General features: G+C 38.0%; 2 pseudogenes; one reads left to right on the top strand and one right to left on the bottom strand.

The window, feature by feature from the left end:
* Nucleotides 1-25,517: 25,517 nt before the first annotated feature.
* LOC116647170 lies at nt 25,518-30,383 on the bottom strand (annotated as a pseudogene).
* Nucleotides 30,384-43,897: 13,514 nt separating this feature from the next.
* Nucleotides 43,898-64,047, top strand: LOC116647125 (annotated as a pseudogene).
* Nucleotides 64,048-72,089: the final 8,042 nt, after the last annotated feature.

Below are 72,089 nucleotides of genomic sequence, written 5' to 3'. Positions count from 1 at the left end.
AATTAAAAAATTTAAAAAAAAATTGCATAAATTCTCAGGACAAATAGTTGAAATCAAAAGTGACAATAAAATAATCTTATAAATCCAATGAGACAGGATTTTGATGGATTACCGTTTCCAGTTGTCTATCTATGAACCTCCACTGCTCGGTATTAATGATCTTTATAGATTGTCATTTTCTTGGCATTCAAAAATGGCCAGAGCTCAACCAATGCAAGCACAGTCTCTAGTAAATACACAATTTCAGTCCTCATAAATTCAGTTCCTAGTATCCATCATTTTAACCAATACCTAAACTAAATGCTCAAGTTCTTCAAGAACAATGTCTAAAGCTAAGTTATCGGCCCAAATTTCCAGAGAGTGGGTTCAATTTTTAATTAAAATAGACCATGAGGAATCATTAGCTACTCCAGAACACCTCCAAACATATTAGTCTTTCTCTAACCCTCAGGCATTCTGGAATACCAGAGTCCAGACCAGCATAAAGAAGTATGTTTTCAAAAAAAGGGAAATTCAAAATGAGAAATTACAGAAGGAAACTGAATCCACCAGACAAATTTTCAGCAAGAAATTAACATATGCCACATTTGCAAAAAGGATAAAACAACCCACTCTCCCAAATATCCATATTTTAAATTAAACCTTTATTAAATATTGAGATCAGTTGAGTTCCCATCAATATTACACATGTCCTGCAATATTGTAATCATACATATTTCATTAACTACATATCCACAGCTTTCTAATAAGATTTCCATTTGGGCTTCCTGTCACTGGAGCTTATATTAGCATATAGGCACTTGGAGTCCATGAGGAAGGGAAGGAAAAACATAACAACCAAAATGTGCTTTCATTCTCACTGTCAGCAGGAACTGTAGCCTGAGACACATAACTGAAAAGCAATACTGGCTTGAAATACTGCATTAGACAAGAAAAAAATACAGCGGCAGATTCAGAACAGAGAAAAGAAAGTGTAACATTGTTTATCACAGGTAATTGCAGGCTTTCAATATTTTTTAATTTATTAGATATCATTTCACCAAATTTCCTGTCTTCATTTGCATGAAAGAAAGAACTCTGACATTTGCCTCTGCAAAATACTCATTATCAGGTAGAATTTTGAAATCTAGAGCACACAGTAAGAGGCACAGACAGGCAGCCCTCAAGTTACAAGCCAATGACTCACAGTGTTCTGTTATTACTTGCTTAATTTCTGACACTTGCCTTTCAAGCCATCTCTTCAATTTGAATGAATGCTGCATGCACTTAACCTTCACCTTTATTTTTTCTCTACCATTTTTCAGGTCATGCTTGTCTTAACTTGACCAAGTAGAGCAGGACAGGGTCACCATGAAATGTCAGTGCCAAAATAGATTTGCAAAAGCAAAATCAGGGATAGCCTGGGATTTGTTTGCCTGGAGAACAGGGGCAGGCTGCCACAATCTGGCCTTTGAGCCAAAGAGAATTGGGAGCAGAGTTAGGATCAAATATAGGGTCATCCCAGCAGGGAATGACAGATCCAAGCAGATGAAGGTGAGAGTTTACATCCATGGGCAAAACTGAGGCCAAAGCTATAAAAGGCCTGACAACTAGGGTGGATACAGAAAAATCCTCTGTATAGCATTTCCTTGTTTTCAGGTACTTTTTGAAGGCATAGGACCCCAATCCCTTAGATATGCCTCTATCAGTATGAAGAGCACAAATCTCTTCACATTAAACTCCTATGATACCTAGCATGCAGTAAATGTTTAGAAATTATCTAAATAGTGTGCTATAAAATACAAGTCCTTGATCCTTTATATGCAATTCTAAAATACAAAGCTCTCTGAAATGGAAAGATATTTATAACTCATTTGGCATCAAAATCTGACATGAACAATTGTGAGGTTATTTATAGTCTACATTTATCTTTCTTAGAGTGAATATTTATACATTTTGCTGCAGAAATATTACTGTTTGATTATGAAGCACTGCCCCACACTCCACTATGGACATCATAAAATGTTTGGTACACACATTGGATTACCTTACTAAAATCTGAAAAATTCTTCACAAACTAATGATGTAATGTGTGGTGATTAACATAACAATAAAAAATTTTAAAAAAATAAAATCTGAAAAATTCTGAATTTCAAATCACAGTTGGTCCTAAGAATCAGATAAGGGATGTGGACCTGTATTAAAAGCAGTTGTCAGGGTGCCTGGGTGGCTCAGTCTGTTAAGCAGCCAACTCTTGGTTTCAGCTCAGGTCATGATCTCAGTTTCCTGGGATCGAGTACCACATTGGGCTCTGCTTGAGATTCTCTCTCTCCCTCTCCCTCTGCCCCTCCCCTGCTCACATTTCTCTAAATAAATAAAGAAGTCTTTAAAAAATAAATAAAAGCAGTTGTCTCTAAATACTGGAATTGTATACTTTGTTTTTTAAACTTTTCTGTATTTTTAATATTTTCTATAGTACACATATTCTTTTTATAATTATAAAGATATCTTAATAAAACACCTATTCATCACAGATATTGCAGGACATCTCTCTACTCATATCCTTTTAATAGTTAATTCATGACATACACTTAAAACAGTTCTCTAAACATTATACTATAAATCAGGCTTTTTATCAATAGAAACTTTCACTTCATTCCAAATGAGGATGAGAGGTATTGCACCTTAACTTTTCTTCCCCAACCATTCATTTTTTTAAATGAATAACCTCAGACCTACATGCATGTTTTAGAGGAAATTTATGTATTGAGTGACATTGTTTTTCAAACTCTTCTGCCAAGGCAGAAGAGAATGAACAGTTACTCCTGGGGGCCTGAGGGCATATAAAGTCTGTCTGCTTGGTTCTCCATTGTAACCTAGGTGCCCAACTCAGGTCCAGGCGTGAGTGAAATGAGTAAAAAAAAAATAAATAAGCTAATAAAGGGTCTGGGAACCTGTCAGGGAGGGTAGGAGTGTAAGAAAGGGAGGAAATGCAGGCCCATCAAGGGAAAAAAAAAGAATTAATGCAGCAGCTAAGGGCAAAAAAACACCAAGAACAAACTGCTAGCTTTAACAGTTTTGCTAAAGATTGACTTTTCAATAGATACCAGAGCCAGGATATGGATTGGGGAAGTGGGGCACCTCAGCAAAGGAGCAGAGGAGACAGACAAGTATGTGGAGGAAACTGTAAGCCAGATGCATCTGCTCAGGATTCACACAGTTGTTCCTACTTTTCTTTATGGTAAATGTAATTCAGACCACTGAGAGAGCTAAGTCTTTCCTCCCTGTCCCACTCCCCTATACTCCTGGACAGGTTCCCAGACTCACCAAGATCTTGTTTCTAGTCTGAAGACTGCTTGAGTATGTGATTATAAAACAGGAAGTCACACAGGGCCCTTTAATGAAATCAAGGCCACAAATACTGTCTATGAAAGGCTTCCTGCACAAAATTAGGGTAAGACATAAAGTGTCACTTGTCATAAATCTGTGCAATTATAGAAGAGATAAATCCACATTTGGAGCATGATGTTGATGGATCAAATTCCCAATCTCTTGATCTCTCTCTCTCTCTCTCTCTCTCTCACACACACACACACACCTCTCATACATTCTCCATTGTCATTCTCATAAATACATACCTAAAAACACCAATATATCAACTACATCTTTGAGAATCTTGCATTCTGAAGCATCTAAAATGTCCTTTGACAAATAATTAGAAAACATTTCCACCAAAGGCCAATTATTTTTAAATTTAAAAAAATCTCTAGATTCCAGCTTTAGTCTGCACCCTGACTCTGGACACAAACTCGACATCTAATTTTAATTATCCATCTTACAAATGTGTAATGAAACAGGTAAGGGGATATCAATGTGAAAGTATGGGTGACAGAACAAACACATCCCCAATGATGGAAAAACTCCAGAAAGCTCCTCTTCTTCCCAGAAGATCATCTTCATATTACAGAGGATAATGCATTTTGCTTTCTTCAGTGAAAGGAACACACCTGACAGGCCAGTTTTAGAGTATGCCAGTGACTTCAATGAAGGCCTCCTCCTTAGAAGACACTTGTCATCAAGTTTTCCATGCCACTCAGCCACAATGAAAAAGCTTAAGGCAAAATCCAACAAGTTCAATCAGTTTCAACTTCACAAAGGCAGAAAAATACCCAGCTAGATTTGCCTTCATGAGAAAGTACCTTTAAATATGCTTAGAGTGTCTTTTTTTTTTTTACAAGATCCCTCTGTTTGCATATGATCTGCTCACTGCAATATAACACACGCATAAAACAGTGCAACTGTGTTTGTTTTAATAATCCCATTTTGAGCAGCTGTTTAATGATCCATGGTGTTAAATGAAAACTACAGGTGTTCCAAATGCAAACCTTATGGCCCAGGGCCCCCCTTATTACTGCTTCACAATTAGCAGCCAACTGCTCTTAGGCTGCACAAAGAATTGCCACCATCATCATTACATTATTTCTTAATTTCATTCTCTACCTAAGTGTCTTCCCCCAAAGGAAAAACCTGCTTGGCATGGGAAAGCATAACAGTGACAAAACTAAAAGGGAAGGCAAACACAAACCATTCCCTGCCCAACCACAGGCAGGCCTCAGTTAAGGGGGGAAAAGCTGGCTGAAAGGCTCAGACACTTGAGGAATACTCGAGTGGCTTGATGGTCAAACTGAGCAAAGCCTTCTTGAAACTATCAGTGTTCATGAAGATTCCATTGACTCTTTCCTCCCCATGATTTTCCAAGCTTTATTACTCTCCTAAACCAAATTACCAGAAGCCACATAACTGGACCCTATCACTCTGGCTTCTGCTTTTACACAACTATCATTTTAACCTCACAACTTCAGCTTTCACTGAGGGTACATATAATAAGCAGTAAAGGAGAAAAGCTTCCTTATCATGTGAAATTGCTAATCTATAGCATCATTCATTACATAGCTAAATACCCCTTACATAAACATGCCTGAGACAAAATTAATCAGAGCTCAGCAACAAGTTTATCTTTCCATATCAATGGGTATTCTTTCTTCTATAAAAGTAGTAGTTCTCAATTCTGGCTGCACATTAGAATCATCTAATAGTCAGCATATTCACATGCCATCTCCATCCTAGACCAGTTAAATTTGGATTTCTAGAAGTGGGTGCTGGACAGGGCTGTTGAGTTGTGCAGCATCAGGGGTCGCCATTTACAATGTGCTTGGCTAAGCTCCAGGATTATACTCTGCAGCCAAGATTGAGAACCACTGCCCCAGAAAATGAGAGTTTTATAACTCACTGCCTTTGCCTCCTCATTTTGGTTACTAAGAAGCTCAAAACTAATTGTGTTGAATTGCAGTAGTTTTCCTCTGCCAGACTTTTTCAATATAATTTTCCCTCTGAATCCCCTTGCATTAAGGGTTTTACCAGTACTTTAATGTAAGCTACCAAATATTCTTTTTGTAGATAAAGCAAAATAAAACAAGCAAATAAATAAAGTAAGAATTTGTTGGGAGGCAAAGGTAGATCAATATATATCTTTAATAATCACTTCAAACATAAGATGGCCAAAAATGAACCCCTGGTTCCCCTCATACTAGCTCTTCCCTAATTCTTCCCCATTGCAGTAAAGGATGCCCCATTTGCTCAGTTGCTCAAAAGCGATCCTTGACTCTTTTTCTCTTTCATCCCACATCTTGGAAACATCAGCAAGTCTTTTTAGTTATACCTTCAAAACATGTAAACTTAACCACTTCTCACCATTTCCACTGTTACCAGTTTTTTTGAGGGGAGTTCGTTTTGTTCATTTTTGGGTTTGGGTTTGTGGTTTTGTTTTTGTTATTGCTTTTGGTAGCTTCCAACAATCCCAGAATCTCTGGGGCTTCTGGAAATATTTATTTCTTGTTCAAGTTACATGAGGGCTGCAACTCAACTGAATTCTGCTGGGTTCCACTGGGATGAACTTAGTTTCATGTGTCCACAAAAGACCCTGAAGGCCATGATATTCTCATAGTGGAGAACAGAAGTTCATGGGCAGCAGAGCCAAACCATAAGTGCATTTGCAGCTCTGCTCTGATAGGATATAGGTTACATCTTCTCAAATTTAATTGAGAAGTTAAAGCCCAAAGTTAAGAGGGAGGGAAAATATATTTAGCCTACAGGAAATCATGGCAAGAAAGGAACAAATACTTTCGAACAAATATACAATTACCACAGTCTCCTAATGGCTATCCCAGTTTCCACCTTTGATGCCTTTGTTTTTTTTCTCAACATAGCAGCCAGAAGATTCTTATTAAAATTCAAAACTGATAACGTAACGCCCTTGCTTAAAACCCTCCAATGGCTTCCCATCACATTTAGATTCAAATATAAATAAGTTGTTTGTTTGTTTGTTTGTTTGTTTAAAATTCCCTTCATGATCTGGCCCCTGCCTACCTCTATGGTCTTCTCTAAGTACTCCCCTCTTTACAAAATCTGTTCTGGCTATATTGATCCTCAAATATATCTTCCCCCACTCAGGGCCTTTTCATTGGCTATATCCTCTACCTGGAATGTTCTTCCACTTGGTCTTTGTAGTCTGGCTCCTTCTTTCATTAAAAACTAAGTATTTCCTCCTCAGAGAACCCTTCCCTGACAACATAATCTAAGGTTGCTCCCCCCACTCACTCTATCACATACGCCTATTTTAATTACCTGCACGCCATGTATCATTATCAGAAATCATTTATATTATTTTATTTACATGTTATATAAGCCCTCCTTACTCAAGTTTAAACTTTTTTTAAGATTTTATTTATTTATTTGAGAGAGAGCATAGGAGCAGGGAGAGGGGCAGAGGGAGAAGCAGACTCCCCGCTGAGCAGGGAGCCTGACACAGGGCTCGATCCCAGGACCCCAGGACCATGACCTGAGCTGCAACTGAGCTACCCAGGCACCCCAAGTTTAAGCTCTTTGGGGGCAGAGGCTTCATCTGTTTTATTAACTGTTTTATCTTATAGCACTTAGAACAGCATCTGAAAAATAATAGGTGCTCAATAAATATTCATTGAATGACTCAATCACTCCCCAAGTAATGCTTATACTTGTAAATATTTAAGTAAATATAGTGCTATAGTTTCTTCAAGCATAGGACAGGGAATTGGACAGATTACATTTTAAGTCTCATCAAATCTTAAGATTCTATGGTTTTCTAGCCAAGTCCCTACATTTGTACAGCAATTTTCCACCTGCAAAGACATTCACAATCATTACCACTTTTGATTCTCACAAGAACCCTGTGGGATTTCCAGGGTAAGGTATTAATACAAGTGAAGAAACTGCTTTATACATTGGGTCAGGATAAGGGAGAGGCAACAACTGAGAAGAACACTGTTACTGACTGACCCTTTAGTACATGGACAGATGTAAGCAGTAGGATCTAAGCTCTTCAGGTTTTACACTTTCCCCCTCTGATCCCCTTAAGACATTCAGACACTGATACTAGTGTTGTACACTAGCCCCAACCATCTCTTTTTCCTTCAGAATCCAGACTTCCCTACCCTATACTCCTCCACTCAACTGGATCTCGTCAGAGAAATCCATAACTAGATTGTGATCTTTTCCCAAAGCAGTTTGTTCTCCTCCAGGAGAAAGAAACAATCTCCAGAAGTAAATGAGGTGAGATTCTCTGGCTGGTGTAATGCTTTGAAAAGAGTCCGGACCATGGTGAGGAGTACGTCTCATATTCCCCTGTTTACAAGTAAGCAGAAAGAGAAACAGATGGGCCAATTTTACCATCTTACAAAAAACAGTGTTTTCAATATGGTTTCCAATATGGAATTTTGTTGGGGGACTGGATGGCCAAAGAAATTATTTCAGGAAGACAACAATAAACCTAGTTATGGGCAAGCAGCATGTTTTTTGATTGATAGCATTAATTAAAGTGTGGACCAACAAATGAGCCAGACTTCTGCAGTATGTAACTGTCCTTGGAACAAAGTTCAGGTACAGACTGAGCCTGTTGAAGCATGCCCAAATCCTCTACCTCCCACCTGCCAGTGCTTGGAAGTCTTCACAGAGAGCCTTGCCTCTGTTGGTTCTGCTAACAGAGTTGGTGCCTGCCTCTGGCTTCTGAAGAACCCTGCTTTACTCTAGGTAAGATCCCCCACACTGGCTTTGTCTATTCTCACTGAGAAGCAGGTTAAATCAGAGCAGAGGAAAATAATCCTGCCCAGTGAGACAGCAATACATCAGTGGGGTTCAGAAAACACTTTACTTTTTTCCCTGCAAATTTATTTAAATTATAGTTAGTTAACATACAGTGTAATATTGGAGAAACTGCTTTTAATCTTAACTTTGGGGAACACTACGCTTAATGAAAGGTAAAGAGGAATGCAGATGATCACCATATGGCCATGTTTAGAAAATAGGAAATGCATAATGATGGTGGAGTTTAACGATGCTTAACTTAATTCCTGATTTCTGATCCCCAACTACCACCACCCCTTAGGTAGATCCTAGTATAATTCCCTCATTTCCAAATGAGAACTCCCATTTAAGGTTATTTTAGCAAGCATAATTTGTTAGGTCAAAGGTATAAGACAAGCAAAAAAAAAAAAAAAAGCACAAGGCAAGCATAACTGGAACATAAAATTGTATATGGATGCAGGGGAGTCAAAGTTTGGAAAAATAAAGAAGAATCTGATCATGCCAGATGTTGCATGGAAGGCTGAAGAGTTTAGACATTCATTTAATTGTAACTCCTGACTTGGCTGGGGAAGTTGGTGGGCAATAGTGAATACAACAAAGAAGGAACTACTTGTGAAGCCTAGCTCTGACATTACTCACAGATAAAAATAAGCTGTTTAACTAAGGGAATTTGAGCAGCACCAACAAGTCCCCATGCTTTGTCCATACCCTCTTCCCACTGACCCAGCCACTACCACCACACCCAAAATCCCAATAATAATGTAATAACAATAACAACAACATTAGTCACTAACCTTTACTAAGTACTTACTATATTCCAGAATCTATTCTAAGCACAACACATAGATTATTACTCATTCCTCTAGTTCAAGACATTAAAACTTCCTGACAAAATGCATAAGTTTCTGGAAATAATACATTAACCCATTATCAATGACTAACATCTAAATATTCACTAGATCATATTAATGAAGGGTGGTATGCAGAGAAATAACATGATGAAAAAAGTTTCTGGAAGATTCATTTGACAGCTGTATAGAGAATCAATTAGGACTAGAAAGAACATAAAACCCTGCAAATGAGTTAAAGGCTGTTCTATAGGAAATCCTGTTGTCAATCCTGTCAATTAAGTTTTAATTGATACATAAGTTTTATAAATTTAGATATATATGTGTGTATATGTATGCATGTATACACACACGTACATACACACACACTCATTTATGTATATACTAGAAAACAAACCCAATCAGATGGGCCCTTTTAAGCAGTAAATGTACAACTGAGAGTATGCAAAGGGAGGCCCAGAATTAAGTATTGGAGTTAGCACTAGAGAGCCTAATTGCTTTGCATAAGAAAATTTGTAATACCTTTAGATTCCTCCTGAGAGGACAGGTGCAAAAAGTAAAGAAAAGGGAAGAGGCCATGAGGAAAGATCAAGGAGGCTAAGCAACATGGTGGGAGGCTGGAGATTGGGTTAAGGGACTTTGAAGGACAAGAATAGCTACTACTCCATTTAAAGTTGTTTGCATGCCTGTGGTAAAAATCCCCCCATATCCCCCAAGCTTCATTAAAATCGGCCACATCCACTTTCCTTGTGTGAGTGGGTTTTTGGAAAATTAAGGCTAAGTTCTGAGTTTGCGACAACATACTATAGAACAGAAACTGCACATACAGCAGAGTGAGAAGACCCTGACATGGCAAGTGCTCAGAGCTACGAGTGACTGCAATGGCTCATGGAGGGCTTTGGACTTTCCACAATCACTGGGATAGAGGTTCCAGCCAATCTTATTTAGATTCTAAGGATGATGAGGGTGACTCTAGCTGACATTATATTGCATGTGTATAGGATTTTCTTAAAATGAAATGCAAAAGCAACAGGAACTAGGAAGTTTTCCAACACAATTTGGTTGCCATAGGCCCCTAAGCTGAGCTATTTTTTTCTTTTTCTTCTCATTTACTTGTGTGTGTGGGTGTGTGTGTGTGTGTGTTTTCCCCTTTCAAAGCTGGAAATGGTAAATTACAAAAAAAGGTCCAGTAATTCCAATCGCAGGTATATCATGCCTGCATTCTGCAATCTGTAAGTGAACTTTATGAAGAAAGAAAATTGATCAAGGTAGAAGAAGATTGCAAGCCATATGCCAGTGTCAGGCAGGAAAGCTGCAGCTGCGCTATCAATTAGAACATTCTAATACCCGGTTATGAAGACTGACACTTTGAAAGTAATTAAGTATTAGATATTTTTAGGTAATTGCTGCTGCAGGAACATACAATCTGTGCATTTGGGAGATCGAAGACTTGATAGTGGCATCTTCCTTCGAGGCTGCACTATCTTAATTGTCTCTAATCATTTTCAACACCTATGGTGTTTTGTGATTGCCTCAAGCATAGCAATTGGTCAGATGTGAACCAAGGGAGAACCGCCGCCTCTTCTTTTTTGCTAAGTATCACGGAAATCAGCAGGGGCATATTGGAATATCAAACTAAACCACAATGACAGAAATAGCCCATTGACATGCTAGATTCCCATTAAAAGCATACACTGCTACAGCTAATTTCCTATGGCTAGTAGGGGATTCTAGGAGGCAATAATCATTCTGTCAAGATGCTGAGATCGTCAGAGATGTCTCTTTCTCACTGGGGTAAAAAGAGAGGAAAATCTTAGCCAATCATTATTTTAGTTAACATATTGGCATTGTGCGTCCCTACCATGTGATCAAGCCCTAGGCCACACATTGTGGGAGAGACAGAAGGGCCCTCAATAACAACAAAGAATTCACAGCAGCACCTTTGCATAAAATCATAGAATTGTAAAGAGCTTCCAAGAACTACCATACCTGAGACTCACCCTTTACCAATCAAATCAGAATTTTGGGGTGGGGGCAGGGGAGAGGGGGTGGGCATTGGACATTGATATATTTTATATGTATTTTAGAGCTCCCAGATGATTCTAATGTCAGCCTGGGTGGAGAACCACTTGTTCATCCAACCCCCTTATTTTACAGGGGAGAGAACTGAAATCCACAAGGTCACACATTTGTGACAAATCTACACCTAGACTCAAGCCTCTGAACTCCCAGTGAGAGCTCTTTTCTCTGTCACATAATGCTGCTTCCTGTCAAAGGAAGGTAATAGAAGGTAAGGAACTTACTCAAGGTCACACATCTCGTAAGTGGCAGAACAGATATTTGAACCCAGACAGTCTGATTTCACAGTCTGTGCATTTAGCCACTATGCTGTTTACATCCCAAAACAAAGCCAATCAACAGGATCAGGCCAGATGATAATGACACTAACAGTGCTGTAGGAATGTAGAGAAAGGAGCAGTGCATAGAGGAAGGTCATGTTTGAACTGGACCTGGAAATCTGGTAAGATTTGGAGAAGCTGACTTGCCAGGTTAAGGAGAATTGTTGTGGGAATGGTATCAGTGAGGGAATGGAGATGGGAATCCACAAGGTATACTCATAAGGAAACAGTTGCCATCATTCTTTGAAAATGATTTCAAACTTAAAAGTTACAAGAATAGTACAGAGAATGCCTGTTTACTTTTTACCCAGGTTTATCTCATTCTCTTCCTGCCACACACACACATGTTGATCAGCTTTGTTTTCGGATGCAGATAGCAGAGTAGCCAAATGCATAGACTATATATATACACATACATACATGTGTGTATGTATAATTTATTAAATAGGACTAATTTCTATATCTTATATAGAATTTTATATATATTTAATGTATGTATATATATCATTTGTTTTCAGAACCATTTGAAGGTAGATGACATACATCAATCCCCTTTGCCCCCTAATACTCCAGTTTGTACTTCTCCTAAGGACAAAGATATTCTCTTAGATAACCACAGTATAGTTACCAAATTCAGGAAATTTAACATTGTTACAATACTTTTACCTACTGCCCATATTCTTATTTCATCAATTGTCCCAATAATGTCCTTTATGGCATTTTGGTTCCTCCAGCATAGGAAGCAACCCAGCATCATGACTGCATTTAGTTGTCATATCCCTTTAGCTTCTCTTAATCTCAAACAGTTCCTCAGCCTTTCTTTGTCTTTTATGACACTGACATTTTTGAAGAGTAGAGGCCCAGTATTTTATAGACCGTTCCTCAGTTTTGGTTTGTCTGATGTTTCCATATGATTAGATTCAGGTTATGCATTCCCAGCCAGAAAACTACATAAGCAATGTGTCCTACTCAGAGCACCACATTTTGAGGACAAAATGTCTGCCTATGATATTGGTTTTGATCATCTGGTCAAGGCATTGTCCAGTTCTTCCACTGTATAGTTATTCTTTTTCACTTCATAACTAAAAGCCATCTATGATGAGACACTTTGGGACTATGCATATATCTAGCTCTTCATCAAAATCCCCCCGCCAAAGTTAGCACCAGTTAATGATTCTTGCCTGAACCCTACTATATTATGATGGCAGCAAAATGATGATTTCCCAGCTCTACCACTCCCTCCACATAAATCAGTTGGCGTTCTACTATAAGGAATCCTTTCTCCCCAATTTATTTGTTTATTTATTACTGGTGCACAATTTAATGGTTCCTACACCTGGCTCTGCTATTCACAATAGGGGGTGGCTAAAATATTATGGTAGAATGGGGTGCCTGGGTGGCTCAGTTGGTTAAGCATTGGACTCTTGGTTTTGGCTCAGGTTATGATCTCAGGGTCACTAGATCAAGCCCCACATAGGGCTCCACGCTCAGCACAGAGTCTGCTTGAGATTCTCACCACCCCCCCGCTCCTCCTTTGCTCTCTGTCAAATAAATAAATAAAATTTTTAAGATATTATGATAGAAGCCAGTGGAGGTTCCAAATATATGCAAAAGGGTTTTGACACTTTACGAGAGAAACAAGGTATGCACATCTGGAGATAAAAGGAAAAAACTAGTAAACCTATAGGAAGTCCTGGTGGTGGGTTAAATCAGATATAATGCCCATTAAAAATGCAGCCAACTATTCATAGTAATAAACCTGAAATCCAAACAAAAATACTTTGCTGTTTGCTTGAAAGCACTGTACCTATTTACATGTAGCATCTCAATTTTCAACCACCAGCCCAGCAAGGATTATTTCAAGAACCTAGTTTTGTCCAAAAAAAAAAAAAAAAATGCATTCAGCTAAATGCATCTTGACAGTTAGATTATTCACAGCTCCAGAAATAGATAGGCTTTCTTGAGGTGGGTTTGCAGAGAATGAGGGATTGGACTACAGGAGGTGGTAATTAATCTGATAAAAATTGCTCAAACTGTGAAAAAATTAATCCTGCTGAGATTTCAGGGTATGTTAGCAGTTCAGTTAGGGTTTGTGCAAACCATACCAGCAACACTGAAATACTTTAACAATCAAGAGCTGCTGAGGCCCAGGGGAGACTTTATTATCAATAAATTTAAAAATCAGGACTGCAAATCCAAAGAGTGCTTTACACATCAGCGGATTTAGATTCGGGTTGAAATAAGTCATGTGAGGAATATGCATCAAATTTCTTCATTAAAGCACACAGAGAAGGCCATCTCTTTTCCCAAGTGCTTTTTTTTCCCTCCTATTTTACCCCCTCCCCAAAAGCATATTCAAATGTGAGTCTGCTTTGGTCACAGCTAGGTCTGGACAGACCAAGTAAGTTTGGGGTTACCTTCTCTCTGCTGCCCCCTCACATAAAGAGGCTCCAAAAAATGATTTCCTTATATTTTCTGAAACTGAAAATCCCGATTATGGTAAACAAGGCTGATACCAGCTTTGCCTCATGCTGTCTTACAAAGATTTTTGTGCTGCCTCAGAATGTAAAAAGTTGTAAGGGAGATACGCTTTGCATGAGAAAATGTTGGAGTATTTTGGGAGTGTCAATAGTTAAGGGGTCTAAGAGGACAGTTTTTAAAAAGATCTCATTCCAGAAAATTCAGAACACAGGGCTGATGTACAAATATAAAACAACAGGGATTTCTTGGCACTCATTTTATTAAAGTTTGATTAAGTTTTTAAGCCTTTTTGGAAAAAGGACAGATGCTTTTAAGGTAATAACTGTAACTGGTTTACATAAAGGATTCAGGTTCTAAAAGATACAAGTGAATTCCCTAATTTCAAACCATATGATGGGTCCATTGTTCCATCAAAATGACTCTTTTGCACCAACAAAGCCTGACTTCCCGAGTTCATCCACCATGAGAACCTCAATTTGTCGGTAACCAACTAGTTAATCAAGTCCCTTCTTGGGAGAATTTAAGTTTCAGTTCCTGGAAGGTCCAAAGCAGAGGAATACTGGCTGTTGTGCACAAACCACCCACAGGATGCTTTAAAGGACTCTTGACATGTTGGAGACATTAGATTCAAATTTGCTATTAAGCTGCTGTAATATTGTTCAATTTCTGAAATGATTTTGTGATCTTTAGAACGATGGGATTTCTCATAGAGCTCTTTGGCCTTGAAACATACTTATTCACAACATTTGTCATATGCAGCGACATTCAGCTACAGCAGAGTAAATAGGTTTAAAACAGTGCGTTCTGCCTGCTGGAATGCTTTATCATTATACTTTGGCATCCTCAAATGCAATAAATGTGGAAATTTGGAATTGAAGGGCTTGATTTCCAGTCTCATTGGCCTCTCTCCCTTTGAATTAATGTGGTGCCATTGGGTTCAGCAATAAAGCATCTCATGCTAACAGAGAGAAAATATCAACTTTCTTCCTGTGCATATGTGAATTTGGCAAAATATCAGTAAGAAGGCAATATAAAAGTAAAAATTATTTAGCCATCATGAATATTAGAAGGTGAATTTGATGCATAACTAACACCCTGCAGAATTTGTGGTTCTGGCATATTGGGGGAGGTAAGACATTAATTGAGTTAAGCTTTGGAAGAAAACCCTTTTTCTAGTGATAAAAGCAAAGTAGTATTCTGGATGCTTTTCTCTAAGTAATATTACATTTAAATCACCTTATCATCATCATCATCATCAACAAAGAATTGCTGCTTAAAATTTCCTGTTTCTAGGCATGCATAGTATAGAGAAGGGATTATACATATTCTCCCATTCTTAGCTCTAGTGTCTTGCCTGGTTCCTCTCCTCTCTCGTTGTGCCACTCCCTTGGCTAAAGCCATTTGCAAAATGAGCCACAAGCTTGGGACCAACATGTTCCTTATCCCTGCTCCAACCATGCAGGGCAAAAAATGCTAATTATCCCCAACTTTCATTTCCCCTTCTTCCAGTTTTAAAGCCACCCGATCCAGATGCCACCAGGCTTCCACCTCACCAAATATCTTGTGTTTGTGCATTCTTTCTGCTTCTAAACTCTGCAGTGCTCTTCTCCTCTGTTTCAGGAAAATTATGCCCTTGACAGATCTCCTGATGCTGGCCATCTACCTGAACTGCTTCCTGTTGCCTGTACTAGATTTTTCTGCACATGAAGCTGAATCCATTACTGAGTTGGGATCTCCCAGACATGTTGGTTTAGTTTCCAGTTCCAGATCTTTCTTGCCCTGGCCCATCTTGCTGCCTTCTAAAACATCTAACACTGTTTCACACATTTACCACTTAACCATACCCTGACTTGTTCATGACCAACTATTTACTTCATGTATTCTGGAATAAAGTCAGTTCCTTACTTTTCCTCTAACACCACCTTCTGATGGGCAGAAAGAACCATTTATATACAAAAGGTCATGAGAGACTATAGACTCTGAGAAACAAACTGAGGGTTCTAGAGGGGAGGGGGTGGGGGGATGGGTTAGCCTGGTGATGGGTATTAAAGAGGGCATGTACTGAATGGAGCACTGGGTGTTAAATGCAAACAATGCATCATGGAACACTACATCAAAAACTAATGATGTAATGTATGGTGATTAACATAACATAATAAAATTTAAAAATATATACAAAAGGTCAGACTGGGTAGCTCAAGAAAGCCTGTATTTCAGGAAAATTATACTTGTATAAAGTACATTAAAATGTATTTCTAAAATCCCTGAAGGTTATCAAAGGCCAGGACAAGTGAGGCACTGCCCTTGGATGCAAAATGTAAGGAGGTAGCAAAAGACTCAGAATCAAGATAAATAATATTTTAATGCAACCTTTTTTTAAATAAAAAATAAGACAAAATACATGATGAACAAAATATCAAAATTTTAAATAAAGACAGGATCAGTAAATGGCAGTATCTAGCCATATTGGAGCCTGAAGGTAAAAGAAAAAAATCAGCAATATTGATTGTCATAAGTAATGTTTCCTGCCTTCTAAAGATGAAGATCCCAAACAAAATGGAAGCCTGAGTTGTTACACGAGGATGTAAACTGAAGAAGCTCAGAGAAAAGTTAAATTGCTCTCTGTAAGAAAGGAGACAGGTGCCTGGCTGGCTCAGTCGGTAGAGCATGTGACTCTTAATCTCAGGGTCATGAGTTCAAGTCCCACATTGGGCATGGAGCCTACTTAAAATAATAATAAACAAAATTAAATAAAAATAAAAATTTAGGGGCGCCTGGGTGGTTCAGTTGGTTAAGCGAACGCCTTTGGCTCAGGTCATGATCTCAGGTTCCTGGGATCGAGCCCCACATCAGGCTCCCTGCTTGGCGGGAGTCCTGCTTCTCCCTCTCCCACTCCCCCTGCTTGTGTTCCCTCTCTCTCTGTCTCTCTCTCTGGCAAATAAATAAATAAATAAAATCTTTAAAAAATAATAATAAAATAAAAATTAAAAAAAAACAACAAGGAGGGCGGAGCAAGATGGCGGAGGAGTAGGAGACCTGGATTTCGTCTGGTCTCAGGAATTCAGCTGGATAGGGATCAAACCATTCTGAACACCTACAAACTCAACAGGAGATCGAAGAAAAGAATAGCAACAACTCTCTGAACGGAAAAGCGACCACTTTCTGGAAGGTAGGACGTGCGGAGGAGTGAATCCGAGCCGATATTCCAGAGGATAGATGGCGGGGGAGGGGCCCCCGTCGGCCGCTTCTGGCAAGTGATAGAGCGGCGGAGCACAAAATCGGAACTTTTAGAAGTTGGCTCCGCTGAGGGACATCACTCCAGTGGCTAAGCGGAGGGTGGAACCCTCGCGGGACAGTGTGGTCTCAGGACCCTCGGGGTCACAGAAAGACCGGGGGTGCCTGAGTGCAGCAGAGCTCCCAGGTATTGGAGCAGGGAAGCCGGCTGCAGAGACGGAGCCGAGGAGCAGGCTCTCAGCTCGGGGTTGCCATAAACCGTGATCCGCGGCACAGTCGGGCCACTGCTCCTCCAGCAGGGACCCAACAAGCGGCAGATCCGGGGAGACTCCCCTTCCTTCCCCGGGAGGAGCAGTGCGGGAGCGCACCGCAGGGATCTGCTGGGTTTGGAGACTCCACACGGGGTCGGGTGCCAGAGATAGAAACACGCGGTCACAGGCCGGGTGAGCATGGAGTGCAGCCGGAGACCAGGGAGACGGGAGTGACTGACTGCTTTTCTCTGGGGGCTCACTGAGGAGCGGGGCCCCGAGTTCTTGGCTCCTCCAGGGCAGAGATTGGGAGGCTGCCATTTTCACTCTCTGCCTCCAAGGCTGTACGGAAAGCTTGCAGGGAACAAAAGCTCCGGAGAGCAAACCCGAGCAGATGACTTAGCCCGGACGGGGCAAGGGCGGGGCAATTCCACCTCCGGCAAAGACATTTGGGAACCACGGCAACAGGCCCCTCCCCCAGAAGATCAGCGAGAACAGCCAGACAAGACCAAGTTTACCGATCAATGAGAACGGCAGAACTCCAGCGCTAGGGGAATACTGCACATAGAATCCATGGCTTTTTTACCATGATTCTGTAGTCTTTCAAAGTTAATTTTTTTTTAACTGTCTTTTTTTTTTTTTGAATTTTTCTTTTTCCCTTTTTCAACCAACATCTTATCAATCCCTTTTTTAAAAAACATTTTTATTTTTCATTTTGAGAGTCATATTCTATCCCTTCGTAGTAGTTACCCTTATTTTTGGCATATATATATAACTTGTTCTCTCTTTAAAATTTTGAGATAGTTTCTTCTAACAGATCAAAATATTCCCTAAATCTCTAGTGTATGGTTTTTTCCTACTCCCCTGCCTGATCACATTCTCTCCCTTTTTTTTCTTTTTTTTTAAATCCTCTTCTTTCTTTTTTCAAACAACTTCTTATCAATTCCTTTTATAAAATTTTTTATAATTTCCGTCTTTACAGTCATATTCCATCCCTTCATCATATCAACCCTTATTTTTGTACATATATAAGTTTTTCTTTCTTTAAAATTTTGGGAGGCACTTTCTTCTAACAGACCAAAATACACCCAAAATCTAGTGTGTGGCACTGATCTATATACCAGCCTGATCATATTTGATCATATTCTGTTTTTTTTGTTTTGTTCTGTTTTTGTTTGTTTCTATCTTTATCTTTTTCTTTTCTTTTTTTTTCGTTTTCTTTTTTCTCTCTTTCCCTTTCTTTTCCCACTGCTTCAGGTCTTTTCTGATTTGTTTAGAGTATATTTTCTGGGGACATTGTTACCCTGTTAGCATTTTGTTCTCTCATTAATCTATTCTCCTCTGGACAAAATGACAAGACAGAAAAAATCACCTCAACAAAAAGAACAAGAGGTAGTAACAACTGCCAGGGACCTACTCAATACGGACATTAGTACGATGTCAAATCTAGAGTTCAGAATCATCACTTTAAAGATACTAGCTAGGCTTGAAAAAAGCATGGAAGTTATTAGAGAAACCCTTTCTGGAGAAGTAAAAGAACTAAAATCTAACCAAGTTGAAATCAAAAAGGCTATTAATGAGGTGCAATTAAATATGGGGGCGCTAACTGCTAGGATAAATGAGGCAGAAGAGTGAATCCGTGATATAGAAGACCAAATGATGGAAAATAAAGAAGCTGAGAAAAAGAGAGATAAACAACTACTGGATCACGAGGGCAGAACTCGAGAGATAAGCGATACCATAAGACGAAACAACATTAGAATAATTGGGATCCCAGAAGAAGAAGAAAGAAAGAAAGGGGCAGAAGGTATATTGGAGCAAATTATAGAAGAGAACTTCCCTAATTTGGGGAAGGAAACAGGAATCAAAATCCAGGAGGCACAGAGAACCCCTCTCAAAATCAATAAAACTAGGTCAACACCCCGACATCTAATAGTAAAACTTACGAGTCTCAGAGACAAAGAGAAAATCCTGAAAGCAGCTCGGGAGAAGAGATCTGTAACCTACCATGGTAGAAACATTAGATTGGCAACAGACCTATCCACAGAGACCTGGCAGGCCAGAAAGGACTGACAGGATATATTCAGAGCACTAAATGAGAAAAATATGCAGCCAAGAATACTATATCCAGCTAGGCTGTCATTGAAAATAGAAGGAGAGATAAAAAGCTTCCAGGACAAACAAAAACTAAAGGAATTTGCAAACACGAAACCAGCCCTACAAGAAATCTTGAAAGGGGTCCTCTAAGCAAAGAGAGAGCCTAAAAGCAACATAGACCATAAAGGAACAGAGACAGTATACAGTAACAGTCACCTTACAGGCAATACAATGGCACTAAACTCATATCTTTCAATAGTTACCCTGAATGTAAATGGGCTAAATGCCCCAATCAAAAGACACAGGCTATCATTGGATTAAAAAACAAGACCCATCGATATGCTGTCTGCAAGAGACTCATTTTAGAACCAAAGACACCCACAGATTTAAAGTGAGGGGGTGGAAAACCATTTACCATGCTAATGAACACCAAAAGAAAGCTGGTGTGGCAATCCTTATATCAGACAAATTAGATTTTAAACCAAAGACTATAATAAGAGATGAGGAAGGACACTATATCCTACTTAAAGGGTCTATCCAACAAGAAGATCTAACAATTGTAAATATCTATGCCCCTAACATGGGAGCAGCCAATTATATAAGGCAATTAATAACAAAAGCAAAGAAACACATCGACAACAATACAATAATAGTGGGGGACTTTAACACCCCCCTCACTGAAATGGACAGATCGTCTAAGCAAAAGATCAACAAGGAAATAAAGACTTTAAATGACACACTGGACCAAATGAACTTCACAGACATATTCAGAACATTCCATCCCAAAGCAACGGAATACACATTCTTCTCTAGTGCCCATGGAACATTCTCCAGAATCGATCACATCCTAGGTCATAAATCAGGTCTCAACCGGTACCAAAAGATTGGGATCATTCCCTGCCTATTTTCAGACCACAATGCTTTGAAACTAGAACTCAATCACAAGAGGAAAGTCGGAAAGAACTCAAATACATGGAGACTAAAGAGCATCCTACTAAAGAATGAATGGGTCAACCAGGAAATTAAGAAGAATTTAAAAAATTCATGGAAATCAATGAAAATGAAAACACAACTATTCAAAATCTTTGGGATGCAGCAAAGGCAGTCCTAAGAGGAAAGTATATAGCAATACAAGCCTTTCTCAAGAAACAAGAAAGTCTTAAGTACACAACCTAACCCTACACCTAAAGGAGCTGGAGAAAGAACAGCAAATAAAGCCTAAACCCAGCAGGAGAAGAGAAATAGTAAAGATCAGAGCAGAAATCAATGAAATAGAAACCAAAAGAACAGTAGAACAGATCAACGAAACTAGAAGCTGGTTCTTTGAAAGAATTAACAAGATTGATACACCCCTGGCCAGACTTATCAAAAAGAAAAGAGAAATGACCCAAATCAACAAAATCATGAATGAAAGAGGAGAGATCACAACCAACACCAAAGAAATACAATTATAAGAACATATTATGAGCAACTCTATGCCAGCAAATTAGATAACCTGGAAGAAATGGATGCATTCCTAGAGATGTATCAACTACCAAAACTGAACCAGGAAGAAACAGAAAACCTGAACAGACCTATAACGACTACGGAAATTGAAGCAGTCATCAAAAATCTCCGAAAAAACAAAAGCCCAGGGCCAGATGGCTTCCCAGGGGAATTCTACCAAACATTTCAAGAAGAATTAATACCTATTCTTCCGAAACTGTTCCAAAAAATAGAAATGGAAGGAAAACCTCCAAACTCATTTTATGAGGCCATCATTACCTTGATCCCAAAACCAGACAAAGACCCCATTAAAAGGAGAATTACAGACCAATATCCCTGATGAACATGGATGCAAAAATTCTCACCAAAATACTAGCCAATAGGATCCAACAGTACATTAAAAGGATTATTCACCACGACCAAGTGGGATTTATCCCTGGGCTGCAAGGTTGTTTCAACATCCGCAAATCAATCAACATGATACAATACATTAACAAAAGAAAGAACAAGAATCATATGACCCTCTCAATAGATGCAGAAAAAGCATTTGACAAAGTACAGCATCCTTTCTTGATCAAAACTCTTCAGAGTATAGGCATAGAGGGTACATACCTCAATATCATAAAACCCATCTATGAAAAACCCACAGCGAATATCATTCTCATGGGGAAAAAGTGAGAGCTTTCCCCCTAAGGTCAGGAACGCAGCAGGGATGTCCACTATCACCACTGCTATTCAACATAGTATTAGAAGTCCTAGCCACAGCAATCAGACAACAAAAAGAAATCAAAGGCATCCAAATTGGCAAAGAAGAAGTCAAACTCTCACTCTTTGCAGATGATATGATACTTTATGTGGAAAACCCAAAAGACTCCACCCCAAAACTGCTAGAACTCATACAGGAATTCAGTAAAGTGGCAGGATATAAACTCAATGCACAGAAGTCAGTGGCATTCCTATACACCAACAACAAGACAGAAGAAAGAGAAATTAAGGAGTCGATCCCATTTACAACTGCACTGCAAACCATAAGATACCTAGGAATAAATCTAACCAAAGAGGCAAAGGATCTGTACTCAGAAAACTATGAAATACTCATTAAAGAAACTGAGGAAGACACAAAGAAATGGAAAAACGTTCCATGCTCATGGATTGGAAGAACAAATATTGTGAAGATGTCAATGCTACTTAGAGCAATCTACACATTCAATGCAATCCCCATCAAAATACCATCCACTTTTTTCAAAGAAATGGAACAAATAATCCTAAAATTTGTATGGAACCAGAAAAGACCCCGAATAGCCAGAGGAATGTTGAAAAAGAAAAGCAAAGCTGGCGCCATCACAATTCCGGACTTCCAGCTCTATTACAAAGCTGTCATCATCAAGACAGTAGGGTACTGGCACAGAAACAGACACATAGATCAATGGAACAGAATAGAGAGCCCAGAAATGGACCCTCAACTCTATGGTCAACTAATCTTTGACAAAGCAGGACAGAATGTCCAATGGAAAAAAGGCAGTCTCTTCAACAAATGGTGTTGGGAAAATTGGACAGCCACATGCAGAAGAATGAAACTGGACCATTTCCTTACACCACACACAAAAATAGACTCCAAATGGTTGAAAGACCTAAATGTGAGACAGGAGTCCATCAAAATCCTAGAGGAGAACACTGGCAGCAACCTCTTCGACCTCAGCCACAGCAACTTCTTCCTAGAAACATTGCCAAAGGCAAGGGAAGCAAGGGCAAAAATGAACTATTGGGACTTCATCAAGATAAAAAGCTTTTGCACAGCAAAAGAAACAGTCAACAAAACCAAAAGACAACTGACAGAATGGGAGAAGATATTTGCAAATGACATATCAGATAAAGGGCTAGTATCCAAAATCTATAAAGAACTTATCAAACTCAACACCCAAAGAACAAAGAATCCAATCAAGAAATGGGCAGAAGACATGAACAGACATTTTTCCAAAGAAGACATCCAAATGGCCAACAGACACATTAGAAAGTGCTCAACATCGCTCAGCATCAGGGAAATCCAAATCAAAACCTCAATGAGATACCACCTCACACCAGTCAGAATGGCTAAAATTAACAAGTCAGGAACTGACAGATGTTGGCAGGGATGCGGAGAAAGGGGAACCCTCCTACACTGTTGGTGGGAATGCAAGCTGGTGCAGCCACTCTGGAAAACAGTATGGAGGTTCCTCAAAAAGTTGAAAATAGAGCTACCATATGATCCAGCAATTGCACTACTGGGTATTTACCCCAAAGATACGAAAGTAGGGATCCGAAAGGGTACATGCATCCTGATGTTTATAGCAGCAATGTCCACAATAGCTAAACTGTGGAAAGAGCCAAAATGTCCATCGACAGATGAATGGATAAAGAAAAAGTGGTATATATATACAATGGAATATTATGCAGCCATCAAAAGGAATGAGATCTTGCCATTTGCAACGACGTGGATGGAACTGGAGGGTATTATGCTGAGTGAAATAAGTCAAACAGAGAAAGACATGTATCATATGACCTCACTGATATGAGGAACTCTTAATCTCAGGAAACAAACTGAGGGTCCTGGAGTGGGGGGTGGGGTGGGAGGGATGGGGTGACTGGATGATAGACACTGGGGAGGGTATGTGCTCTGGTAAGCGCTGTGAATTGTGCAAGACTGTTGAATCTCAGATCTGTACCTCTGAAACAAATAATGCAATATATGTTAAGAAAAAGAAAAAGAAGAAGATAGCAGGAGGGGAAGAATGAAGGGTGGGAAATCGGAGGGGGAGATGAACCATGAGAGACGATGGACTCTGAAAAACAAAGTGAGGGTTCTAGAGGGGAGGGGGGTGGGAGGGTGGGTTAGCCTGGTGATGGGTATTAAAGAGGGCACGTTCTGCATGGAGCACTGGGTGTTATGCACAAACAATGAATCATGGAACACTACATCAAAAACTAATGATGTAATGTATGGGGATTAACATAATAATAAAAAAATTTAAAAAAACAACAACAACAACAGAAAGGGGATAGAAGTAAAATAGAATGTAGGAGGAGGTAAGAGAGCAGAGGAACTGAGGAGACAGGCAGAGTAGAGTAAGAAAGAGGGGAAAGACCTAAGGAGAGTTAGAGACTTTGGGAGAGATATGTCCAATGAAGGAATCATTAAATTTTACTCTGTAATGTGAAATGTAACCAGGTCTTCCATTCCCCCATGAAATGTCAGCAAATTGCACATTGCCCATCAGTGGAAGTGGATTTATTTGTGGGATAAATGACAGAGTGATGAGTCTTATCTCAGGAAAAGCATAGGGCAAAAGAAGAGGCTACCCACAGGGAGTACAGTCTAATCCTTCTTCATCTAATCACTCACAAAGTTCTAGTAATGCTACCTCTTAAATATTTCTTTAATCTGTCTACTTTTTTCCATCTATACTGCAATTATCACCTTAGATCATCATCATCATCTTTCACCTTAACCATTGCACTAACCTTCTAACTGATTAAGGTTTCACCTCCCCTGCTCTCCAGTTCATTCCCCATGCTGCAGTTCATTTCTAAAAACCTCATGTCACTCCCACTGCTCCTAGGATAAAGTTAAAATAGTTCAACGTGGCTTTCAAAGCCCTTCAGAATCTCACCCTGCTATTATCTTTTACCATACCCCATTATAATCAATGCACCAGCTACAGTAGACTTCTTCAGGTTATTTGAATGAATACACTATGATAAAGTTGGGAAAATTAAAAAAGCATAAAGGTAGTATTTGAATGAATGCACTATGATAAAATGGGGAAAATTAAAAAGCATAAAGGTAGCACATAGGAAACAAGTTGCAAATTCAAGAGCTATACCTCAAAATTATAATAATTAAAGGAACAGTAGGATAAATGGAAGCTAATCAAGTCTAAGATCTGCTTCATTACCCAAACTATACCCAAAGACATTCATTTGGTTTATGGTATATCATTTTTTCCTGTTCCATTCTGTAGTCCAAGTCACCAATAGTATGATATTGAAATAGACATTAAGTTTTTTGGCTTTGACTGAATTATAAATGTCCCATATAAAGATGGAACTCTGGTTATTATATCAACAGCACAGAAGAAACATTAATAAATTCTTTAATCAAAATCTTATTTACATTTCTTTTGTGAAATATTCATTTCTCTGCTTCAAACAAGATGCATTACTTTCATTAAATTCATCAATACCCATTAGTAATGGATAATATGTTTGAACTTTCCATATCCTTAGACTGACCACAGAGACAGATGCTCCACAAATACTGGCATGCTCTCATCTAAAATCAAGGTGAAGGGTCTATCTAAAGCTGACAAAAGCCTATTCTTCTCAACAGAGGTATAAACTGAGCTTAGACATATGGATTTCTGGTTGTTCTCTTTTCCTTACAGTTTTGTTGCTCTTGGATCTGGAAACTGACCTAAATTCTATGCTATGCTGTCCAATATGGTAGCCACTAGCTCACAAGGCAATTTAATTTTAAATTAATTACAATTAAATAAAATTTAAAGTTAAGTTCCTCAGTCACACTACCCACGTTTCAAGTGCTCAATAGCCATAGGTTGTCAGTGGCTACTGTATTGGACAATGCAGATACAGAACATTTCCGTCATTACAGAAAATTCTATTGGACAGAGCTGCTCCCATACATTCCAAAGCCTCCACATCCCCTGCCCCAGTACAGGGATCAAAGGGAGCTCTAATTTCTCGGTTCCCCCTCTCTCCACATTCTGAAAGATTTAGATTTTTTTTTTTAAATCCCCTATTACAACCCAGCCTAAGTCAAAGTGGAGACTCTGACAGTTTTATTACTACCTTATCAAGTCACTTCATGATTTTTAAGAAATTATTATTCTAAAAACCCATTTATCCAGACCAGAATTGGTAGCTGTATGAAGTCTATTAATTTAATAGAAACTGACTTCCAGCACATGGTTCCTGGCTTCCTTGCCCCCTAATGTGCTCTGTACCCAGCAGCACTCACAGTATACGTCCTTTCCAAGAAAGTTTCCTTCCATCAGCCACATTCACAGACCCATTTAAAATCATGTTAAGGCATTTGCTTTATGTTTTCACAGTCACAGGAAATTACCTCTTTCACTTGAGTTTCATTTTTTCCCTTCCATTTTTTTTTAAAAAGACTGTCTCCCATGGCAATAAAGCATTTGTGCTCTCTGCAGTTGGATAATTGGAGAAGAAACACTGACAGGCATATTGCTATATCAGTAATGCACTGCCCTTCACAGACAAAAGGCACAGCTACTGACCCACCTCTAGTAAAGCACAAGCCTTGAACTGGGTCTCCAGTGGTGAGAATGGGTTTGCCTTAACCCATCTGATAATGATCATTTGTGTAATAGCTATCTAGAGTTTAGGTGCCAACTGTGGCCAGAATAGGGCTCAATCTGTGGTAAGGGCCAGGACTCAGCTTTAACTACAGTCAGGAAATGATATTGTGGCTAGAATCAAGGCTCAACTTATATCTGATGCTGATGGTCAGAAAATACATGAGAATTAGGGATTAGTAGTCATGGGTTTTAATTCTCTGACCTAGCAAGGTACAGATAATAATAGTTTTTGGCAGAAATCTACAACTTTCTCCTCTACTCCAAGGATAGTACATTTTTGAGGTGTGTGTGCTGTCAATCTCCCATCACATACCCACAGAGCAGACATCACTAATGGGTCATGGCCTTCTTTCCTGCTGTGTTCAGATGAGGCCTCAAACAACTTCACCTTGCAGTGCCCTATGCAGCCATTACTATCCAATCAGAATTGGCCCCAAATATAAAACCTATTTATCATCTTTGCTCCAGAGAAGTCCATGAACCAAGCAGCAAATTACTCCTGCAAAGAAGACCATTATGATTCTGACCATTTTTTAAGGTGAGAAGAAGGTATGGAACAACTTAAGGGTAAGACCTGAGGCAAATCAAAGTATCAGGCACTCCCCTGATTCAAAGGTGAAGAGTTGGCACAGTCTGAGGAGGGATGGGTAAAAGGCAGGAAAGTGTTATTCCCAGACCAACTGCCCTAGTCCTAACTTTACGTACTGTCGGAAGTAACATGGTTTTGTACCAATTGGATATATTTGCACCATTTTCTACCTTTTGCTGTATGAGTCACTGAATAGTTTCAGCTCCTTGTTTCTATGAGCAGCCACTGAGGCACCCCCAAAAATAAGATCCAAAAGATTCAACTCATTTTGCCTCTAGAAATGACTTTGACCAACTCAGAGACTGAATCTAGAGTAGCACCATTCTTTTCTGGGCATGCCTTTCAGTCACTGGAAAGCATCTTCCTGAGTTACCTCTTTTCAATTTCAGGACTACACATATGTAATAGATTTACTGTCTTTCCAGAGACTTGGTCCACGATTCCACTGGAAGCTTTAGTTCATCATGCTTGAGAACAAATGGCTGCTATAGTTTTAAGTTCTCAAACTTTCTCCAACCACAATTCCAAAGAATCTCAGTGATGGAAGAACCCTTAAAATTCATCTTGTCTAGCCACCTGTCTATTATTTGAATCTCCTTTCCAGCATCCTCAACAAGCTGTCATTAGGTGATTCTTGGACCATTCCAGAGCCAGAGCCAAACTAACAACCTTTCCCAAGGCATTCATTCCACCAACATCTTTCACTGTACCTTTCCCTATCAGCAGAGTTCCCACTTCTGTATATTTCTTCCTTATATTGTGCCCAAAATCTCTCTCCTGATTTCTTCTACCAATTGGCCCTGCTTCTGCCTCATGATACCTTACAAAAAATGGAATCTGTTTTTTACTTCTGTATGACAGTCTTTCAGATGTCTGAGGACAGTTATCATGACCATCACTGTGCCTTCTCTTCTCCAAGCTAATCAGGCCCTATTCCTATGACTGGTAGCCATCAAGTCCTTTCACCATCCTAGTCATCCTTTTTTTTTATTATTTTTATTTTTACTAATAAGCCAAGAGCTTTATGATGTAGCAGGCACTTTACAATGAATCCAAGAGAGCCCGTCTTCTCTGGGAAGACAGGATGTCTGTACAAACCCTCGAAGTTTTACTTCAAAAAAAACAAGCTCTCCCTTTTACCACAGCCTTTGGATCTGTACCTGCCCAAATTGCCCTCCCCCATTTGAAATAGGCAGAGCACACAGGTATACCGACAGAGCTGGCCAGCCACTCCAATAAACAGTTACCACATCAGTTCTGTGTTACTCGTGGACAAAGGCATAGACTACCAGATCCTGCAAAGGATTTAGGAAACAGATGAGTTCTCCCTCCACCTTGAAAATAAAATACACTTTAGCAGATGCATGTCCTGAAATAGTTTAGTTGGGAGTTCCTAGGAAGACAGTCCATTGTCAAGCCCTTCTTTATCAGCCTGTACGTCCAAAACTCTTCTCAAGGTAACATGAATCCTTTTACTTTTTTAAAACAGTCTTTCTTCCTGTAAGAACTCTTATAATGGAGCCTAGCCCTCCTACTGCTAATGCCTTTTCATGCCACTGGATTAACACTGCGCTACTGTTTTCTGTGGGCTTCTCAAACCCTTTATAAATGTACTTCATTAGCAAGTAAATGTCATTTCTGTCCAGTGACTGCACAGCCTGCTCAACTGCACTGCTCTTAAAGTTTGTAAGCACTTTCAGCACCACGTGCTAGGCTCGTTCCTTCATGGCTTGATTCTTGGTGTTGACAGGAGAGTTCCATAAGGCTGCATGGAATGCCTGAAGCATGTCCCCTTGCTACAGAAAGCCATCCACCTCGCTAGGGTCCGGGCCTGGCTTGGCTGCTGCCGCTGCCACCTCCTCCTGCTCGTCCACGAATTTGTTCTCATCAAACTCGTTGATGTCCACCAGATGGAAGCACAAGGACAGCGTGCTCTGGGCCACGGTGGGGACTCGGCGCCCACTCAGCCGGCTCTGCTCCAGGTCCGACCTCTGCTCTACCCCACTCGACACTGGCCCAGGCTTGGGCCTAGTCATCCTTTTTTAAGCATGCTTCAGCTTATCAATCTCCTCAAGTCTCAGAACTGGATGCCTTTAAGTTTGGCTTGATCATAGCTGTTAAGTCAAAGCTGTTATTTTTCTTTCTCTAGCTATTATACTTCTATCGATGTAGTTTTTAAACTTGTACTCCTTTCCTTTGGAAATCATCTCACACTCTTGACTCAGAGAGCTTCCTAATCACTTTTTTCCTCCTTCCCAACAGTTCATCCAATCTATCAAGTCTTCTTTTAAAATACTTCTTGGGTCTCTCCCTTTCTTCCATTCCAATAACTCCCAACTATAATTTGGGCCTAATCACCTCTTCCCTGAATTACTACAGTGGTCTCCTAACTGGTCCTCCTCTCTCTATTCTTTCTCCTATTCCTATTCATCCTCTGGCCTATTGCCACTTCCTAATGCATAATTTTGATGGTAGTTTAGTATAATCATTCAGGGCTTAGACTTTGGAGCTAGACTATTGGGTTCAAATCTCAGCTCTACTGTTTATGAGCTCTGTGAGCTCGGGGAATTCACTTAACCTAAAAGAGCATTATTGCATTCATCTTTCAGATATGGCTAATAATGGTATCTATCTCCCAGAGTGGAGTAAATGAGATATCACATACAAGTTAGCCTCAGGCTTGGCACATAGTAAACATGCAATATGTGTGAACTATTATTATATCTGCTGTTATCACCCTGCTGATAAAAAATCCCCAGTGTTTTCCACTGCCTATCAAAAAAAATTAAATATCTTTTACAGAACATCTGAAGCTATAATGCCAAACTAGTATAAACCAGCTTGATTACTTTGAACAAGTTACCTGTTTCTCCACCTGTAAAATGAGGGGGACAGATTAAATTATCTCAAATGACCCTCCAAGACCAGACACTCTATAATTCAACCTTTCTAGTCATTTTTCCTTTCCTATCCAATTGTACTAATCATAGTTCTCAAAAAAAAAAAAAAAAAAAAACCGTCCTTTCCAGCATCCACGTCTTTGCTTATGCCATTTCCTCTATTGGAAATGCCACCCCCCACTTGTCCTTCAAGATGTTGTTCAAATGGTATGCCCTCCATGAATCCTTCAATCAGAAGAGATCAGTTTCTTCTCTGAAGTCCAAGAACTATGAGTTTCCTTGGCTCTGTGATACTGTTCACATTCTACCTATGGACATATGTCTTATACCCCCCACCAGACTATAATACAGGTACTGTATCTTTTTCAGCTATGTATTCAGCTCATTGTGTTCAGTACTATGCCTCTTACATTGTAGGATATTACAATGCTTATTGAATACTTGAAGAATGAAGCTTTGCTTATATGTGACACAGAATTTTCATCACTTGATAGTGTATGTATCCTCAACCAATTCATGTTTCTTTGACATATATTTTAAAGAATATTCAGGAACACAAAAAACAAATAATCCAATTTAAAATGGGCAGAGGACCTGAATAGACATTTTTCCAAAGAAGACATACAAATGACTGACAGACACATGAAAAGATACTCAACATCACTCATCATCAGGGAAATGCAAATCAAAACCATAATAAGATATTGTCTGACACATATCAGAATGGCTAAAATAAAAAAGACAAGAAATAACAAGTGTTGGCAAGGATATGGAGAAAGGAACCCTTGTACCCTGTTGGTGGGAATGTAAATTGGTATGGCCACTGTGGAAAACAGTATGGGAGTTCTTCAAAAAATTAAAAATAGAAATACCATATATCAAAAACTAATGATGTAATGTATGGTGATTAACATAATAAAAAAATAGAAATACCATATGATCCAATAATTCCACTACTGGGTATTTACTCAAAGAAAACAAAAACACTAATTCAAAGAGATATATGCATCCCTGTGTTTACTGCATCATTATTTACAGTAGCCAAGATATGGAAGTGACCCAAATGTCCATCAGTAGTTGAATGGATAAAGAAGATGTGCTATGTATATACAATGGAATATACTCAGCCATTAAAAAAGGATCAGATTTCTGCCATATGTGACAACACAGATGGATGTAGAGGGTATTAAGCTAAGTGAAATAAGTCAGACATATACCATATGATTTCAGTTATATGTGTAATCTAAAAAACAAAACAAACAAAAAGCAGAAACAGACTCATAAATACAGAGAATAAACTGATGGTTGCTAGAAGGGAGGGGAGTAGGGGATGGGAAAATGGGTGAAGGGGAGTAGGAGGTACAGGCTTCCGGTATGGAATGAATAAGCCACAAGGATGAAAGGCAGAGCATAGGGAATATAGTCAATGGCATTGTAATAGTGTTATATGGTGACAGATGGTAGCTATACTTGTGAGCATAGCATACCATATAGACTTGTTGAATCACTACGTTGTACTCCTGAAACTAATGTAACATTCTGTGTCAACCATCTTTCAATAAGAAAAATATTCAGGGGGCGCCTGGGTGGCTCAGTTGGTTAAGCGACTGCCTTCGGCTCAGGTCATGATCCTGGAGTCCCGGGATCGAGTCCCACATCAGGCTCCCTGCTCGGCGGGCGGGGAGTCTGCTTCTCCCTCTGACCCTCCCCCCCTCATGCTCTCTCTCTCTCTCTCTCAAATAAATAAATAAAATCTTTAAAAAAAAAAAAAAAGAAAAGAAAAATATTCAGGAAATCAGCAAATGCCCACCATACCCATGCTGAGCACTGGTTGTACATTCCTTACTCCTTTGGAAACTTCTAATTAGATGTTTAGACAAAAGCACTATTTTTAATAAAATAATTTGTTCCCTAAAAATGAATGTGTCAGAACAGTTAAAGTCTAAGAACTGTAACTGTAAAGTCTGGAAACAGTTAAATTCTAGGAAAATGAATAAGGAGAGAACTTAACCAAATCAAGAATGCTGAAAAAACAAGGAAGACCCATCCTCTCACCTAAGGGAAATAGGTGCTGGAGCCTGCTCAGGAAGATGGGCTGAATGCTCCATGAAGATCTCCTGTGACAAACCTCTTTAGCTATAACATCTTCAAATATCAAAATAGTTGAAGTTGTGTCTCCCTCATACACAGGGGAAGTGTGATGAGGGGCAGTGCTCAGAGGTTTCCTTACATAAAGCTCTATCCCACCTGTCAGCTTATCTGACACAAACTCAGAAATCCCCACCATTACTCATTTTGTCCTACGATGATACTGCAATCCTTGGTTTCTGATTAGACACTGTAAAAAGGGAAGGAGTATGAAAGACAGCACAGAAGAAACTACTTAAGCTACAATTTTGTCTAAGGCATGAGATGTTATAGTGCTGAGAGTTTTGAGAAACATCTGTAAGTTCCTGTGGGCAGAAATAACCTTGCCTCTACTCCCTTACTATGAGGGGAAATCCTCCCAACTTTATGTAGCATTCTTTGGAGATGGAATATTTCAGAGTTGGGAGACATTCCTCCATACTCAATATTATCAGTACAAAGCCATAATACATTTTGATATTTGTCAATATGTGACCTCTCAGTCACTTTCCACCCTTCAAAGCACTTTCATATACATTTTTATTTGTTTCAAATACTGGAAATAATGACCAGTCACTCTTCTGAGCACTTAACATGAATTACATCATTTAATCCTTACAAAAAACCCTATGGGGTAGGTGGCTATTATTACCCCCATTTCTAAAATGTGCAGATCAAGACATGGGGAAGTAAATAATTTACCCAAAGTCAGACAGCTAGTAAATGATGAAGCCAATATTTACACTCAAATCTGCCTAACTAGAGTCACCACTGTTTAACAAATATAGCATACATATCATGGTATATTTACACTTTGTAACCTGCCTTTTCACTCAATAAATATTATAGAATCTTTCAATGTCAGTAAATATAACTCTACATTGTCATTTCAAATGCATGTTTAGTATTTCATATAAGGCTGTACCAAAATTTACTTAGTCTCTTATTGATAAAAATTTTGGTTATACCTAGTTTTTCACAATTTTAATATTATAGTGCTAAAAACCTTCTATGTACATAACATCTTCATGCACATGTATTACTATTTCCTCAGAATAAATTCTCATAACTTTTATGTCACTTTCAGGATGTGACAGGAATGATCTACATAATATTCCAAGGAAAGACTCCAAGGTAAGAGCCAAGCCAATGGCCTTACAAAGTTAAGCACAAATTCCAAAATGAAGATGTGTTTAATGGAGAGTACAGAAAGAAAAAACAAAAGCAAAATAGCAAATATCAAAGAATAAGAAGAATTTATATACAGAGTCAAGGAGATAAGTGAAGAAGAGAAATCTAAAACAAAACTAAAGACAGGACCTATGAACATTTGAGAATGAGTGAGTAAGAGAGAAGAATATTGTCTGGTGGTGGCCTTAATGGACAAAATGGACAGATTGACATTGTAAAATGAGAAATTTGGATCATGAGGTTCTTTTCAGAATTATTTTTGGAGCAGAGAGAAGGGAGGGACCATGGTCTTATGTTGAGGCACCACTCAAAGGAGAAAGGGACAGCTAATAGAAGAGCTGACATGATGGCTCCAGAAGTGAGCAGCAGGATCCAGTTGTTGAAAAAGAGAAATACTCTCAGCCCTGCCAGTCTTCACTGCTGAGTTCAACACAACATTGGAGGACAGAAGTTTCAGCAAAGCTTTGAAGGCTGCTGTTTTCGGTGGCACCTGGGAGGAAGGGGAAATGGCCTTCAAGGTGACACAAGGAATCCAGCTGCAGAAGGTGCTGAAACTGGCAGAATTCATACTTCTCAAAGGGCTAGAAACAGCAATAAAGGGATAGGCAATATTTGACTGACAAGTATTAGAATTTCTCTGAAATTCTTTAAATGTCAAAGGCTGTGAAATATGTCTGGATCAAAAAAAAAAAGGTTTGGTATATGATTTTCTTCTCAAATTCTTGCGGAGAAATGAAATGCCAGATGTATTGATGAAATCAAAGAATATAGCACATAGCAATGGGTAGGTAAGGGAAGAAAATGAAGTAATAGTGAAGCAAGAAAAGGCTACCTATTATATGTAGAGGCCATACCTCTCTTATGGAAACTGATGCTATGTTTGAAAGAAGCAAAAGTCTAAAGACAAAAAGGGGATGGTTTATATATAACCAGTTAAATATTTTTCAGATGAAATCATTCTGGTAAGATGCACAGAAGGCCAGAGAAGCTAAAATCAGACAAAGTGAAAAGTTATAAATATATAAGTCAAAGGCAGATATGCTAGTACCAAATTCTATAAGTGGTGAAAATTCTTGGCATCTACTTTGTAGGGAAAAAAGACACAGGACTAACTTGGGAAATCAAAATAAAGATCAGAAGAAAATAAAATAAATGTGGAGAATTTGTAAGTTATAATATAGGCTAAGACTGAGCAAGCAGATTGGGTGATATAAAGTCAACCTAATGGGAATCTCTGAGGTAGCTGTCTAGAACAATAAATCCAAACTTCAGGAAGGTCACATTCTAGCACCTGGAAGAAGACAAGGTGGGTGTGATCAAGGTGGAGATGTTAGAAGAATTAATATAGTGAAGAAAAAAAATACTTGAATTTAGGCATCAGACATACCTCAGCTTGCATTTTAGTTCTGAAATTTACTAGTTATATGGCCTTAGACAAGTTATCTCTCTAAGCTTTGGTTTCTTCATTGTAAAATGAGCATAATAATGGTATGGACCACAGAGGGCTATTGTTAAGAAATTGATAAGATAATATTCATAAAGTTCTTAGAGGGGTTCTTGGCATATAAGAAGTGCTCGATAAATATGGGGATATCAGGAAAAATGTTCCCCAAAATTTTAATAGTAATATCTCTTAGTGGTGAGATTTGTAGAATTCTTTACTTTACTTCCTCCTTTAATTGTTTTATCTCTTGAATGGACTTTTTTTTAATTTCAGTTCTTAACATGAAGTGTTATATTAGTTTCAGTACAACATACTGATTCAACAATTCCATACATCACCCAGTGCTCATCACAAGTGCACTCCTTAATCCACATCACCTATTTTACCCAACCCCCTCCTTAATCCCCATTGCCTACTTTACCCTACTTTACCCACCCACTTCCCCTCTGGTAACCATCAGTTTGTTCCCTACAGCTAAGAGTCTGTTTCTTGGTTTGCCTCTCTCTCTATTTTTCCCTTTGCTTGTTTTTTTGTTTTGTTTCTTAAATTCCACATATGAGTGAAACCATATGGTATTGGACTTTCTCTGGCTGACTTATTTTGCTTAGCATTATACTCTCTAGCTCCATCCATGTTGTTGCAAATGACAAGATTAGATTATTTTTAATGGCTGAATAATATTCCATTGTGTATATATAGCACACCTTCTTTATCCATTCATCTATCAATGGACATTTGGTCTCCTTCCATATCTTGGCTATTATAAATAATGCTGCTATAAATATAATGGTGCATGTATCCCTTTAAATTAGTGTTTTTGCATTTTGGGGGTAAATATCCAGTAGTGATTACTAGATTGGGGGGGTAGTTCTATTTTTAACTTTTTGAGGGACCTCCACACTGTTTTCCACAGTGGCTGTACCAGTTTGCATTCCCACTAACAGTGCAACAGGGTTCCTTTTTTTCCACATCCTCACCAACACTTGTTGTTTCTTGAGTTGGTGATTTTAGCCATTCTGATAAGTATGAGGTGATATCTCACTGTAGTTTTGATTTGCATTTCCCTGATGATGAGTGATGTTGAGCATCTTTTCATTGGAATGGACTTTTTAAATAACATCTTATTTTGAACTAGTTTAAGACTCACAAGAAATTGCAAAAATTATTATAGAGTTCCTGTACACCTTTCACCCAGTCTCTACCAATGTTAATATCTTACATAACCATAATACACATCAAAACCAGAATGTTAGCATTGCTACAATACTATTAACTAAGGTACAGACTTTATTTGAAGTTCACCAGTTTTTATATGTACTTTTTTGGCATACAGTTCTATAAAATTTTATCACATGTATAGATTTGGGTAACCATCATCACAATCAGGACACAGAACTGTTCATTGGGCTTTTTAAAATGACACTGTAGCATGTTTTCCTTCTTTAAAAATACAGTATTATAACTGTAAAATTATAATACTTTTCTTCTCTTTTAAAATATTCCTACCAAAACTTATAAGATGAAGGAAAAACAAAAACAGAAGTTTATAGCTATAAATACCTACATTAGGAAAAAAGAAAGATCTTAAATAAACCACCTAACATTACACTTCAAGGAACTAGAAAAAGAAAAACAAACTAAGCCCAAAGTTAGCAGAAGGAAAAAAATAATAAAGATTAAAGCAGAAAGATATGAAATAGAGAATAGAAAGCAATAGAAAAGATTACAAAACTAAGAGTTGGTTTATTGAAAAGATAAAGAAAATTAACAGACTTTTAGCTAGACTAACCAAGAAAATAAGAGAAATCAAATAAATAAAATCAGAAATGAAACACATTACAACTGATACTATACAAGTACAAAGGATCATAAGAGACTACTATGAACACTTATAAACCAACAAATTGGACAACCTAAGAGAAATAAGTAAATTCTTAGAAATATGCAACCTAGAAAAATTGACTCATAAAGAAATAGAAATTCTGAACATACCATTTATGACTAAGAAAATTGAAACAGTAATCCAAAACCTCCCAACAAAGAAAAGCTCAGAACCAGATGGCTTCACAGGTGAATTCTAACAAATATCTAAAGAAGAAATAACATAAATCTTTCTCAAACTCTTTCAAAAAATTGAAGAGGAGGGAATACTCTCAAACATATTGTATGAGACCAGCAGGACCCTGATTCCAAAGCCAAATAAGGACAGTATGAGAAAAAAAACTACCAACAAACATCCCTGATGAATACATGTAAAAAATTCTCAACAAAATATTAGCAAACCAAATTCAACAGCATATTAAAAGGACATATGCCAGAAAATAAAAATTAAAATAACAAAATAACAAAAGGATCATATGCCATGATCCAGTGGGATTTATCTCTTGGATACAAGGATGATTCAACATATACAAATCAATAGATGAGATACATTACATTAAAAGAATGAAAGATAAAAATCATATGATTCAGTTGATGCAGAAAAAGCATATGACAAAATTCATCATCCTTTCATGATAAAAAAGTGGGTACTGAAGGAACATACCTCAATATAATAAAAACTATATATGACAAACCCACAACTAACACCGTGTGCAGTGGTGAAAGGATGAAAGCTTTCCTCTAAGATCAGGAACAAGACAAGGGTATCTATCCACTTTCACCATTTCTATTCACCATAACACTAAAAGTCCTAGTCAGAGTGATTGGGCAAGAAAAAGAAATAAAAGGCATCCAAGTTGAAAGGAAAAAGTAAAATTGTCTCTATTTGCATATGACATGCTATTATATATAGAAAACCCTAAAGACTACACCAAAAAACTTAGAACTAATACATGAATTCCATAAAGTTGCAGGATATAAAATCAACAAACAAAAATCAATTGTGTTTTTATACACTAATAACAAAGTATCAAAAAAGATTTAAAAAAAAATCCAGGGGCACCTGGCTGGTTCAGTCAGAGGAGCATGAGACTCTTTATCTCAGGGTTGTGAGTTCAAGCCCCCATGTTGGGTGTAGAGAATGCTTAAAAATAAAATCTTTTAAAAAAAGAAAATAATCCAATTTACAATAGCATCAAAAACAATAAAGTACTTAGGAATAAATTGAACCAAGGAGGTAAAAGATCTCACTGAAAACTACAAGACTTTGATAAAAGAAATTGAAGAAGACTCAGATTAATGGGAATATATCCTGTGTTCATGGATCAGAAGAACTAATATTGTTAAAATGTCCATATTATCCAAAGTCATCTATAGATTCAATGCAATCCCTATCAAAATCACAATATTTTTCACAGAAAAAAAACACAATCTCAAAGTTTTATGGAAATAAACAAAAATAGCCAAAGCAATCCTAAGAAAGAAAAAGAAAGCTGGAGGCATCATACTTCCTGATTTCAAACGATATTACAAAGCTACAGTAATCAAAACAGTATGGTACTAGCATAAAAACAAACACATAGACCAATGGAACAAAATTGAGAGCCCAGAAATAAACCCATATAGATATGGTCAACTAATATTTGACAAGGGAGCCAAAAATACTCAATGGGGAAAAGACAGTCTCTTCAACAAATGGTGTGGAGAAAACTGGATATTTACCTGCACAAGAATGAAATTAGACCCTTATCTTACACCACTCATAAAAATTAACTTGAAATGGATTAAAGACTTAAACATAAGATTTGAAATCATAAAACTCCTACAAAAAAACAGGGGGAAAGCTTCTTGGCATAAGTCTTGGCAAAGATTTTTTTTGATATGACAACAAAAGCACAAGCAACTAAATGAAAAATCAACAAGTGGGACTACATTAAACTCAGAAGCTTCTGCACAGCAAAAGAAACAGGCAACATAATTGAAAAGGCAACCTATGGAAGGGAACAAAATATTTGCAAACCATATACATGATAAGACATTAATGTCCAAAACATATAAGGAATTCCTACAACTCAACTGCAAACAAAATAAAACTAAAACAAAAAATAATACAATTTTAAAAATGGGCAAAGGACCTGGATAGACATTTTTCCAGGGAAAATATACAAATAACCAACAGGTACAAGAAAAGATACCCAACATCACTAATTCATCAAGGAAATGCAAATCAAAACTACAAAATATCATCTCATAAATGTTAGAGTGGCAATAAACAAAAAGAGGCAAAAAATGTTGACAAGGATGTGGAGAAAAGGGAACCCTCATGCACTGTTGGTGGGAATGTAAATTGGTACAGCCACTAGGAAAACACTATGGAGGTTCCTCAAAAAATTAAAAAAAGAACTACCCTATGATCCAGCAATCCCATTTCTGTGTATATATCCAAAGAAAATAAGATCATTATCTCAAAGACTTATCAACACCCCCATGTCTATTGCAGAATTATTTACAATAGCCAAAACACGGAAATAAACTAAGCGACCATCAATGGATGAATGGATTAAGAATATGTAACATATATATACAGTGCAGTATTATTATCCATAAAAAAGAAATCCTGCCATTTGTAATAATATTGATGGACCTTGAGGGCATCATGGTAAGCAAAATAAGTCAGAGAAAGACATATATTATATGATCTCACTTAAATGTGGAATCTTTAAAAAAAAAAAAAAAAAAAGAACTCAGAAACAGGTGATTACCAGTGCTGGGGAGGAGACGACATGTGATGGTGGTCAAAAAATACAAACTCCCAGTTAGAAGATGAGTAAATTCTGGGGATGTAATGTACAGCATTGTGACTATAGTTAACAATACAGTATTGTATACTTGAAAGTTGCTAAGAGAGTAGATCTTAAATGTTCTCACCATATACAAAAAAATGGTAACTATATGAGGTGATGGATGTGTTAACTAACCTTATTGTGGTAATCATTTTATAATATATATGTATATCAAATTATCACATTGTATTCCTTAAGCATACACAATGTAATATGAACATTATATCTCACTAAAGCTGGAGAAATTCTTCCATAGGTATCTAGTATATTCAAAAGTTAAAAAGGTGGTCTGATTGCTGTTGCTAGGACTTCTATTACTATGTTGAACAATAATGGTGAGAGTGGGCATCCTTGTCGTGTTCCTGATCTTAAGGGAAAAGCTCTCAGCTTTTCCCCATTGAGGATGATATTAGCTGTGGGTTTTTCATAGATGGATTTTATGAACTTGAGGAATGTTCCCTCTATCCCTATATTCTGAAGAGTTTTAATCAAGAAAGGATGCTGTATTTGGTCAAATGCTTTCTCTGCATCAATTGAGAGGAGAATATGGTTCTTCTCTCTCCTCTTATTAATGTGCTCTCACATTGATTGATTTGCGAATGTTGAACCACCCTTGCATCCCGGGGATAAATCCCACTTGGTCATGGTGGATGATCCTTTTAATGTATTGTTGGATCCTATTAGCTAGGATTTTGTTGAGGATTTTGGAATCCATATTCATCAGGGATATCAGTCTGAAATTCTCCTTTTTGATGGGGTCTTTGCCTGCTTTGGGGATTAAGGTAATGCTGGCCTCATAAAATGAGTCTGGAAGCTTTCCTTCTGTTTCTATTTTTTTGAAACAGCTTCAGGAGAATGGGTATTATTTCTTCTTTGAATATTAGGTAGAATTCCCCAGGGAATCCATCAGGCCCTGGACTCTTGTTTTTTGGGAGGTTTTTGATCACTGCTTCAATCTCGTTACTGGTTATTGGCCTATTCAGGTTGTCAATTTCTTCCTGTTTCAGTCTTGGCAGCTTACAGGTTTCCAAGAAGACCTCCATTTCATCCAGATTGCTCAATTTATTGGCATATAGTTGTTGATAATAATTTCTAATAATTGTTTCTATTTCCTTGGTGTTAATTGTGATCTCTCCCCTTTCATTCATAATTTTATTAATTTGGGTCCTTTCTCTTTTCTTTTGGATAAGTCTGGCCAGTGGTTTATCGATCTTATTAATTCTTTCAAAGAACAAGCTTCTAGTTTCGTTGATCTGCTCTACTGTGTTTCTGGTTTCTAATTCATTGATCTCTGCTCTAATCTTAATTATTTTTCTTCTAATGTGTGGCTTAGGCATCGTTTGTTGTTTTTCTCTAGTTCTTTAAGGTGTAGAGTTAGTTGGTGAATTCAGGATTTTTCTTTTTTTTTTTGAGTGAGGCTTGGATGGCTATGTATTTCCCCCTTAGGACTGCCTTTGCAGTATCCAATAGGTTTTGGACTGATGTGTTTTCATTCTCATTGATTTCCATGAATTGTTTAACTTCTTCTTTGATATCCTGGTTGACCCAAACATTCTTGAGCAGAGTGGTCTTTAGCTTCCAAGTGTTTGAATTTCTGCCAAATTTTTTCTTGTGATTGAGTTCCAGCTTTAAAGCATTATGGTCTGAGAATATGCAGGGAATAATCTCAATCTTTTGGTATCAGTTGAGACCTGATTTGTGACCCAGTATGTGGTCTATTCTGGAGAAAGTTCCATGTGCACTAGAGAAGAGTGTGTATTCTGTTGTTTAAGGGTGGAATGTTTTGTATATATCTATGAGGTCCATCTGGTCCAGTGTGTCATTCAAAGCTCTTGTTTCTTTGTTGATTTTCTGCTTAGATGATCTATCTGTCTGTTGCTGAGAGTGGAGTATTGAGGTCTCCTACAATTAACGTATTGTTATCAATATGACTCTTTATTTTGGTTAACAGTTGGCTTATGTAGATGGCTGCTCCCATGTTGGGGGCATAAATGTTTACAATTGTTAGATCATCTTGTTGAATAGACCCTTTAAGAATGATATAGTGTCCTTCTGTGTCTCTAACTACAGACTTTAGCTTAAAATCTAATTTGTACGATATAAGAATTGCTACCCCAGCTTTCTTTTGAGGTCCGCTGGCATGGAAGATGGATCTCCATCCCTTCACTTTCAGTCTGGATGTATCTTTAGGCTCAAAATGAGTCTTTTGTAGACAGCATATGGATGGGTCCTGTCTTTTTATCCAATCTGCAACCCTGGGCCATTTTATGGGAGCGTTTAGGCCATTCACGTTGAGAGTGATTATTGAAAGATATGAATTTATTGTCATCATGTTGCCTGTGAAGACCTTGCTTTTATAGATTGTCCCTGTAAATTTCTTTTCTATATCACTCTTGTGGTCTTTCTCCTTTTATAGAACCCCCCTTAATATTTCTTGCAGGGCTGGCTTAGTGGTCACATATTCTTTCCATTTCTGCTGGTCTTGGAAGCTCTGCAACTCTCCATCCATTCTAAATGACAAGCCTTGTCAATATGGGAATATTTCAGGGTGTTGGAAACTATAGATAAAAGGGGGAAAAAAGTACCTTTGGTTAAAAGGCTGTTTTTTATGGCCTTTCAAATTCAGTTTCTCACGTGCACATCTCACAGCAGCCAGCCAACTTTAACCTGCCTCCTAAACCTGACAGAAAGAAAAATCAAAGAATGGAGGCAGATAAGATGCTTTAGACTACTGTTAGTCAATGTATAACCTGGGAGCTTCACCTTGGAGCTTGTTGGAAATGAAGAATCTCAGGCCCCACCCAGAACAACTGAATCAGAATATTTACTTTAACAACATCTGCTGGTGATCATTATGCACATTATAGTCTGAAATGTGCTATTCTAGGGATATGGCAAAATTAGAAATAGGAATATATTTTTAAGCATATTTATTTCTTCATCAGAATGAAAGACCAATAAGACAATGAAAACAAGAGAGGAAACATCAGCTGATAAAAGATTTGAAGAAATAGTTTAGAAGACAGAAAGTAGATGAAAGAGTGGTCACTGATTTGACAAAGTAGAGAAGCTCATGACCTAAAACATGCAGAGAGGGGATTTTAAATGAAAAGATGCCTGAAAAGATTCACAGAATCCAGGAGACGCTCAAATCTTAGAGGTATCATTTCTGGCAGTGTGTAGGAATGGAGTTCTGGGGTAAAAATAGGGATAGATCGAAAATGTATATATGGAATAATCAAAGTTTGCCCCCTACAACACACACACACACACACACACACACACACACACTACTCCTCCTCCTCACACTCACAGAACATCCTCAGCCAGAACCTACTCTGTAAGCCAGAAGCCAATGGAAATTTATTAACTGGTAAAGCTGAACTTAAAAATCTTAGGAATCAGGGACAGCAAGAAAGATGATGGGTGAGGGTAAATACAAAGTTGAATGTAAGTTGAAATGCTGCATATGAAATGGTCAGACACCCATGCATACCCCTTCCTCTATACTGTGGTCAGAAAGTCTTAGAACCAAATTAATAACCTCAGGCAAGTAATTGAAAGAGTGATCTCTGGGGAAAAATGGCTTAAAAGAAAAGACCTCTACATAGTAACAGTTTGGGTCCCCAGTGAACTATCTGAACAATCAGGAGTAAACTTCTCCAGACTGTACACCCTGCCCATATACACAAAACCCCCATTCAGCTTTTATGTATCAAACCTACATATGAGCAGGTAACCAATCATCATCATATCACTGAGAAAAGCCCTCAACATATGAGAAAAGCAAAAATAAACAGAAAGAAAGAGACTCAAGAAAATAATTCAGAGAATAGGAAAAAGGCTACAAAATATGAGAAAGCATGCCTTCCATGAAATAGACATAAAATGTTTGAAAAAAATCAGGAAAAAAGTTAAAAACTTAAAAAATTAAACCTTAATAAGAATTAATATAGTTCATTTTTTACATAAAATCAATACATATAACTTAATAAAATAAAAATTCAATAGAAAATTAGAAATAAAATCACAGAAAATTCCCTAAAAGTAGGACAAAAATGAATGGGAATCAGAAAATAGAAAAAAATTAGTGTCCTCCAGAATCAATCCAAGAGAACTAATATCCAACTAATCAATGTTAGGTCCTGAAAAAAAAGAGTAGAGAAAGTAAAGAAGAAATTTTCAAAGAAATGCCATAAGAGAATTTCCCAGACCTGAAAAACATGAGTATCCAGATTAAAAGTGTTCACAAAAGTTCAAACAAAATGAATGTTAAAAGCTTTGCCTATACCAAGGCACAGCACTGAAACTTCAGAAAAGTCCCAGGATGATACCTGTAGAGTAGGCTAAGGGACTAACCAGTCCAGACAGGAAAAAGAAAGCAAAGGACCTCAAGGAAAAGAAATTTTTAGGGAAAAAAGCCTTATGGTAAATGAGTTAATATGATGGAATATTTGAGAGAAGAGAAAAGGACAGGTGGGAGGCATATTTGATGGAACAACTTGGAAAAAATTAAAGAATACTATTTATTATAATAATATAAACACTGATACCAGTTTAATGAAAAAAAATGATGACATGACTATATTGAAAAGATGATGAAAATGAGGTAAAATATATGAGAAAGCTAAATCCTTATCTACCACCACAAAAAAATCAATAGATATATTAAATTTTTTAAGTCAATAAGTAGTGGAGTAAGCATATTGTCTAGAAACATGGAAGGAAATAATAGAAGAAACAGCTAAAAATATTGAAAGTGGTTGCTTCCAAAGAGTCAGACCCAGGCATATGTAAGGAAGGGGTAGGGGACTGCAGATTTTTATCATAAATGCCTTAACTTTTTAAACTATGTAAATAAGTTACTTTGATTTTTTAAAAAATAACATACTTCTGCTTCTTGGAATTTGGAGTAGAAATATTTTTCCTTATTCTCTCCACTAAGAACAACTAAAAACCCTGGAAATTATATATAAAACAAGCATAGGAAGACTCTTGAAGGTGGAGAAAAAAAGACAGACCAGCTAGGGACTTCAGTTGCTGAGGAACAACACGGTTGTAAATTCCTCCAGTTTTCTTTTTGCTTAATATATCTCAGACTTAGAGATGAAGAATCTAGCAACCGAGAAACACCAGTGGGTGCAGACAAAAAGAAAGCACAAGTTAAAGACTGCTTTCACTAGTCCAAGGACCTGGAAAGCCTAGCAACGGTAAACTTTTAGACAATTAGCATTATACTCTAGTCGAACACCACAGAAAACAGTAGCCCCACATTTACCCATGCCAGCAAAGGCTGAATGGGAAACAGGCATCCACTCTTGCTGCCCAAAACCTCCATTGGGTCGTGCCAGAGAAGACCATGTAAGGAGTAGGAACTTCATCACTCCTGGGCAATAATGAGGCCCCCAATAGTAGAAATCACCTGAGCAGCCTAGACTTCCACACACCCCCAGAAGTAACAAGGTGACCTTCACACTGATGGAGGTGATGTTAGAGAAAGCTGAGAGTCAGATTTTTCACCACTGTCCGACATAAATGAAACCTTCCCAAAACTTGTAGTATTAGGGAAAGTCAGATGTGGAGCAGTAACAAGACATATCTACCCTTCCCAGCCAGGGAGTCATCAATGGAGGCCTAGTGAGGAGATGGAAATCTTACCCTTGACCAGCAGTAATGAAGATTCCCCCATTCTTGGCTGTCAATTGAGGGTGAATAGGGAATATAGACTTCTACCCCAACCTGGAAATAATGAGGTGAAATCACTTTTATCCTGCTAAATCAGTATCCAAAAAGGCCAGCTAAAATAGAAGGTTTAAATAAGATCCAGAGCCTAATATAATAGCCAAAATGTCCAAACTTCAATTGAAAATTACTTAGCATACAAGGAACCAAGAAGATCTCAAACTGAATGAAAAAAAGACAAAATAAATGGTAACACCAAGATGACATAGACGTTAGAATTATCTGTCAAATATTATAAACCATCATCATAATCATGCTTCAATAGGCAATTATAAAGACACTTGAAGCAAATGAAAAAATAGAAAAACTCAGGAAAAAATAGAAAGTCTCAATAAAGGAATAGAAGATATAAAGAACAAAATGTAAATTTTAGAACTAAAAAATAAAATCACCAAAATATAAAGCTCTGTTGATGGTCCCAACAGCAGAATGGAGGGGATAGAAGAAAGAATCAGTGACCTAGAAGACAGAACAACAGAAATTACCCAATCTGAACAACAGTGAGAAAATATAGTGAAAAATAATACACAAAGATGCACTGACTTGTGGGACTATAACAAGACATCTAGTATTTGTGTCATTGGAGTCCTGGAAGGAGAGAAGAGAGGGGGTGGGTCTGAAAAAAATGCTTAAAGAAATAATGGCTGAAAAGTTCCCAAATGTCATAAAAGATATAAATGTACAAGTTCAAGAAGTTAAGCGAATTCCAAAAATTGTAAATGCAAAAAAGTCCACACCAACACACATCATAGTCAAACTTCTTAAACTAAATTCAAAGAAAATAAATATTGAAAGCAGTGAAAGGTAATGATTCCTAATCTATAGGGGGACAACAATTTGAATAATAGCAGACTTCTCATCAGAAACCATGAATGCCAAAATAAAGTAGCACAATATCTTTCAAGTGCTGAAACAAAAACTATCACTCCAGAATTCTATATCCAGCAAAAATATCCTCAGGAATGAAGGGGAAATCAAGACATTCTCAGATGCAGAAAAACTAAGAAAATTTATCATGAGCAGAACTACCCATAAGAATGGCTAAAGGAAGTTCTCTAAACACATAGAAAATGGTAAAAGAAGGAACCTTGGACATCAAGAAGATAAAGAACATGGTAACCAAAAATATGGGTATATACAATAGGTTTTCCTTCTCTTGAATCTTCTAAATTATGTTTTATGGTTGATGCAAAAATTATAACATAGTCTGATGTGGTTCTAAACATATGTAGGGAAAATATTTAAAACAATCATACTTTAAATGGGGAGGGTAAAGGGACATAAAGGGAGCTAAGGTTTCTATACTTCATTCAAACTAGTAAAATGATGACACATGTGATAAGTTATATATATGTATATAAATGTAATACCAAAAGCAAACATAAAAATCCTATACGAAAAGATAAACTCAAAACCACTATAGATAAATCAAAATGGAATTCTAAAAAATGTTCAAGTAATCCACAGGAAAATGAAATAAATAAAACATATAAATCAAAAATAGGTAACAAATAGAAAACAAAATATAAAATGGCAGATTTAAATCCTAACATATCAATAATTTACAATGGTCTAAATACAACAATTAAAAGACAGATTAGCAGAGTGAATTTAAAAACATGATCCGACTTCTGGGGGGGAGGAGTTAAGATAGCAGGAGAGTACAGGACCCTAAGTTTGTCTGGTTCCTTGAATTCAGCTAGATAGTTATCAAATCATTCTGAACACCTGAGAAATCAATTGAAGTTTTGAGAAAAGAAATGCTGTAATTCTTAAAGTAGAAAAGTGACCACTTTTTGGAAGGTAGGAGGTGCAGAGACTTGAATCCTAGGTGATATATCTGAGGATATGGCAGCGGGGAGAGAGTCTGCTTAAGGAGACTACTGCAAAATATTATAAGCAGCAGAGCACCAAACTGGAACTTTAAGAAGTCTGCTACAGTGGGGTACATACTTGGCTTAAAGTTGCTGAGATGGTGAAGTGGGGTAGAATCCCAGGTGTGACAGCATGGTCTTAGGATCCCTGGGGTCTCAAGAAGGATAGGTGTTGCCTTAGAGCAGCAGAGTTCCCAGGCATTAGAGTGGGGAAGCCAGCAATTTTAGGTGCCAGCTTTCTACTCTATGTTGCCATAAACTGTGAACCACTACACAGTTGTGCAACTGCTTTCTGGGAAGGGGCCCGGCAAAAGGCAGAAGTGTGGTGAGACCCCTCTTGCTCCCCTGGGAGGAACAGCATGGGTCCATGCTTCAGGAGTTCCTAAAATTTGGAGTTTTGAAACTCAGTCACATGCCTGAGATAAAAAACACTCGGTCCCAGGCTGGGTGAACACAGAGTTCTGACGGAAACCAGGGAGACAAGAGTGACTGACTGCTTTTCTATGAGGGCTTACTAAAGAGTGGGGGGCACATAAACTTTCAGCTCCAGGGCTAGAGAGTGGGGCACTACCATATTCATCCTGCCTATCAGTGCTGAAAGCCCATCAGGGAGCAAAACAGCACCACATAGTGGAATCCAGAGCCACTTACACTGAGCCTGGCCCCCTGGAAAGGGAGGCATGTTTCCACAAGGACAAGGGCACCTGAGAATCAGAGCAATAGGCCCCTCCCCCAGAAGACAAGCACATACAACTGGCTTGCACCAAGTTTACTGACCATAGAGGGCTGCAAAGCTTCAGCTCTTGGGGAAAACAGTATATAGCATTCTTTGTATTTTTGTTCTTTAGTCTTTCACTATTATTTGTTCAGTTATTTTCTTATTGTTAATTCTTAATTTATTCTTTTTAATTTGTATTTTTATGTATATATTATATAGATATACATATATATATGTTTACTTTCATTGTATTTTATTTTATTATATATATGCATATATTATATATATATATAAAGTTTTCCTTTCATTCTTATTTTGGGATCTAGTTTCTTTCAACAAGTAGACCAAAACACACCCAGGATCTAGTTTTTTGTTTTGTTTTGTTTTGTGTTTTTGTTTTGTTTTTCTGTTGTCATTGTTGTTTTTACCTTTTCTTTCTTCCTTTCTTTTCTGGACAAAATGATAAGATGGAGAAATTCACCCCGAAAGAAAGAACAGGAGGTAGTACTCACTGTCAGGGATTTAATCAATAGGGATATAAGTAAGACGTCTGCACTAAAATTTAAAACAACAATTATAAAGATACTATCTGGGCTTGAAAAAAGCATAGAAGACACTAGAGAATCCCTTACTGTAAAAATAAAAGAACTAAAATCTAGCCAGGCTGAAATTAAAAAATGCTATTAATGAGATGCAGTCCCAAGTGGAGGAAATAAAAATGAGGATGAATGAAGCAGAAGAGAGGATCAGTGATATAGACGATAAAGTGATAGAAAATAAAGAAGCTGAAGAGAGAAAGAAAATTATTAGATCAAATTATTAGATAGAAGGGAGACTTAGAGAACTCAGCAATTCCATAAAGCAAAATAATATCCATATGATAGGGGTCCCAGAAGATGAGGAGTGGGAGAAAGGGGCAGAAGGTTTATTTGACCAAATTATAGCTGAGAAATTCCCTAATCTGGGAAAGGAACTAGGCATTCAAGTCCGGGAGGCACAGAGAACCCACCTCAATATCAATAAAAATAGGTTAACACCTACACATAATAGCGAAGCTTGCAAATTTCAAAGATAAAAAGAAAATGCTGAAAGTAGCTCAAGACAAGAGATCCTTAACTTGCAAGGTTAGACACCTAAGGCTGGCAGCAGACCCATCCACAGAGATCTGGCAGGCCAGAAAGGACTGGCATGATATATTCAACATGCTAAATGGAAAAAACATGCAGCCAAGACTACTTTATCCAGCAAGGCTGTCATTCAGAATAGGAGAGATAAAGAGTTTCCAGGATAAACAAAAACTAAAGGAATTTGTGAACACTAAACCAGCCCAGCAAGAAATATTAAAGGGGATCCTTTGAGTGGAGAGAGAGCCCAAAAGTAACAAAAACCAGAAAGAAACAATCTACAGGAACAGTGACTTTACAGGTAATACAATGGCACTAAATTCATATCTTTCAATAATTACTCTGAATGTAAATGGACTAAATGCTCCAATCCAAAGACATAGGGTATCAGAATGGATAAAAAAACAAAACAAAAACAAAAACAAGACCCATTGATACGCTCCTTACAAGAGACTCATTTTAGATCCAAGGACTCCTCCAGATTGAAAGTGAGGGGGTGGAGAACCATCTATCATGCTAATGGACATCAAAAGAAAGGTGGAGTAGCCATCCTTACATCAGGCAAAATATATTTCAAGCCAAAGACTGTAATAAGAGATGAAGAAGGACACTATATCATAATAAAAGGACCTATCCAACAAGAAGATCTAAATATTGTAAATATTTAGGCCCCTAATTTGGGAGCAGCTAAATATATAAACCAATTAATAACAAAATTTTAAAAAACTCATTGTTAATAATACAATAATAGTAGGGGACTTTAACACCCCACTCACAGCAATGGACAGATCTAAGCAGAAGATCAACAAGGAAACAATGGCTTTGAATGACACACTGGACCAGATGGACTTCACAGATATATTCAGAGCACTTCATCCTAAAGCAGCAGAATATGCATTCTCCTTGAGTGCACTTGGAACATTCTCCAGAATAGATCACATACTGGTCACAAATCAGGTCTCAACTGGTACAAAAAGAATGAGATCATACCATGCATATTTTCAGACCACAACACTATGAAACTTGAAGTCAACCACAAAAAAAAATTTGGAAGGACCACAAATACATGGAGTTTAAAGAACATCCTCTAAAGAATGAATGAGTCAACCAGGAAATTAAAGAAGAATTTTTAAAAAATACATGGAAACAAATGAAAATGAAAATATGACAGTTCAAAACCTTTGGGATGCAACAAAGGCGGTCCTAAGAGAGAAGTATACAGCAATACAGGCCTTCCTCAAGAAACAAGAAAAGTCTCAAATATACAACTTAACCTTATACTTAAAGGAGCTGGAAAAAGAACAGCAAATAAAGCCTAAATCCAGCAAGAGAAAAATAATAATAAAGATTAGTGCAAAAATCAATGATATAGAAATAAAAAAAACAGAACAGATCAATGAAACTAGAAGCAGGTTCCTTGAAATAATTAATAAAATTGATAAACCCCTAGCCAGACTTATCAAAAAGAGAAGAGAAAGGACCCAAATAGATAAAATCACGAATGAGAGAGGAGAGATCACAACCAACACCAAAGAAATACAAACAATTATAAGAGAATATTATGATCAATTATATGCCAAAAAATTAGGCAATCTGGAAGAAATGGATGCATTCCTAGAAATATATAAACTACCAAAATTGAAACAGGAATAAATAGAAAACCTGAACATACCCATAACCAACAAAGAAGTTAAATCAGTAATCAAAAATCTCCCAACAAGAGTCTAGGGCTAGATGGCTTCCCAGAGGAATTCTACCAAGTATTTAAAGAAGAATTAATACCTATTCTTCTGAAACTGTTCCAAATAATAGAAATGGAAGGAAAACTTCCAAACTCATTCTATGAGGCCAGTATTACCTTGATCCCAAAACCAGAGAGTGACCCTACTAAAAAGGAGAACTAGACCAATATCCCTGAAGAACATGAATGCAAAAATTCTCACCAAGATATTAGCTAACAGGATCCAACAGTACATTAGAAGGATTATTCACCATGACCAAGTGGGACTTATTCCGGGGTGCAGGGTGGTTCAACATCCACAAATCAATAAATGTGGTACACCACATTAATAAAAGAAAGGATAAGAGGGTGCCTGGGTGACTCAGTTGGTTAAGCGACTGCCTTCGGCTCAGGACATGATCCTGGAGTCCCAGGATCAAGTCCCACATAGGGCTCCCTGCTCAGCAGGGAGTCTGCTTCTCCCTCTGACCCTCCCCTATCTCATGTGCACTCTCTCTCTCTCTCAAATAAATGAATAAATAAAATCCTTAAAAAAAAGGATAAGAACCATATGAACTTCTCAATAGATGCAGAAAAAGCATTTGACAAAATACAGCATTGTTTCTTGATAAAAACTCTTTGCAGTGTAGGGATAGAGAGAACATAACTCACTATCATAAAATCCATATATGAAAGACCCACAGTGAATATCATTCTCAGTGGGGAAAAACTAAGCTTTTCCCCTAAGGTCAGGAATACAGCAGGGATGTCCACTCTCACCACTGTTGTTCAACAGAGTACTAGAAATCCTAGCCTCAGCAATCAGACAACAAAAAGAAATAAAAGGTATCCAAATCAGCAATGAAGAACTCAAACTTTCACTCTTTGCAGATGACATGATACTCTATGTAGAAAACTCAAAAGACTCCATCGAAATATTGCTAGAACTGATAGAGGAATTCATCAAAGTCATAGGATATAAAATCAGTGCACATACCGGGTATTTACCCCAAAGATACAAATGTAGGGATCCGAAGGGGTACGTGCACCCTGATGTTTATAGCAGCAATGTCCACAATAGCCAAACTGTGGAAAGAGCCAAGATGTCCATCAACAGATGAATGGATAAAGAAGATGTGGTATATATATACAATGGAATATTATGCAGCCATCAAAAGGAATGAAATCTTGCCATTTGCAACGACATGGATGGAACTGGAGGGTATTACGCTGAGCGAAATAAGTCAATCAGAGAAAGACATGTATCATATTACCTGAATTCTGAATCTCAGGAAACAAACTGAGGGTTGCTGGAGTGGTGGGGGGTGGGAGGGATGGGGTGGCTGGGTGATAGACATTGGGGAGGGTATGTGCTATGGTGAGTGCTGTGAAGTGTGCAAGACTGTTGAATCATAGACCTGTACCTCTGAAGCAAATAATACATTATATGTTAAAAAAAGAAGAAGAAGAAGAAGATAGCAGGAGGGGAAGAATGAAGGTGGGGGAATCGGAGGGGGAGATGAACCATGAGAGACTATGGACTCTGAGAAACAAATTGAGGGTTCTAGAAGGGAGGGGGGTGGGGGGATGGGTTAGCCTGGTGATGGGTATTAAAGAGGGCACGTTCTGCATGGAGCACTGGGTGTTACACACAAACAATGAATCATGGAACACTACATCAAAAGCTAATGATGTAATGTATGGTGATTAACATAACATAATAAAAAAAAAAAGAGGCTTGGGGAAAGATGGCGGAGGAGTAGGGGACCCTATTTCAACTGGTCCCCGGAAATGAGCTGGATATCTACCAGACCACTCTGAGCACCCACGAAACCAGCCTGAGATGTAAGAAGATCTGGATCTCTACAAACAGAATATCGCAGGCGGTTGGTTTTGAGGTAGGAAGCGGAGAGCCGTGATTTCGCGGGCAGATATCGGAGGATAACCAGCAGCAGGAGGGTGTCTGGCCCTGGGGATCCTACACCGCCGGTGAGCGACAGCCTCGCGTGCTGGGGACCAGGCACAGACTCGCAGACCATTAGCAGCGGGGAAAGGACTTTAGGGCAGCCCCCAGGGGCGGAAACCCGGAGCAGCAGTGTCGCCCGCGCACGCGCGCGTGATCTGGGAGCAGCTGGCAGTTTTAGAAGCACAAAGGGCAGAGACGTGCCCCTACCTGGAGACAGGACTGGGAGCGCTGCGGAGGGGCACACAACCCAGGACGCTGCAGTTTATAGCAGCACGGACAGAAACGGAGACGGTGTGGCCTGGAGACCTCACTGAAGAACAGACTGCGATCTCTCTGCTCTGAGGCAGAGGGTTGGAAACGGTCTCTTCTGCTCTGACTCGCGGAAGAGACGCAGAAAGCCTCCAGGGAAAGCCGCCAGAGAACAAAAGCCCCAAAGACTGATTCCTGCTGAGCCCATCCCCCGCCACAGGGGGCAGGGCAACTCCGCCCAAACAGGGATGCCTGAGTAATAGCGTGGCAGGCCCCTCCCCCAGAAGACAGGCTGGAAAAACAAGAGGCCAGCAACCCTAAGGTCCCAAGAAAACAGGTGCATCTTGCTTGGGTTCTGGTCAATAATTTGGACTCTATACATTCCCTCAAACACCCATCAACAGAATGACTAGGAGGAGGAGCCCCCAAAATAGAAAAGACTCAGAGATTATGACTTCTGCTGCAGATTTACAAATGGATGCAGATATAACCAAGATGTCGGAGATGGAATTCAGGCTAGCAATTGTGAAGACAATGGCTAGAATGGAGAAATCAATTAATGGCAACATAGAGTCTCTAAGGGCAGAAATGAAAGCTGAATTGGCAGAACTTAAAAATGCTATCAATGAGATCCAATCCAATCTAGATAATCTAACAGCTAGGGTAAATGAAGCCAAAGAGCAAATAAGTGACCTGGAAGACAATATAATAGATAAAAAGGGAAAAGAGGAGGCCAGGGAAAAACAACTCAGAATTCATGAAAATAGAATCAGAGAAATAAGTGATACCATGAAGCATTCCAATGTCAGAATCATTGGAATCCCGGAGGGAGTGGAGAGAGAGAGAGGACTAGAAGATGTATTTGAGCAAATCGTAGCTGAGAACTTCCCTAATCTGGGGAATGAAACAAACATTCGAGTCCTAGAGGCAGAGAGGACCCCTCCTAAGATCAAGGAAAACAGGCCAACACCCCGGCATGTAATAGTAAAACTTGCAAATCTTAGAACCAAGGAAACCATCTTAAGGGCAGTTAGGGGGAAGAGATTCCTTACGTACAGAGGGAGGAACATCAGAATAACGTCAGACCTATCCACAGAGACCTGGCAAGCCAGAAAGGCCTGGCAAGACATACTCAGGGTACTAAATGAGAAGAACATGCAGCCAAGAATACTTTATCTGACAAGGCTTTCATGTAGAATGGATGGAGAGATGCAGAGCTTCCAAGACTGGCAGAAACTGAAAGAATATGTGACCACTAAGCTGGCCCTGCAAGAAATATGAAGGGGGGTTCTATAAAAGGAGAAAGACCACAAGAGTGATATACAACAGAAATTTACAGGGACAATCTATAAGAAAAACGTCTTCACAGGCAACATGATGACAATTAATTCATATCTTTCAATAATCATTCTCAACGTGAATGGCCTAAACGCTCCCATAAAACGGCACAGGGTTGCAGATTGGATAAAAAGACAGGACCCATCCATATGCTGTCTACAAGAGACTCATTTTGAACCTAAAGATACATCCAGACTGAAAGTGAAGGGATGGAGATCCATCTTCCATGCCAGCGGACCTCAAAAGAAAGCTGGGGTAGCAATTCTTATATCAGACAAATTAGATTTTAAACTAAAGTCTGTAATTAGAGACACAGAAGGATACTATATCATTCTTAAAGGGTCTATCCAACAAGATGATCTAACAATTGTAAATATCTATGCCCCCAACATGGGAGCAGCCATCTACATAAGCCAACTGTTAACCAAAATAAAGAGTCATATTGATAACAATACGTTAATTGTAGGAGACCTCAATATCCCACTCCCAGCAATGGACAGATCATCTAAGCAGAAAATCAACAAGGAAACAAGAGCTTTGAATGATACATTGGACCAGATGGACCTCATAGATATTTACAGAACATTCCACCCTAAAACAACAGAATACTCATTCTTCTTGAGCGCACATGGAACTTTCTCCAGAATAGACCACATACTGGGTCACAAATCAGGTCTCAACCAATACCAAAAGACTGAGATTTTTCCCTGCATATTCTCAGACAACAATGCTCTAAAACTGGAACTCAATCACAAGAAAAAATTTGGCAGAAATTCAAACACTTGGAAGCTAAAGACCACTCTGCTCAAGAATGTTTGGGTCAACCAGGAAATCAAAGAAGAACTTAAACAATTCATGGAAATCAATGAGAATGAAAACACATCAGTCCAAAACCTATGGGATACTGAAAAGGCAGTCCTGAGGGGGAAATACATAGCCATCCAAGCCTCACTCAAAAAAATAGAAAAATCTCGAATTCACCAACTAACTCTACACCTTAAAGAACTAGAGAAAAAGCAACAAACGATGCCTAAGCCACACATTAGAAGAAAAATAATTAAGATTAGAGCAGAGATCAATGAATTAGAAACACAGTAGAGCAGATCAATGAAACTAGATGTTGGTTCTTTGAAAGAATTAATAAGATCGATAAACCACTGGCCAGACTTATCCAAAAGAAAAGAGAAAGGACCCAAATTAATAAAATTATAAATGAAAGGGGAGAGATCACGATTAACACCAAGGAAATAGAAACAATTATTAGAAATTATTATCAACAACTATATGCTAAATTGAGCAATCTGGATGAAATGGAGGTCTTCCTGGAAACCTATAAGCTGCCAAGACTGAAACAGGAAGAAATTGACAACCTGAATAGGCCAATAACCAGTAACGAGATTGAAGCGGTGATCAAAAACCTCCCAAAAAACAAGAATCCAGGGTCTGATGGATTCCCTGGGGAATTCTACCTAATATTCAATGAAGAAATAATACCTATTCTACTGAAGCTGTGTCAAAAAATAGAAACAGAAGGAAAACTTCCAAACTCATTCTATGAGGCCAGCATTACCTTAATCCCCAAAGCAGGCAAAGACCCCATCAAAAAGGAGAATTTCAGACTGATACCTCTGATGAATATGGATTCCAAAATCATCAACAAAATCCTACCTAATAGGATCCAACAATACATTAAAAGGATCATCCACCACGACCAAGTGGGATTTATCCCCAGGATGCAAGGGTGGGTCAACATTCGCAAATCAATCAATGTGATAGAACACATCAATAAGAGGAGGGAGAAGAACCATATTGTCCTCTCAATTGATGCAGAAAAAGCATTTGACAAAATACAACATCCTTTCCTGATTAAAACTCTTCACAGTATAGGGATAGAGGGAACATTCCTCAAGTTCATAAAATCCATCTATGAAAAACCCACAGCAAATATCATCCTCAATGGGGAAAAGCTGAGAGCCTTTCCCTTAAGATCAGGAACACGTCAAGGATGCCCACTCTCGCCACTATTGTTCAACATAGTAATAGAAGTCCTAGCAACAGCAATCAGACAACAAAAAGAAATAAAAGGTATTCAAATTGGCAAAGAAGAATTCAAATTCTCTCTTTTCGCAGACGACATGATCCTTTATGTGGAAAACCCAAAAGACTCCACCCCCAAATTCCTAGAACTCATACAGGAATTCAGTAATGTGGCAGGATACAAAATCAACGCACAGAAATCAGTTGCTTTCTTATACACTAACAACGGAACTGTAGAAAGAGAAATTAGAGAAAGGATTCCATTTACAATAGCACCAAAAACCATAAGATACCTCAGAATAAACCTAACCAAACAGGTAAAGGATCTATACTCTAGGAACTACAAAACACTCATGAAAGAAATTGAAGAAGACACAAAAAGATGGAAAAATATTCCATGCTCATGGATCAGAAGAATAAACATTGTGAAAATGTCTATGCTACCCAGAGCAATCTATACCTTCAATGCCATCCCGATCAAAATTCCAATGACATTTTTCAAAGTGCTGGAACAAACAATCCTAAAATTTCTGTGGAATCAGAAAAGACCCTGAATCGCCAAGGAAATGTTGAAAAAGAGAAACAAAGCTGGGGGCATCACGTTGCCCGATTTCAAGCTCTATTACAAAGCTGTGATCACCGAGACAGCATGGTACTGGCACAAAAATAGACATATAGACCAATGGAACAGAATAGAGAACCCAGATATGGACCCTCAACTCTATGGTCAAATAATCTTTGACAAAGCAGGAAAAAACATGCAAAGGAAAAAAGACAGGCTCTTTAATAAATGGTGCTGGGAAAATTGGACAGCCACATGCAGAAGAATGAAACTTGACCATTCTCTAACACTATTCACAAAGATAAACTCAAAGTGGATGAAAGACCTCAATGTGAGACAAGAATCCATCAAAATCCTAGAGGAGAACATAGGCAGTAACCTCTTTGACATCGCCCACAGCAACTTCTTTCAAGATACATCTCCAAAAGCTAGTGAAACAAAAGCAAAAATGAACTTTTGGGACTTCATCAAGATAAAAAGCTTCTGCACAGAAAGGAAACAGTCAACAAAACAAAGAGGCAACCCACAGAATGGGAGAAGATATTTGCAAATGACACTATAGATAAACGGCTGGTATCCAAGATCTATAAAGAACTTCTCAAACTCAACACCCAAAAAACAAATAATCAAGTCAAAAAGTGGGCAGAAGATATGAAAAGACACTTCTCTGAAGTAGACATACAAATGGCTAACAGACACATGAAAAAGTGTTCATCATCATTAGCCATCAGGGAAATCCTAATCAAAACCACATTGAGATACCACCTTACACCAGTTAGAATGGCAAAAATGGACAGGGAAAGAAACAACAAATGTTGGAGAGGTTGTGGAGAAAGGGGAACCCTCTTACACTGTTGGTGGGAATGCAAGTTGGTACAGCCACTTTGGAAAACAGTGTGGAGGTGCCTCAAAAATTTAAAAATAGAGCTACCCTATGACCCAGCAATTGCACTCCTGGGTGTTTACCCCAAAGACACAGATGTAGTGAAAAGAAGGGCCATATGCACCCCAATGTTCATAGCAGCAATGTCCACAATAGCCAAACTGTGGAAAGAGCCGAGATGCCCTTCAACAGATGAATGGATAAAGAAGATGTGGGCCATATATACAATGGAATATTACTCAGCCATCAGAAAGGATGAATACCCAACTTTTACATCAACATGGATGGGACTGGAGGAGATTATGCTAAGTGAAATAAGTCAAGCAGAGAAAGTCAATTATCATATGGTTTCACTTATTTGTGGAACAGAAGGAATAGCATGGAGGACATTAGGAGAAGGAAGGGAAAAATGGGGAGGGAATTGGAGGGAGAGATGAACTATGAGAGACTATGGACTCTGAGAAATAAACAAGGTTTTAGAGGGGAGGGGGAAGGGGGGATTGGTTAGCCCGGTGATGGGTATTAAGGAGGGCACGTACTGCATGGAGCACTCGGTGTTATACGAAAACAATGGATCGTGGATCACCACATCAAAAACCAATGATGTATTGTATGGTGACTAACATAACATAATAAAATAAATAAATAAATAAAATAAATAAAATAAAATCAGTGCACACAAGTCAGTTGCATTTCTATACACTGACAATGAGGAAGAAGAATGAGAAATCAAGGAATCGATCCCATTTACAATTGCACCAAAAACCATTAGATACCTAGGAATAAACCTAACCAAAGAGGTAAAAGATCTGTACTCTGAAAACTAAAGAACTTAAGGAAGAAACTGAAGAAGACACAAAGGAATGGAAAAACATTCCATGCTCATGGATTGGAAGAACAAATACTTTTAAAACGTCTATGTTACCCTAAGCAATCTACACATTCAATGCAATCACTATCAAAATACCATCAGCATTTTTCACAGAGCTGGAACAAACAATCCTAAAATTTGTATGGAAACAGAAAAGACCCTGAATAGCCAAAGGAATTTTAAAAAAGAAAACCAAAGCTGGAGGCATCACAATTCCAGAGTTCAAGCTGTAATCATCAAGACAGTATGATTCTGGCAGAAAAACAGACACATAGAACAATGGAACAGAATAGCTGGACCCTCAACCCTATGGTCAACTAATCTTTGACAAAGCAGGAAAGAATATCCAATGGAAAAAAGACAGTCTCTTCAACAAATGGTGTTGGAAAAACTGGACAGCCACATGCAGAAGAATGAAACTGGACCACTTTCTTACACCATACACAAAAATAAACTAAAAATCGTTGAAAGACCTAAATATGAGACAGGAATCCATCAAAATACTAGAGGGGAACACAGGCAGCAACCTCTTTGACCTCAGCCACAGCAACTTCTTACTGGACATGTCTCCAAAGGCAAGGGAAACAAAAGCAAAATGAACTATTGGGACTTCATCAGGATAAAAAGCTTTTGCACAGCAATGGAAACAGTCAACAAAACTAAAAGGCAACCTACAGAATGGAAGAAGATATTTGCAAATGACTTATCAGATAAAGGGCTGGTATCCAGAATCTATAAAGAACTCATCAAATTCAACACCCAAAAAACAAATAATCCAGTCAAGAAATGGACAGAAGGCATGAACAGACATTTCTCCAAAGAAGACATCCAAATGGCTACAGACACATGAAAAAATGCTCAACATCACTTATCATCAGAGAAATACAAATCAAAACCACAATGAGATACCACCTCACACCAGTCAGAATGGCTAAAATTAACAAGTCAGGAAACAACAGATGCTGGTGAGGATACATAGAAAGGGGATTCCTCTTATACTGTTGGTGGGAATGCAAGCTGGTGCAGACACTCTGGAAAACAGTACTGAGATTTCACAAAAAGTTAAAAATAGAAATACTTACAACCCAGCAATTGCTCTACTAGCAATTTGTCCAAAGAATACAAACATAGTGATTTGAAGGGGCACATGCCCCACAATGTTTATAGCAGCAATGTCCACAATAGCCAAAATATGGAAAGAGCCCAGGTGTCCATCGACAGATGAATGGATACAGAAGATGTGGTGTATATATATATATGATGGAATATTACTCAGCCATAAAAAAAGAATGAAATCTTGCCATTTGCAATGATGTGGATGGAACTAGAGTGTATTGTGCTAAGCGAAATAAGTCAGTCAGTGAAAGACAAATGCCATATTATTTCATTCATATGTGGAACTTAAGAAACAAAACGGATGGACATAGGGAAAGGAAAGGAAAAATAAAATAAGATGAAAACAGAAAGGGAGGCAAACCGTATGAGACTCTTAACTGTAGGAAACAAACTAAGGGTTGCTGCAGGGGAGGCTGGTGGGGGGATGGGGCAAATGGGTGATGGGCATTAAGGAGGGCAATTGATGTAATGAGCACTGAGTGTTATATGCAACTGATGAATCACTAAATTCTACCCCTGAATCTATTAATACACTATATGTTACTTAAATTGAATTTAAATTAAAAATTCTAAAAAATAAATAAAATTTTTTAAAAATAAAATAAAAACATGATTCAACTTTATGTTGTCTACAAGAAACTCTTTTCAAATATAATGATATTGACAAGGTTAAAGTAAAAGTAGAGAAAAACATATATAATGCAAACATCAGTCAAAGGAGACTAAAAATAGCCATATTAATATCACATAAAATAAGCTTCAAAGAAAATTACCAGAGACACATAGGGGCATAACATAATGATAAAAGGAAAAATCCACCAGGAATAGAATATATAGCAATCTGAAATGTGCATGCACCAAACAACAGGGCTGAAAGATCTATAAAGCAAAAACTGATAGAACTGTTTTTAGAGTTGTAAAAACAGAACTCTCTATTTAGAAAAATAGACAAATCCACAATTACACCAGGTGACTTTAACAGCTCACTCTTAACAATTTATAGAACAACTTGACAGAAAACCTGCAAGGATATAGACTTGAACAACACAACCAACCAACAGGATCTAATATACATATATACAGCACTACACCCAGTAACAGTAGACTACACATTATTTTCAAATACCCATGGAACATATACCAACATAGATCATATTGTGGGCCATAAAACAAACCTCAACAAATTTAAAAGAATTTATATCATACCAAGTGTGTTCTCCAACCACAATGGAATCAAACATGAAATCAATAACAGAAAAAATAACTAAAATCTTCAAAGTCTTAGAAACTAAACACACTCCTAAATTATCCATGAGTCAAAGAAGAAATGTCAGAATGTATCAAAAAGTGCTTGAAAATGAATGAAAATGAAAACACGACATATTAAAATTTGTAAGAAAGTTACAGCACTAAATGGACACATTAGAAAGGAGGAATAGGGGGCGCCTGGGTGGCTCAGTCATTAAGCGTCTGCCTTTGGCTCAGGTCATGATCCCAGGGTCCTGGGATCGAGCCCTGCATCGGGCTTCCTGCTCCGCGGGAAGCCTGCTTCTCCCTCTCCCACTCCCCCTGCTTGTGTTCCCTCTCTCGCTGTGTCTCTGTCAAATAAATAAATAAAATCTTTTAAAAAATTAAATAAAAAATTTTTTTAAAAGAAAGGAGGAATAGTCTCAAATCAATAATCTAAGCTCCCAGCTCAAAAATCTAGAAAAAGAAAAGCAAAATAAACCCAATGCAATCAGAAGGAAAAAAATAATACAGAAGTAAATGAAATTTAAAATAGAAAAATAATAGAGAAAATCAATGAAACAAATGTTCTTTATTTTTTTATTTAAATTCCAGTTAGTTAACATACAGTGTAATATTAGTTTCAGGTGTACAGTATAGTGATTCAACCCTTCCATATAATACCCAGTGCTCATCACAGTGCCTTCCTTAATCCCTATCACCTATTTAACCCACACCCTCACCCACCCCTCCTCTGGTAACCATCAGTTTGTTCTCTATAGTTAAGAGTCTGTTTCTTGGTTTGTCCCCCCATTTCTTTTTTCCCCTTTGATCATTTGTTTCTTAAATTCCACGAAAGAGTGAAATCATAAGGTATTTGTCTTTCTCTGACTATTTTACTTAGTATAATACTCTCTAGGCTCCATCCACATCACTACAAATGGCAAGATTTCATTCTTTTTTATGGCTGAGTAATATTCCATTGTGTCTTCTTTATCCATCATCAGCTGATGGACACTTGGGCTGTTTCCATAATTTGGCTATTGTAAATAATGCTGCTATAAACATATAGGTGCATATATCCCTTTGAATTAGTATTTTTCTATTCTTTGGGTAAATACCTAGTAGTGCAATTGCTGGATCATAGGATAGTTCTATTTTTAACTCTTTTAAGAACGTCCATATTGTTTTCCACAGTGGCTGTACCAGTTTGCATTCCCACCAACAGTGCAAGAGGGTTTCCCTTTCTCCACATCCTCGCCAACACCTGTTGATTCTTGTGTTGTTGATTTTAGCCCTTCACACAGGTGTGAGATGATATCCTATTATAGTTTTGATTTGCATTTCCCTGATGAGTGAGGTTGAGCATCTTTTCATGTGTCTGTTGGCCATCTGTATGCGTTCTTTGGAAAAACATCTATTCATGTCTTCTATTTTTTAATTGAATAATTCATTTTGGGGGTGTTGAGTTTTATAAGTTCTTTATATATTTTGGATACTAAGCCTTTATTAGATATGTCATTTGAAATATCTTCTCCCATTCTGAAGGTTGCCTTTTAGTTTTGTGGAAGCTACAAAACTGGAAAGTACAGCACATCAGTGTGTCCTGACAGCTGGGTCCCTGATGGGTCTGGATGACATTATCTCACAGCAGCTGGTAGAGAAGTGAGGTCTGCAGGAACACGGGACTGCCTGGATCCTGTCCATGGTCTCTCTGGGCTGTGGTTTTGTGGGCTCTGTAGTAGGAAGCCAGTAAAGGGTTTTGGACCAGTTCATCCCTAGCACCACCAAAGTAGATGCACTAAAGAAGATGCTATTGAATCAGGGGGGCTTTGCCCCATGTTCTCTAGGCTGGTTCCTCCCATTGGTAAGAGCACTCAATGGACGGTCAGTCCAGGACAACTGCGCCAAGCTACAGCAGGATTATCCCAATGCCCTCATCACCAACTACTATCTGGCCTGCCATGCAGTTAGCCAACTTCTACCTGGTTCCCCTTCATTACATGTTGGCCGTTGTCCAGTGTATTGTTGTTATCTGGAACTCCTACCTGTCCTGGAAGGCACACCAACTCTAGGCCTGCCTCACTCCATCGTCTCCACCTTGTGGTGATCCAGCTTGACACTGGAGTAGTCAAACTCCTCAAAGTGGGCACATCCGTTTTCATGGGGTTCAATTGCCAGTCAGAACTTAATGGGTTTAGTATCTGACTCCTTTTGAAATCATTAAAACCTTTAGAATGGTCCTCTACTCAAAACAAACAAATGATTGTTCTTTTAAAAGACCAATAAAGTTGACAAACCTCTAGAAAGACTGACAAAGGAAAAAAGAGAAAACACAAATTACCAATGTAAGCAATGAAACAAGGTATCACCACTAACCCTGTAGATATCAAAACAGTAAGAGAATGGTATGTAAAACTGTACACACACAAATTCAACAACTCAGGTGATATGGACTGATTCTTCAAAAAATACCAACTACCACACCCTCACCCAATATAAAATAGATAATTTGACTAGCACTGTAACAAAATTAAATTTAGTAGAATTATACCAAATGTATAAAGAATAAATGCCAATTCCATACAATATCTTCCAGATAATAGAAGAGGAAGAAACAATTCACAATTCACTTCATAAAACTAGTATTAGCCTGATACCAAAACCAAACATAGTGTAAAAAACTGTACCAGACCAATGTTCCTCATGAATACATATGTAAAAGTCTCTAACAAAATAACAGAAAAAAAAATTCGGCTACACATAAAAGTAATTATACACCAAGATCAAGTACAATTTAGACCAAGAATGCAAGGCTGATACAATATTATAAAAATTGATCAATGCAATCCATATTAATAGGCTAATGAAGAAAAATTACATGACCATATCAATTGATGCAGGAAAAAAAAACATTTGACAAAGTTCAACACCATCGTGATAAAAATTTCAGAAAAATAGGAATAGAGAGGAACTTTCTCAACTTGATATAGAGCATCTACATAAATACTACAGCTAACATACTTCAATAGTGAAAGACTGAATGGTCTCCCACTAAGACCAAGAACAAGGCATGGATGTCCATTCTCACCACTCTTATTCAGCCTAGTGTTGGAAGGTCTAGCCAGTGCAATAAAGCAAGAAAAGAAAAGACATACAGATGGAAAAGAAAGAAGAAAACTGTCCCTACTTGAAAATGATATGCTTGTCTACATAGAATACCCCAATAAATCTACCCAAAAAAACCCTCCCAAACTGAGTTCTTGTGAGTTCAGCAAAGTTGCAGGATAGAAGATAATCATATGAGAATCAATTGTATTTCTTTTCTTTTCTTTTAATTTTATTTATTTATCAGAGAGAGAGAGAGCACAAGCAGGGGGAGAGGCAGGCATAGGGAGAAGCAGGCTCCCTGCTGAGGAAGGAGCCTGATGTGGGACTCGATCCCAGGACCCTGGGATCATGACCTGAGCCAAAGGCAGATGCTTAACCGCCACCCAGGTGTCCCTGTATTTCTATATAATAGCAATGAACACATGGACACTAAAATGAAAAGTACCATACCACTTAGAATTGCTTTTAAAATAAAATACCTAAGGGCAAATCTAACAAAATACATACAGAACTTACACGCTGAAAACTACATAACGCTGATGAAAGAAGTCAAATACAATCTAAATAGATAAATCTAAATAAATACAATCTAAATAAATAAATAACATGTTCATGGGTTGGAAAATTCGACATAGTAAAGATCTAAATTCTCCCCAAGTTGATATACAGATCTAATGCAATTCTTATAAAACTCCCAGCAAGACTTTTTTCGTAGATATACACAAGATTATTCTAAAATGTATATGGAAAGGCAAGGGAACTAGAGCAGCTAAAACAATTGTACAAAAAAAAACGAATAAAGGGGCGGCTGGGTGGCTCAGCCAGTTAAACAGCTGCCTTCGGCTCAGGTCATAATCCCAGGGTCCTGGGATTGAGCCCTGCATCAGGCTCCCTGTTCAATGGGCAGCCTGCTTCTCCCTCTCTACCACTTGTGCTCTCTCACTTGCTCTCTCTCTCAAATAAATAAAATCTTAGAAGAAGAAGAAGAAGAAGAAGAAGAAGAAGAAGAAGAAGAAGGAGAAGAAGAAGAAGAAGAAGGAGAAGAAGAAGAAGAAAGTGGGAGGAATCAGCTTACCTAAATTCAAGATTTATTATATATAATATATATGTATATAGTAATCAAGACTATGTGGTATTGACATAGAGACACATAAATCAATGGAACAAAAGAGAGAACCTATAAAAAGCCACATACAAATACGTCTGACTGATTTTAAAAGCAATTTAATAAAGGATGCCTTATAAAAAATTAACTCAAAATTGATCAAGGATTTAAATTTAAAATACAAAACCATGAACGTTTTGGAAAAAAAACATAGGAGAAACATTTGAGATTTATGGCTAGGCAAAGAATTCTTAGACTTGACAACAGAAGCACAATTCATAAGAGAAAAATTGATAAATTGGACTTTATCGAAATTAAAAATGTTTGCTCTGAAAAAGACCCTGTTAAGAGCATGAAAAGACTAACTACACAGTGGGACAAAATATTTACAAAGTACAAATCTAACAAAGGACTTTTATCTAGAACATAATAAGAACTCTTAAAACTCAAAATTTTTAAAAATCCTGTTAGAAAATAGGCAAAAGACATGAACAGACATTTAACCGAAGAGGATGTACAGATGGCAAATAAATACATGAAAAGTTGCTCAACATCATTAGCCACTAGAGAAATGCAAATTAAAACTATAAGATATGACTACACACTTGTCCGAATGGCTAAAATAAAAAATTGTGACTCTAAATGCTGGTGAGGATGCAGAGGAACTGGATCTCTCCTATATTGCTGGTGGGAATGCAAAATGATATATCCAATGTGGAAATGGTTTGACACTTTCTTATAAACGAAACATGCAATTATCATACAACCCAGAAATTACACTCCTGGGCATTTGTCCCACAGAAATGAAGACTTATGTTCACACAAAAACCTATACACAAACATTTATAACAGCTTCATTCATAATAGACAAAACCTGGAAATAACCCAGATGTTCTTTAATGGATGAATGATTAAATTGTGATACATCCATACCATGAAATACTACTCAGCAATAAAAAGGCTTAAACTATCAATACATGGATAAATCTCCATGGAATTATTCTGAGTGAAAAGAAAAAAACAGTCCCAAAAGTCCACATACTATATTACTTTATTTATTTAAGAATCTTGAAATGACAAAATTTGAGAATGAGGAACAAATTAGTGGTTTCCAGCGGTTAAGGAGGGGGTGGGGGTAGCTATAAAAGGACAACACAAGGGATATTGTGGTGATGGAAATATTCTGTATCTTGACTGTATCAATGTCAAAATCCTGGTTTTGATAGTGTACTATAGTTCTGCAAGATGTTACCATTGTAGAAAACTGGGCAAGGGTACATGGGATCTCTCTGCATTATTTCTTACAACTTTTGTGTACATTCACTTCAAAATAAGTTTAATTAAAATAATTATTGTTTTTAATTAAGCAAAAAAAGGAAGCAGTTATTAACTTCAGGATGAACAAAAAGTTGTATACAGAAAGACATAAGCATCATAGTATGCTACTTGGCTCAGCAGTGCACCACACTTACATAGTTATCCTAAGAGAAATACTGAATACTGATTTGAAAAAGATGATTTAATTATATTGTGTGGATGTAGAGAAAAGAAGATGAGCAGGGGATAAAGTGAGTGCTAAATCCTCATATTCCATAACAGAATGTCAATAGATGCTGTCTAAAATTCATATATCAGGAAATAGCAATAAAAGCATATTATTTATACAAATGGAAAACAACTACCAGAAGGATTAGTCAAAAAGACTTAAGTGGACAGGCTAGATGTGAAGGGAGGGAGAGAATGGGCAGGGCCCTGCTAACTTGAAAGCCTTTTGTTAGTATTTTATATTTTACCATTGTGCAATGTATTGATAAAATTTGGTAAACTTTTTAAGGAAGGGGAAGCACCAACCTCCTAAATAACAAATCCAATGTCCTCTTCTCTAGCCTCAGCTTCCTAGACCTTTCTGCACTATTTGAAACTATCGATTATTGATTCCTTCCCTGACCAGCATAACACTGTATCTCTCCATGCTCTCCTGTCCTTTCCATTCCCACTCCTCCAATGCTAGTTCGGAACCTTATTAAATCTCACCCGAACCAATGCACTGGCCTCCACCCTCCTACCCACCTCCTTGGTGCTGTCAAATAAAATTTTCTTATGAAGCATCTGTCATCCTATGAATGCTCTACTGCAGCAGTTGGCAACCTAAGGCCCACAGGCCAAATCCAGACTTCTACCTATTTTGGTAAATAAAGTCTTTTTGGAACACAGCCATGCCCATTCATTAATCTATTGTCTATGGCTACTTTGGTGCTACAATGACAGAGTTGAGTAGTTGTGACAGATACCTTCTGGCCTGCAATGCCTGAAATATGTACTGTCTGGTCCTTTACAGAAAAGTCTGTGGATCCCTCATCTATTACAAGACAAATATATGTCTCATTGTACTCAGAAGTACCTTTGTTTGTTCCCAGACCCCTCTTTCACATGAACCAAAGTAGTTATTTCAAAGCTTCTCCAACATTTTCTGAGCCTACTATTCTAAGATCTCTTCCATCAGTCACAGAGGAATAAAGGTCATCAAATAAGAATATTTCAACCACTCTGCTTCAAGCCCCAGCACTGCTCGTATTTGCTCTTGTACATACTTCATTCTTTCTGGAATGTAAGCTCCATACCAACAAAGTTTTTTCCTGTTTTTTTTAAACTGCTACATCTTTAACACCTACAACAGTGTCTAGTAGGGCATAGAAGCTCCATAAACCTTTGTTAAATGAAATTATCTTCAATTTCAGTAGAATAGGTGCCACTCCTCTTACCTCAAGGCTAAACTTTCCACCTGTGCTCTGGATCTCCTCCGGTTCCACCTCTCTAGGGACCTCAGCTCATTGATAGATCCTTTCCTTTCCTACATCTCCAACCTTACCCTCTCCCTTTAGTGTACAATTGTGCTCATGTCTCTCCTGGTATACATGCATATATAAATAATAAACTATCACCCAGCTGCTCACCTCTCATTCACAGCCAAATATCTTGAAAGAGTTGTCTGTATTCAGTCTCCACTTCTTTTCCTCCATTAAATTCTCAATTCACTACAATCTGGTTTCAGCCCCCACCACACCACTGAAATGGCTTCAGTTAAAGTTAGCAATCCCCTCCATGGTGCAAATTTAGTTACCCATTCCTGCCTGGTTCTATCTCTGTCTCGGTCTCTCTCTCCCCCCAACCCCCAAGTATCTATCTATTCCTTATATTTCTCCTCTGGAATTATGTCCTTGGCTTTTTTCTGTACTCTACATACTCTGCCTAAACTCCGCATTCACTTTAATGGCTAATTGTGATCTATATCAAAGGTGGAAAACTGGCTGCTTGAAAATTCATACGGCTAAGTAGCTGACTTTTGTTTGGCTGACTTACCAGATTATTTTTAACTTTAGTGCCCTTGGGCAGGACCTATGCACATCTCCTCCTTTTGTCATTACCCTGTATCAGCCCCAGCCTGAATCATCCATTTATGTTACCTGCCTGGATCCTAAAGACATTTGATTAGCAACTCCTGGCTACTGTGACTCTCAAAACTATATCTGTAGCCCCAACTACATTCTTGCACTCCAAATAATATATCCAACTTTTTGCTATTATCTCCATTTGAATATCTGACAGGCCCCTCACATTCAACATAAGTAAAACTTAGCTATAGGTAAGACTTCCCTCTCAAATCTTCTCATACACCTGTGTCCCCCTCTAAGTGAATGGCTCTCTCTGACACCCAAGTCCAAGCCTGAAATTCATCCTTACATTCTATTACCCACCTTGTCACTTGCATTCCATTGATTAGTGAGTCCTGTCAATTCTATCCCCATCAATCTCTCTTAGATGTATGTATGACCTCTTCTTCCTCCCCACTGCTATATTTTTAATTCCAAGTTGTGTCATCTTCACCTGGATCACTACGATAGCCTCTTTAAGGCTTTTCATGATCAGCTCCCCATTGATCCCTCCAGCCTCATCTCTTTACCACTCAATTCACACCCTAGGTTCAAGCCTACCACTCTCAGGAACTCTCCAGGCTCTCTACACCTCAGTGACTTTGCATACTCTCTCTGTTTGAAATGTTCTTCCCATTTTTCTGCTTGAAAAACCCTTCCTCAGTCCTCTGTTTCAGAAAAACCCATACTCTCCTTCATATTTCAACTCAGACATTACCATTCCTAGAATGCCTCTCTTGACCCCTCACATCCTGTCTAGGATAGGTGCTCTCAGCACTTTTCACCCATATCCCCCACTGAACTAGTTTCCTGTGATCAGGGAAGGTATTCATCTCTATACACCACACAATTTTTAAAATGTCTAGCACATAACGGTCCATCAATAAGATTTCTTGGTTGAATGTTTCCTGGTATAAAATCTACCTTTATTAGATTAGTGACCAAGAGTTTTTGCAACAGCTCCATAGCTCCATTTTCATCCATATCTCTCACTATACCAGTACATGTATCTAATGCTCCAAACAATGTAAAGAGTCAAAAATATCACATTATATGTTTTGACCAGGGAGAAAGTCTGTAAAACCCAATAGTTATATTCACAAATTTAGATAAATTGCCACTATGACTCTTGAATAAGTAACCAAATTGGTCTACTTCATTCCCTGAAGCCCCTGTGCTGGTTTCCCACATCTATCATTGTTCATGGTCTCTTCAATATCTCTTCTTATAATAAGTCTGTTTCTCATACACCAGATTAAATACTGTCTTCTTGAAACCTGACCAGTTCTACCTAGCCAGAAATAGAAATAATTGCTTCTTCCCCTGAGCTCCTCCATACCTTGTATTCTCTGATAACTATCCAATTTTTCCTTGTTTTGTAGTTTTTTGTGTGCATAGCTTTTATCCACTTCCAGACTATAATCTTCCACAGAGGAAGGAACATGTCTTTTTTAACCTTTGAATGCCTTATAACATCCTGAACTTAGCAGGAACTCAGTGCATATTTTAAATGAATATTAAACAAAATCAGATTAGAGGAAGCATTTCACCTAATTACAAATGTATTTGGCATTTGATTATCATCCCCAAATCCAACTGCTTTGTGAATTTGAAAAAAATAAAACTTATCCATGGCAGTAATTAGTAATTATCATGGTACTTCCCATTTACAAATATTAACATAGGGAAAAGGGGTTTTCAAAGTCACTGAGAGGAGTAGACACTTTGGTTTCCATTTCTAAAACCTAAGCTACAGACTCCATTTTTTTTTTTTTTAAAGATTTTATTTATTTATTTGAGAGAGAGAGAATGAGAGAGAGCACATGAGAGGAGGGAGGGTCAGAGGGAGAAGCAGACTCCCTGCCGAGCAGGGAGCCCGATGCGGGACTCGATCCAGGGACTCCAGGATCATGACCTGAGCCGAAGGCAGTCGCTTAACCAACTGAGCCACCCAGGCGCCCCAGAATCCATTTTTATATGGTCTGCTTGGACAGTGAACTGATTGCCTCAGCCTCCTACTGAAACTATATTGGCAACTCAGAGGTATCTCTTCAAACCCTGAGTAGGTTCCCTGGAGCCTTCCTGAGATAAAGAGCTGTAATTTAATTTGCCATTGCATAACCCAGTCACGGAAATCACGAAGGAGCTCATGTTTTCATTCCCTTCATAGTAGACATTTAATTATATGATAATTACTTACAGCTTGCTGCTCAGCTTCTACTTTTATGAAATGTAAATTACACTTCACTCAAAAGTGCAAGATGAGCATTTAAAATACTTCACTAAATAGATTTAAAGAATTTCCTGACATTTTTTTCCCCAGGCCAAGAATTAGAAAGGCAATATACCATTAAAAGAAACTTTCATTTAGATATCAGGAAAGTTGAGTTCTTAATAAATAAATAACTCAAAGGGAGAAAAACTTCCAAGTAAAAAAAATGTATATTGGGTTTTGAATAAGCTCAGTGGCCTCAGTGAAGCCAAAGCTCATCTCTCAGAATAAGTAAACTACTTTATCAACTGTGCTTTACTGGTAGATTCATTAACTGAGTTTTACTGGCAACACTGAAGAAAAGAAAGTGATGGCAATGATAAAAATGATACAATTTGAATGACTACTTTTCAAAATGAATGTCAAATCTATCTTATTATTCTTCTAGCATTATTTTCACTTGACTCTAGAATTACATACTCCTAACAGAGGTGAAATGATTGGGGAAATCATCATTTACATTGCTACACTATGTATTTAGGTAGAAAACGTAGTCTAAGGAATGCAAAGCCACAGCTGACTCAAAGGAATCATGAACCATTCTCCTTAAACCTTGAACCCTGCATTTAGAGGCTTTGACATTGTTTATCGCCAGCTCAAAATTTAAGAGTGTTCAGGATAAGTCTCCATATTTGTCTCTGGCTTCTCATCCAGAGTCTTGACAGAAAAGTTCAAAGGAATTGGAAAATAAACAATAACCAGAAAAGCAGACAGGTCACTTAAATTTTCAAATGGTAAATAAATACATAGACATTTAAGTAAATTATTTGCCATTGTTTGATCAAGAAATCACTAAGAATTCAAGGTCAATTACCACTGATAACAGTAAAAGACCTTACACTTGTAGGGAATTTTTTAATTTCAAAACATTTTCACACAAAATCATAACATATTAGAGCTAGAGAGAATCTTAAAAATCATCCAGTGTAATCCCCCTCTTCTTTAATATACTTATTCTTGTTTTATTTATTTTTATAAACTCTTAATAACTTGTAACATATATACAATAAAGATAAATCTGAAATGTACAAATTAACTTTTATAAAGTGAGCATACCTGTATTACCACCACCTAGATCAGGACTTAGAACTAGATCAGCATTCTAAAAGCCTCCTTCTGGTCTATCACTCTTCTGATTTCTATCACCATATACTAATTTTGCCTGTGTTTGAACTTGACATAAATAGACTCTCTATTGCATCTGACTTCTTTCTTAGACTTATATCTATGAGATTCATCCAGTTGTTTTGTGTAATATAGTTTGTTCTTTTTTTAAAAAAAGATTTTATTTATTTATTTTAGAGAGAGAGAGCACGAGGAAGAGGGGCAGAAGGAGAGAAGCCCAGGCAGGCTTACACTGATCTCAGAGCCCTACACAGGGCTTCATCTCACGACCCTGAGATCAGGACCTAAGCCAAAACCAAGAGTTAGAGGCTTAACT

This window comes from Phoca vitulina, unplaced genomic scaffold (genome assembly GCF_004348235.1).
Source record: "Phoca vitulina isolate PV1807 unplaced genomic scaffold, GSC_HSeal_1.0 scaffold39, whole genome shotgun sequence".
NCBI classification, from domain to species: domain Eukaryota; kingdom Metazoa; phylum Chordata; class Mammalia; order Carnivora; family Phocidae; genus Phoca; species Phoca vitulina.
Note: the sequence above shows the minus strand (reverse complement) of the source record. Positions and strands in the feature narration are given on the sequence as shown.